The following is a 70,865-nucleotide window of genomic DNA, read 5'->3' as shown; positions in this document are numbered from 1 at the left end:
CTTTTATTTTTAACTCGGACTAGTTATAATAAAAGACAGAAAATTCCCCAGATTTTTTGAATAAGTATTTTTAGAATAAAAGAATAGAGCTGACTTAAGTATCGGAATGTTCCCGGTGAAGGGACCGGGAACCCATTGATGTTGCTTCTTTTGTAGGCAAAAGCCTCTCGGATCAGTCCTAACCGAGAGCAAGAAGAAAACTCTCGGATTAGTCCTAGCCGAGAGAAAGAAGAAAACTCTCGGATCAGTCCTAGCCGAGAGAAAGAAGGAAACTCTCGGATCAGTCCTAGCCGAGAGCAAGGCAAAGCCTCTCGGATCAGTCCTAGCCGAGAGCAAGAAGAAAGCCTCTCAGATCAGTCCTAACCGAGAGCGAGGCAAAGCCTCTCGGATCAGTTCTAGCCGAGAGCAAGAAAAAAGGGGGGTCGGATTTAGCCCTCGGATTTTACAGGTTTTTCAGGAGTTAGCCATTCCAAGAGACAAGGAGAAAACCTTAAAGAAAAACAAGAAGGTAATGGGGTGTAAGATTTAACCCTCAGGTTTTGCAGGTTGGCAGGTTTTCAGAATGAGACAAAGCTCGGGTTTTCTTAGACATAGAATTCTCATTATTCAAGCAAGCTTTGGATAAGAGAATTGGGGGGTAATTGTTGGAAATAAATTCCACTCAACCCGATCCAAGGAGGAGATAGACATTTAGCAACTACTTTAGGAAAATCAGGTATCAGTTATTTCAGTAAATTGGGATAGGACTCTAATTAGCCCAAGTATAGTTTGATCAGTAGTCCTATCCCTGGTGGAATTAGGATATAACTTATGGTCCAATCAGATAAGAAGAATGATCAGATCAGAAGTCTAGGAAGATATCATATTAGAAGTCTAATAAATTATCAGAGTCCAATTAGAACTCTGACAGCAGTTTTAGATCGACAAGGAGCAGGAATTCTAATCCAGCTTTGACTCCACCTCTTTGCCTATAAATATGTCAATACCTTAGGTATAAACTAAGACTCAGTTTTTATGCACAGACCATTATTTTCTTATAGAAGCTAATTTAGGCATCGGAGATGACCCCCGAAAGGGTCCATTAGTTTTTGTTGTTTTGCAGAATTATTAAGAAGCGTGAAGAACATCAGAAAAACGTACAGATTCATACCATACCGAAAACTGTACCAACAATATATATTACGCCTATATATAGAAAATAAAATAAAAGAGATCGAAGGAATTAATTTTACCTCAATTCCTACAGATGTTCTTATGTTTATGAGCAAAGTTGATCTGAGACGAATTTTCTTTGGAAGAAAGTTTTTCGTCTCAGTTGCCTCCTCGGCTTTCTTACCCTGACCTGCGGAAGGAGACAGTGAAACATGGTGAGCACGTGTGGTCGATCTATTGTGACACGTACGTACATGATAATTAATTGGAAGCCAACTGATCAAAAAGGATGCATGTCACCATATTTTCTGTTGAGATAACGGGATAGACCAGCCTGAGTGACTCCTAGGGCGACATCATTGATGGTCTGCAAACCCCACAAAGCATGTCAATTTAGTCTAAAATTAAACAGTTTTGTTTCCTTTACGTACAGATGTTTCATGCATATATATATATATGAACTCGAATTCAATTTAATTGGATATTAAAAATAAATAGGAATAATAAGCTACATATTAATTTATTCTCTTATATCTTAGATCCTCTATTTTAGATTGGGTCTGAGACAGATCAATCTTTATTTTAATAATAAATAAATAAAAAAATCAAAATCAAAATCAAAATTAGCCTCTATGTTTTGGCTGGGTTTCAATTCATTTAGATTCCAGTTTTTGTAATTAACTGTATGAGTTTTAACTTGGTTTTAAATCACTCGTTTTGACATTATTAAATCAGAGCTCATTTGAAATTCGACTTATACATAAAGAACTTTTTTTTCTTTTCTTTTCTTTTCTTTTTTTAAAAAAAAAAAAATCCTCAACCAAGTGGTAGAGGGCAGGTTGCACCCTTCCCATTTGTGGATGCCCCGCGCGGCAGAATGAATCCCTCAACAATTCTAGGTTTGTATTTTATTTTATTTTTACCTTTGTTGTTTTACTTTTCTTTAATTTTTTTATAATTTTTTTAAGATATAATTAAATTTTTGCATCTTTTTTAAATTAAAAAAAAAAAAAAAAAAAAAAAAAAAAAAAAAAAAACACTATCTGCATATATAGTACATGAAAGAGCGATTTAAAATTGGACTAAAATTAATGTAGTTTATTTTAAAAATTAAAACAAAAAGAAGAGTGATAGAATCGAGCAAAAGAACATGAATTAATTTTTAGTTTTATGAGGCAGGCATAACTTTAATGTAGTCTCTCTTTCTCTCTCTTTCTCTCTCTTTTCGAGCGAGACATAACTTTTAAGAGAAATGCTACAATTCCCACCACCATCCCACCCCAATCCCACCAACACTAAAGTGATTTTACTTTTTTATTTAATAAGTCAATTTTCAACTTCTTACACTTAGGAGTGGTGGGATTGGGGTGGGATAGTGGTGGGAATTGTAGCATTTCCCTAACTTTTAATGAGGTATTCAATTTGATGTCAGGAAATGTTTACCAAATAAAAGATGGTGGGGACCTTCAGACGAACCCCCTTAATATGGGCATGTTATTAGACTTCCACTTACTATCGGCAGGAAAGAAAATTCCTTCAATTTTTTTTAATTTTTTTTTGCTTAATTTTTTTAAAAAAATATTTGCATAATTAATCAAATCCCAAAAACACAGGAGAGGAAAAAAAACACCAAAGAAAACAGAGCTTTTGAGAGTCGATCGACTTATTACCGTGTTCATGGCATTCTTCACCAACTTAAGGTCGTCCAAACTGACCGTCCGGTGAATAATTCTTCGAGGACTGGACTCAGTGCGATCTGGCCCCTTGAGAGGCGTCTCGGTATCCTTGAGGAAGGAAGCCGTTAACATAAACATGAAAACATCAACGACAGTGTGCCAAAGGAGCTGCCAAACCCACCAGAACCCAACGAAGCACCGCCACAGCCACCAAGAGCTACTCTTTTCTTGCTTCTTCTTCTTCTTCACCGGAACCGTTGGCAAAGCCTCCGGATCAGATATTTTTCGCGTACACGCCAGTAAAAGAGAAATCAAAGAAGTTCCATCGCCTAGAGAGTGGTGGATCCTGAACACACCAACGGCCTCTGAATCTGAAGTTTTCGCGTTGAGGAGGTGGAGATCCCAGAGAGGCTGGGACTTGTCTATGGTGGTTTTGCTGAGGTTAAAGACGTAATCTTCAACAAATTGATCGCCTGACTCCATGTCAGGATTCAGTTCAGGAACTATTATGTGTTTCTCTAAATCCACCTTCGTTCGAACCCATTTCATATCCCCTGTATCATCCACAACCTGCGCTTTTTTCGGTAAGTAATAATATAATTATTTTGGTCATATTATTCCTAATCAAATTAATGATTAGTTAATTACGTCGGTGACAGACATGCTCTACATATTAATGGCAAAATAATTCATGTTAAAATGAGATTATTTTTCATAATTACCTGCAAACTAGAGAAGCGAGGGTGCTTAAGCAAAGTGTGCTCCAAGTTGGCTTTGACGATATCCACCTGAATTTTGGTCTTGCTCCCCATGATGGCTATGATGTAGACATTAAAATTTGGTTCATGGAACAGCCGAGCTGATGGACTCAACGGCTCTTCTTCGAACACCTCATCATCATGTTTTTTAAGATGGTGGTGATCTTCACCGTCTTCTTCGTTTGCTGTCTTGGTTCTGATAGGCTTCATAGCTTGCTTTCTCGACCTGCACAGACCCTCTTCAGACTCCATTAAGCCGATTAAGCTCTATCTACGTACGTACAATAAATATTTATGACAGTATAAATATATGTATATCTTCAATTTTTCTTGTTTAGTTGGACGTCCTATATATATAGGAAGAAATTAATGCGAGGCTTCTGTGTCTGAATATATAGGAAGGACTAGCTTCAAAATTGGCACCTAGAATTTCCAAATAATGAATACCAGAGACATTTAATAAGGAAGCAAGTTGTCGATCTTTTTGCTTACACTTTTGAAATCAGGTATCTTTAAGAGCACCATAAGCATCCTGTACCAGCATATATATCACTTCCATATTTGATTAGAAAAAGCTCGATCGAGAGATTTGGAGATCGAGGACCATGCATCGTCGATCTTTGGTTGCATTAATGCATGTCGATCATGATCAATTGTTAAAAATTAAAGCCTAGAATGAGCAAATCATGATCAGACCTCAAAATGTGATTAAAAGCAATTAATAAAGCGAGAGAGTTGGGAGAGAGTTGGTCGTCACGTCACAGACTCACAGTCGTTCCTGCTAACCATTTGTTTTGTCTGTTTGAAAGGAAGAGAACAATTTAGCAATAATTGTCCACTACACAACAATATTTTCATGTGTGAGAAGCCAATTTCCATCTGAGCTGCCACTACTACTAAGTCATAATTACCCTGGTTTTCTATGCATCATATTCGATCGGTTCCACATGCTAGCTGCATGACTGCATCTACACTTTTTGGCAGTGGAACGACCCAGATGGTTCCATCGATCTTACTCATTTCTAGCTACTTCCAACTTCCAACGTCAAAAATTTACAACATTTCTTCCAACTTTCCCCCGTTTAATTTCCTCCCTTCCCCTCATTATAATCATTAATTGTTTCTGTCAGTTCATAGCCCAGAAGAGGAAAATTAATAATAATAAAAAAAAAATATGCAAGTGGAGGCAAGGTTATTCATGTCGTGCATGTACATATATCTATATAATGACTTTAATTATTCAATAAAAATTGAATGTATGCCGTAAGTTAAATGTAATTCATTTTGATATATATATATATGATGATCAGCTTAATGCTGCATGTGTACTGGTTTGGCGAGTCTCTACTAATGGCGAAGTTTATTTTGGTAGGCTTGGGGGTTTAGAGACCCTTATTTTGAGGATCATATCCTCTCCATTTCAACTTTCAACCAAGATATTTAATAATGGCACGTACATATTTTGCACCGCTAAAAATAACAAAATAAAATTTGAACCAATAAATTTTTATGGAGATGTCGTAACTCAAGAGCTAGGAGCCATGGCTTCTCTTACTTTTCAAATTTTCTTTTAAATTTTTTTATTCAATTATATATATATATATAGACTCAAAAAATTAAGTTGGACTTTTATTAAATTATTTTTGACCTCGATCTCTTAATAAAAATCCTGGTCCATCCCTTGAGTAATATGTTTTTTTATTAATGAAATTTGCTGACATACCAAAAAAAATTTAAAAATAAATAATTAATGTTTTGTATTATAAAACTTGGTTTAATGATGTGAAATAAACAAGAGGCGGTGGAAAATTTAAAGGGCGTAGGGAATATGAAAGCGACACCGCTGGTTGGGACCGAAAATGTGGTCGCTTGAGTTGAATGCACAAAATTAAAGGAGCCCAACCGCAACGACCATGGGTAGTTCTTAAGAGACCGGAGGCCGGTTTGAGCATTTAAAGTCCCACTTTCCTCACCTGTCAAACTAAATGCCCTCACGTCCTTTTGCCCTTTTCAACACTCTGCCTTTACGAAAGACAGTAACCACTAACAACCTCCACTTTCTTTCTTTCTTTTTTCTTTTCTTTTCTTTTATATATATATATATATATATAAAAAAAAAATGCTAAACTGGATATGCATTTAATGATGTTATATTATTTAATTTTTTGAATAACGTGCCACGTTATTTGTGTGGTTAAATATTCAACATTAATTCGTAAGGTTTTTTTTCTTTACCATTGAAAATGTACTTTTTTTTTTTTTTTTTTTAGAAAACTAAAACATTAAGAGCAAGAACTTAATAAAAATATATTTAATTTTAATTAATACTATACCACATTTTTAATAAATAGCCTGTTTCAAACTACTCTTTGAATAAGAAAAACAACATGAATTCATACAATTTATAATCTCTTAAAAATGGTAGAAAATCGTTATCACGAATGAATGACCTTCACACAATAGGACCAAAACGCTAAATACAGTCAATGTGTCTTTTTTGGGTTGACGGAAGAGTAGGCACACCTAATTACAAGATCACATTGTACTTATAATTGATACATTTCAAATATTCGAGGTGTCGAATAAGGATTCTCTCAAACTATCTATTCGAATTCATCCTTATCAGTTAGTGTCCTGCATTAAAGGCACCAAGTCAATCAACAAATTTGAAGATCAATTAACTACTTGTTGAGATGACAGACAGATAAATGAACAATCAATATCATTATAATGAGGAGAAATGATCCTTACATTCATTTCTTACAACAACCCCACAACAAGCTGACGTGGCTGGTAATATTTTAGGGATTTGATTCATACACAACACTATCACAACAATCACACAACAACCCCTCACATGAGGGTGGACCCCACATGAGGGTGGACCCCAGTGTGTGGGGTCCACCCTCATGTGAGGGGTTGTTGTGTTGGTGTTGTAAATTTAACATTTTCCAATATTTTATTATTTTTTTGTTTTGTTTTCATTTTTTTTTGTAAAAAAATAATAAAATATTACCAGCCACGTCAACTTGTTGTGGGGTTGTTGTGAGAAATGAGTGTAGGGATCATTTCTCTATAATGAATTCCAACCAACTGCATGGAACAATTAATAAAGAAAATGATGAAGGCACCTTTTATGGTTTAAATTAATATTCTCTCCGTTTTATTTAGACTTCCTAATCTATTTTATGTCTTAAATTAAATTTAAGAGCATTTAACGAGATATATACTAGCCTAGTTGTATTGTCATATCAGCCTAGTTAGATGGAGTGAGATGTTAGTGTAATATATAGCATTACTCTTTATTTCACTATAAATAATATTATATATATGGATAATTACACCGTTGGTCCCTGTGGTATGTCATAATTATTTTTCACTCCCTATGGTGTGAAAAGTGCATGGGATGTCCCTGTAATATGTAATAATTACAAATCGATCCTTACAGTCAAATTTCATTAAAAAATTTAACAGATTCCGTCAAATGTCACGTCAACGCCACGTGTTGCCATCTGATCGGCAACACGTGGCGCTGACATGTCCATCTTAATAAAATAACATAAATTTATTAATAAATAAATAAAAATACTTATTTTTTGAAAAAAATAAAATTAAAATTCAAAAAATAAAAACAAAAAAAAGGAAAAAGGTGGCAATGGGGTGGCCAGCCAATGGGGGTGGCGCGGGGCCACCCCTAGTAGATATAGGGGTGGCCATCGGGCCACCCCTAGTAGATCTAGGGGTGGCCGCGCGCCACCCCAGGCGGCCTCTGGGGGTGGCGCGCAGCCACCCCTTGCCTGCCAGTTTTCTTTTTTTCTTTTTTCTTTTTTAAAAGAATAATAAATTTATTAATAAATTTATATTTTTTATGAAGATGGACACGTGTCGCTATCTTATTGGCGACACGTGGCGCTGACGTGTATGGCTAACAGATTCAGTCAAAAAGGTGGACGGAAAATCGACCTAAGGAGTAAAACGTAATGACCTCCCATGCGCTTTTTAAACCATAGGCAATGAAAAATAATTATGGCATACCACAGGGACCAACGGTACAATTATCTCTTATATATATACTACACTAATATCCCACCATGCTGACGTACCCTTTTTTTTTTTTTTTTTTTTTTTTTTTTCTTTCTTTCTTTCTTTTAACAAGGAATGATATCTCTAAGAGTGGATTAACAATATCACGATAACATAGTGAGAACTGTGAAATAATGATGTGATATATAGTATTAATTAATACTCTTCCACACGTATCTTACTTTGCTGACGTGACAATAAAGTGGGATACTTATAGGATAAAATTAAAGTGTGGTTTCTATAGCATTTCTCATTTCGTTAATATTAATGTTAGAAACCACACTTGTATCATGTTAATATTCTGCTTTGTTGACGTAGCAATACCAATTAGTCTTTAGATTATGTTCTTTTTCTTTTTCTTTTGAGTAATGATTCACTACCACCTAAATATACAACTTTTCACCACCTTGCCTATGTGGCAAGGAAGTCCCCCACCTTAATTTATTTTTAAAAAATAATAAAAAAAAACTCAAAAAATAGTGAGGAACCACCTTGCCACATAGGCAAGATGGTGAAAAGTTGTATCTTTGGGTGGCATTGAATCATTACTCTTTTCTTTTTTGGGTTGACGGAAGAGTAGGCACACCTAATTACAAGATCACATTATACTTATAATTGATACATTTCAAATATTCGAGGTGTCGGATAAGGATTCTCTCAAGCTATTTATTCAAATTCATCCTTATCAGTTAGTGTCCTGCATTAAAGGCACCGAGTCAATCAACAAATTTGAAGATCAATTAACTACTTGTTGAGATGACAGACAGATAAATGAACAATCAATATCATTATAATGAATTCCAACCAACTGCATGGAACAATTAATAAAGAAAATGATGAAGGCACCTTTTATGGTTTAAATTAATGTTCTCTCCGTTTTATTTAGACTTCCTGATCTATTTTATGTCTTAAATTAAATTTAAGAGCATTTAACGAGATATATACTAGCCTAGTTGTATTGTCATATCAGCCTAGTTAGATGGGGTAAGATGTTAGTGTAATATATAGCATTTCTCTTTATTTCACTGTAAGTAATATTACATATATACTAAACTAATATCCTACCATGCTGACGTAGCCTTTTTCTTTTCTTTTTTCTTTTAACAAGGAATGATATCTCTAAGAGTGGATTAACAATATCACGATAGCATAGTGAGAACTGTGAGATAATGATGTGATATATAGCATTAATTAATACTCTTCCACACGTATCTTACTTTGCTGACGTGACAATAAAGTGGGATACTTATAGGATAAAATTAAAGTGTGGTTTCTATATATAGCATTTCTCATTTCGTTAATATTAATGTTAGAAACCACACTTGTATCATGTTAATATTCTGCTTTGTTGACGTAGCAATACCAATTAGTCTTTAGATTATGTTCTTTTTCTTTTTTAACAATAATTAATTCAAGGGTTGATTGACAGTAACGTCAACAAAGTGAAATACTAATGGAATAAAAATCAACAAAGTGAGATACTAATAGGATAAAAATGTGGTGGTTTTTTTTTTTTTTTTACTTTACATCTATAGCCTATAGATCATGCCATTTCATTGTTGCCCCATGAGCTACAAAATGAGATTTTTAAAAAATAAATGGAAAAAATTGTTACAAAGGAGGGTCCTTACCATTCTGAACCGTATTGAAGAAAAAATAGTGGAGCCCTTGGAAATGCTACCAAAAACATAATTGGTTGCGGCCCATTTTTCTAAAGTTGGTACTACGAGACACTTTCAAATTATTCCAATTTTAAAAGGAGGATAAAAGAACACTAATATATGAGATAATATTATAAAAACACCAAGAAAAAAACATAGGACTATTTATAGTTAAAGTATATCATAAGTTTATTATATGTACGTACTACAGATAATCTCAAAACCAAAGAAAAAGGAAAAGCCATTGTACAGTATCCTTCAAGAACGTCCAACGACGTCATTGATTAATTCATCAAAAGCCAGCTGGCGAATTCAAGAAGGCTGCAATACTTATCAGATATGCCTTTACAATGAGGCTGGTAACACTGGAAAATTTTGATCTGATGAAGAAAAAAAAGAAAAAGGAGCAATGAGCTATTTCACGAAATTTGCTAGGAATAATTCTGATGATCAGCTTTTGAGAGCTTACATTAAATTCAAATAGAAGCTGACAGAAGAGCAAGCCTTTTGCAGTAGCGGTTGCCAGAATGAAAAAGCTGTGATGCATGCGTGCAGCAACTTGTGACAGCTGAAGAAACTAATCCAACGTAGCTGTTGCCACTGCCAGAATAAAAAAGCTGTGATCGATGCAGCATCTTGTGACAGCCAAAGAAATTAATTCACTGAGTAATGAAGAGCTCATGATCGATTTTATGGCGTAGTACGTACTGTTACTGCAAGAAGACTTGGGGTAAAACAGGAAAGAAATTTATCGAAGTTGTCCAACAGCAATTAAGATGACAAGATGTTGATGATCGAGTGAAATCAATGACACCAAAATCAATCCATCTTGTGTCGAAGGTTAAAAATCTTACTAAAATGGCAGACTGCAAGGCATTTTCATAATCTTGTTGTAAATTTTAGTGTCAACATGTTGGGTGATTAATTTGGGTTGTAATTGATATAGTTGAGTTTGAGTTGAGTATAGTTCGAAATTTGGTTCAAGAATTGCATTTTATAAAGAAAGCCATGCATCAATTGGAAAATGGGCACCTAAAGGTATACACTATTATCAAATCACTCCCTCGGTTCCATTTTTTAATGATGAGCAATGACACGTAGGTTAATGGCCGCACCATTGCTAATAACATTTTGACACGTTTACATGTAATTGAGTTGGCACCAATTGTTTTTTTTCACATCATTTTGGAAATACCATATAAGGGAACAAAAAAAAAAAAAAAAAGACTAACAAATTAAAACAAAATAAAAAGGAAAAGGAGAGGGAAAACAAAATAAAAAGTGTGGTTTGGGGTGGCCAAAACACTCCCAATGACTGAAAAGGGGTGGCCAAACCACCCCCAATGTACTAACAATGCATATTCAAGTGATTTGATAAAGAATTGCATTTTATAAAGAAAGCCATGCATCAATTGGAAAATGGGCACCTAAAGGTATACACTATTATCAAATCACTCCCTCGGTTCCATTTTTTAATGATGAGCAATGACACGTAGGTTAATGGCCGCACCATTGCTAATAACATTTTGACACGTTTACATGTAATTGAGTTGGCACCAATTGTTTTTTTTCACATCATTTTGGAAATACCATATAAGGGAACAAAAAAAAAAAAAAAAGATAATAACAAATTAAAACAAAATAAAAAGTGTGGTTTGGGGTGGCCGAAACACTCCCCATGACTAAAAAGGGGTGGCCAAACCACCCCCAATGTACTAACAATGCATATTCAAGTGATTTGATGAATTTTAAAGTAGGAAGTGATAAAAGGTTAGACTACAAGGACCGCTACAGAAATTTTTCAAAAAAAAAAATGGATAGATTTCAGTGATCAAACTAAAGCTGGATGGCCTTCATTGCTTAAGAATTTGGTCAACCCTTTACAACGATAAAAAATTTACCCTGATAACAATTTATTACTACTAGACAGTGGATACAACTAACTAAAGCTCGTAATAACAACGTAGAAATTTACCAGCCAAGGAGGCTGTAGAAAACATGCTTATTTGCTCCTTTCTCACGCTAAGGTATAAACAATTAGGCTGGAATAATTACTCTGAAAAATTTACAAGTACTGATTCATTGAATAATTTTAACTGTCACATTATTCCGTTATATTTGGGGTGGATGTTAGTTGACTTGATGTGATGGTGAAATTGAGCCCTACCTACAATAGGAAGAAGGGCTAACCACTCGTAGTTAGGTTCATGGGCCCAGCAGACCTCCACTGGACCAAAAAAACTGTACTCATAAATGAAAGAATCACCACCAACTGGAAAGGCATAAATCTGCTCCCCTCTACTTGGACCAAGCAACTGCATCAATCTCTTGTTGGGCACTTCTGTATAATTCTAGCCTTTTCCCAAGGTTGCTCCGGCGCTGCATGATTGCTGGATCCTCATCCAACAATTTAGACAACTGTTTTGACTGCAAAAAGAAGAGAAAAAAAAAAAAAAAAAATGTTGTAGATAGGAAATTAGGACAATTTTTTTTTCTGAAGAGGGGTAAACTCACCTCTTTTTTACCCAAATCTGTGAAGAAATGATCAAGCAAGCCACGTTTGGCCTCACGCACTTGACAATAGACAACAGACTTCGGAATAGAGTTCCTCAAACTTGCACAAACCATATTGACATAGGACAGGACGTTGACTCCTGTATGTGTTTCCAAAAAAAATAAAAATAAAAAGAGAAAGGGTATGAATAAGAAGAGCACATTCAACCTATCAATCTCTAAAGATGTCATATGATCCATGTGAATTACAAAATGAACTTTCTGTAAGACCCTCAAGAAAAGATTGAAATGCAAATGCCACTCAAACCAGCTAAAACAGAGCTTTTTGTTTGGAATTGAACTAGTTTAAGTCAGTCCTTTAACTTGGGGAAATCTCCCACAGTAGCTACTTACCAATTCGCCGGAGATATGAATCGTTATATCTATCGAAAATTGAGTGCGTTGGATTTCCACCCTTCTCAATATCTTGGGGAAGCTTGCGAAAATATTCAACAGTTAGATAACCACATTCCATGTCAACTAACTGCAAGGCTGCTTTCTTGCTTTCATCCCTCATCCTGTCCAATGACTCAGTAGCTGCATTTCCGACTTCCACTCTCAAAGTGGGATACTGCTTTAGCTCCTACATGCAACAGAAAATTAACATATACTTAGATGTCCCAGAAAAAAGAATCAATGAATTTGCATTTTCCCTCTAGGATTTCTGGTTATTTTCCAATGCCACTGTTTATGAAGTACTTACATAGCTGATCAGGTGAAGCTCATTCTGATCATGTTACATTTTAAGAAACAGCTAACTCCCGAATTCCTAAGCTTTTCTTTTGGGGGAAATTAGCATATGAATATGTATTACCAGGAAAAAGGAATTACAAAAATACAACATAATGGAAAAGGTAGCAATGGTGAAGGACTTGCCATAGTTTCACCAATAGCCTTGTGAACCAGATCCTTCAGTAGAGAATGAACCTGAAATCATGAGATTAATATAGAGGATTAATTAGCAATACTAATATGTAATAATTCCAGCATAGAACAATCTAGTAGTATCTTCAACCAACATAAAAAAAGTAATATTAATTGCAACAAATTTGATAAGCTCTTTTCAATTTGCCTCTGGTGGCTTCCTCCCTAATGTACCAAGGCACCAATACAAAGGGGTTGAAACTCAAAACTTTGCATATGTTTCAAAGTATGACCAGAAAATCTTGAACTTTAGCAATAGAAAGGATAGGAAGTTTAAATGAAAAAAGAAAGTAAAATCCCTAGATTAAAGCAGAAATAATCCATTTGAAAAGTTGACAGATCTGCTTAATAACATATTATCAAAATGAAAATAAAAAAGGGTAGAAATGCCTTTAGTAGGAATCTTATAACCTCGGTGACTAAACACAACTGCTGACTGCAAGTACACACAAGCAGACAGCATCACTTTCCCAAGGTAAGAAATTCATGCACTCTCATTTATTTAGGAAGGTCATAGATTGCTTTGAAAAGGTTCGAAATGGAAGAGATTGTTTTGCTCATGGTGCAATTACCACAAGAAATAAAATATTGAACCAAAAAATTGTAGTAAATCTGAATGCATACCGCATCTACAGCTGCCTCAGCAGGACCTTTAATAGTTAACAAGGAAGACTCAATAAGACGGCGATATCCTTGTTCAGGAGCAATTAGATGAGGTTGATATCCATCCGCTTCAGTGATTAGCTTTCGCACGTTGTCCATCGAAAGATGTTTGTCAAATTGTAACCTCTTCAAAGCAGCTGGAAGTTGATTATCAAACACACTATAGATTTTATCACCACCAGAGCGCCTGCATATATTGGTCATTGTTTGGAAACCGATAGGAAATGAACAAACCACATTCCAATTAACAGGAAAAAGAAAAAATAAATTAATATTAAAAGACATACACGCCATCAAGATGTTCTCTAAATATTTGATCAAAAGTACGACAAATTTCCATTATCATGTACAACTTTCCCTGCACTTGGAAAAGCAAAAGAATTACCAATGCTTCATGTTACAAGTAAAATCTTAGAGCAAGCATCGTGCATGTATAAACGTGGGCACATGATACAAGATGGAGGGGGGATATACCAAAGCCCAAAAACTGGTAACCTAACTTCCCTCAAAAAAAATTGTTGTTGTATACATTAAAGACAGAAAAAATAAATGCTTACTCCAGCATCAGAAGCAATAGGCTTCCCAAGACGGCTCAATTCCGCTTCTAGTTCAGCAATAGTTTTGTTGATAAGAGACTGAAGGCCTGGGATTCGAGACTTGATAACAGTTTCCAAGTGCTGTGAAATTAATCATATTTAGTGCCAACTCAAACATTGTCACCATACCAAGAAAATTAAGTGAAATGTTGCCAACAGGGTATTTATAAAGACAAAAAAAAAATGTTCGGCATTTCTATAAAAACATTACACCCTCAAAGAATAAAGTACATCAAGGAAATCATTTAGACATACCTTAGAAAGCATCTTTCCTAAATGTTCAGAACCCATCCTGGTAGAGAGATGCTTATAGTTTGGGCTATTAGCAAAGTATTCACGCTCTCTACGCCGAGCCGCAATCATATCAACACTTTTATTGATATCAGCTTGAGAGCGATTAACAACACCGATCCAAGGGAATCGTAACTTATATGATCTTCCTTCTAGGATCTAAATTAAAAAACTTATTATCAAGAATTTGAATACTTCTATGTCAATGAAGAAATCCAAAAAAAAAAAAGCATTAAGAATAAGATCCAAGACATGAAAATCAACATTTTTTGAAACCACAAAGCTGTCAAGTTCACTAGTACACATTTCTACCATGTTCCATTAAGCCTGCTTCTCATAACTCCCTTTGAATTGGAAAGTACCACTCCTAATTCTTAAAAAAAGATTTACCCTCCAAAATTTTCAAAAGTAATAGAACTTTATCATTAGCATATAACAAATGCCATAAGACATGATCTCAACTAATCCTGAAAAAGAATTAAGAAAAAATGTATTACTCATTGGCCTCACAATGACAAAACAAGAATAACGGGCTTTGAATGTCTCTGACAAGTTATATACATTAAACCAACAATATTAAACTTCACAAAAACAACACATTCATTAGTCTTTTGGATATCAATGCATATATTCAGAGAAAAACCTGACAGTACTATATACAAGAGCATTCTTGAATCCAAATCTGAAAAGCTTCTTGGTGGGATAATAGAACTTACATCAACTGCATCAGTACCCTTGTCCATAAGATCAATCTTCGTCAAAACTCCAAATGTCCTCTCCCCTGAAAATTTATTAACCAAATAACTAGGATTGAATATGTCATATGTCTAAAAGGAAAAACTACTTCAACTACAGCAATCCATCATTATGTCTAGTTAATCAATCCATCAAGTTCTTTTAGAATGTGCAGATGAGATATGAAAGAAGGTCCTCGAGAAAGTTTATCAATATCTTACCTTTAGGGTCTACTTCACGAGATATCTTAATTGCATCAGATGTAGCAAGATCTTGATTGGCTGGAGAAATTGCAAGAATAATACAGTTGGGCTGCAAAAAGATACAGTTATTAGTCACTAACAGTCTCACTAGGAAACTTTTATTCCATCAAAGAAACCAAAAAAAAAAAGTGACAAGTAAAAGCATACACAGCCACAGGCATGTAATAGAACCTGAAAATCAATTGCATGATGCCATAAGCATCTAGCAAGTGCTAGTTGCCTGAAGTCACTAAAACTACTAGCATTCATATTTTTATAAAATTCCAGTGGTGCAGTCCTGAGAAAGCTCGGCCAACATCTTTCTTCATTAAACTAGATCAAAGTTCCCAACTCAGAAGATCTTGAAAGCTTGGGTAACAATTACCTTCTCAATGAAGGACCGAACCATGTTCTCAATGTCTTGCACAATGCTTTCTTGTTGACCCTCTACAACACCCCAATTAACATAATATTGATGGATTATTCCTGCATTATTTTTATGGAGTGGGAACCAACAAGCAAAATATAAGAGAGGCATAACTTACCAACAGCTACCTTTGTAAGTCCAGGAAGATCAATCAGCGTCAAGTTCACAACTGCCAAAATCAAAACAGCGAATAAAACACATTAAAATAGCTTTTACAAAAAGATTATGCCCAATGAACAGAGCCGAGTAACTCCTTGCTAATGATAAGAAGCAATTCCTTATTTGGCTATTGATAAGAAGCAATGCCTAACAGAGCATAATTAAGTACTATGAGCTGTGGACATCCCCCCCCCCCCCCCCCCCCCAAAAAAAAAAAAAAAAAAAAAAAAACTGTAAAACTTAATTTGACTTGAAAACCAATAATAGTGGCAAAGACCTAAAACAATGAAAAACTATGTCAATGATCTTCAATTTCAACTCAATTTGAAATGTAAATCACAGAAATCTATGGCTAAATTAATGGCAAAAGCACATTACTCAGCACCTTACTTTAATTCAAGTGTGAAATATAACATGCCATATGTAAAAAATAATGTATAATATAGCTTAACCACTGCTAAACCTACCAAACGTAAAAATCAAGAAAGGATTTGAACCTACTCTACTAAAAAGCTCCCATTAAGAAAATATTATTAGATTTCTTGCACTGACATCAAATCGACTGACAAACTATTCAGTTTAAAATCATTCAATAACATTGAATCTTAGCTTACACAACATTTTTTACAATGAACAAAATAATATGACCAACATTTTTGTCTCACCATTGGGGGAATAGATACTAAGATGGATTGGAACACTAGAAATTTGCTTGGTCCGGCCTGTCTCTCGATCAGTCTCATCAGAAATCTCTTTCCTCACGGTAGCTACAAAGAATACCCTTAAGATTAGCATATAAGATGGACTAAGAAATAGGGTTAAATGCATAATTGGTACATGTGGTTTACCTTTTTAACAAAAAAGGTACCTGAGTTTTAAAAAATGACAAAATTTATACTTGTTCTTTACAAATTTATCAATTTGATACTTCCGTCCATCTACTCTCTAAAAACCTTATAGAACTTTTGCCACATTCATAAAAAGTCATATAACACCAATAAAATGTTGTCACATGTACAAAATGCCACCTCAGCTTGACACCTAACAAAACAATTTAAATGATAATAATAAAATACATTCAAAAAAATAAAAACAAAGGTGGCTGAGGGGGTGGATGTCCCCTCCCCACCACCTGGGGGGGGTTCTAGCCTCAGCGGGGATTTCGGGGTGGTTCAGCCACCCTCAAAACCTCCTTCAGAGGTGGCCAGACCCCCATCCTCAGGTAAAGGGCCCGTCCAGCCACCTCCTTCACCACCTTTTTTTTTCAATCTTTTTTTGAGCTTTCTTTTTTCTTTTTGTTTCACTGATTTTTTTTTTTTAAAAAAAAAAATTGTGTTAAAAGTCAAATTGAGGTGTCATTTTGTACGCATAACAACATTTTATTTGTCTTATATGAATTTTTACACGTGGCAAAAATTCGTTAGGTTTTTAGACGGTAGATGAACAGAAGTAACAAATTGATAAAGTTGTAAAGTATTAAGTATCAATTTTGTCATTTTTTAAAACCCATGTAGCTTTCTGAATTCTGATAAAAGAAGTAAACAACAGATATCAATTATGCATTTAATGCTAAGAAGTATTAGCTTTGTCACCAGACTAATAGTGGAGAGAGCTTACAAAATGCAATAACTTGTCCACGAAAATAAGTGCCAAAAAAAATTTTCCAAGAAAAAAAAAATACCAAAATCAGTGAATCTCTTTCTAGGGAGGTGCATAAACTCTGCATATTCTCTGCCTTTATCAATTCTATGAAGTTGCAACACAAGAGGACGCCTAGTAACAATTCCTGCATTCAATGTATTCCTATCATTTTCAGGTAGTTGGGAGATAAATATTCAGGAATTTTGTGTATGTGTGAATAGAATTGACAACATAAATTACCAGCTCCACGAGGTAAGAAGTCTTTCCCAACAATACTCTCCAACACAGAAGACTTCCCCGAGCTCTACGAACAATTAAATTATCAAGATGATTAATTAAAATAAAGTTTCGTTTCAAAATTATTGTTTTTAAAAAATAAAATACAAGAAAGAATGATTGACGAAAATCATTCCCTGATAGACCATCACACATATTCATTAGTTTGACTTCCAAGCACTATTATATATATATAAAAAGTTTTGGCATGAAACTATACTAAAATATGGATTTGGCTTAAGTGTTGTAAAAAAAACACAATATATATGCTATAGTTTTTTCAACCGTTCTTTAATTTCTTCCTTTCTCATAAAACATACATATAAACTCGATATTGAATTATTTAATATTTAAGTTAATTTATTTAATTAACTCAAATAATAAAATTTTAACAATAATAATTAACTAATAATTAGTACTGATTTACGAAAAAAATAAATAAACAATCATTATATTTGCTTTAAAAAAAATATTGAATAAATTAACCAAACAGCTCATAAACAAGCTCAACTTCGTATGAAAAATAAATGTGTCAAGCTTGAACAAATTATCTAGCGATAATAAACTCGAGCTTCACTTGTGTTCGAAATTAAATTAAATGAAGCTTAAACATTTAATACTCGGATCGATTAGAGCCCAGATAAGTGCAATGACCAAAAAGTATATTTTTCAAAACCAAAAAAAAAATGCTAAATTCGTATAACAAACGCGTAATTTGAAAATTTAAAAAGAAAAAAAGCGACGGAGATTGGACCTGGCCTCCAACGACGGCGATGGCAGGCAATGCGTCCCAAAGAGTGGGCAAGGCGCTCTCTTCGCCGTGATCGCCAAGGGCAGTACAGGCCCTCTGTAGCTTGTTGACCAATGAGATCAGGTTCTCCATGGGCAGCGAGAAACGAGTCGGGCAGGTGAGTTAGCTCGGCGAGTCGGTTTGGTGAGAGAGAGTGTGTGGGTGCAGAGACGTTTGAATGTGTAAAAGAGAAGGGGATTAGCGATAGAGCCGGGAAGCGGAATGGGGCGGTTAGAATCTTTCGAAATGTTAGTTTGAACTTTGAACAGAAAACTACCAAAAAAGCCTCGCAAATTACGATATGTTTTTAAAATAACTCTTTGAACTACCAAGAATAGCAATATGATCCTAAACTATCAAAGAGTTCCAAAAATACAATTTTTGTCAAAATATTCGTATAATACCATCTACACGTATCATAAATTTAATTAAAAATTAATAAATATTCAAAAAAAAAAAAAAACATATATATATATATATATATATATATATATGAAGAGGTGGCTCGAGCCACCTCTTTAGGCCAAATTTTGACCAATAAGAGTGGCCGACTATTTTCATTTTGGTTAAGAGAGTGGTTGAGCCACTTTCATGGCAGGTTTGGGGTGGCTCGGCCACCCCTATTTGGTCTAGGGGTGGTTTGGCCAAAATTTTGCCCAAAGCAACCCTTTTATTTTTTATTTTAGTTTTTAGTTTTTTGTATATTTTTTAATTTTTCTTTGATTTTTAAATTATTTTAATTTTGATAATTTTTTAATTGAATATATGACACGTATTATAAATATATTTCGATAAAATATGTCTTTCGACTCTATTTGGCACTCTTTAGTAGTTTAGAGGATGGTATTGCTACGTTTGATAAGGCTACTTTAAAAATGACACGTAATTTAAAAGGCTTTTCGTAGTTTTTCCTTGAATTTTCGTTTTCTAGTTCGTTTGGTACTTATCCACGTCACCCTTTCAGAAAATCTATAAAAAGGAAAATAAAAACAAGTATATAATAATTTTCTGATTTTGAATATTTGTTGTTCTCAATTAATTCAGGCTTTTGCTATGTAATCAATTACTTGTTAAGATTATCTTCTCTTAATCACATGATTAAATTCACACGTGTGTGTTCCTTCCGATGATACGGCACATGGATTTAGTTTTTTCGACGCTTTCAAATTTAATTATAAGTTTTAAACCAAAAAAAAAAAAAAAGAAAAAAAAAAAGATAAGATTAAATTTTGATCGTTGAAAAAAATACAACACATTCATATGTTCTAATATCGCTTTTATGTTATAGACAAAAATCCCAACCTACTTTAGCTGTTTAAAAAATTTTGTTTTTGGTTTGGTTTAGCTGGAGAAACTTTTAATGATCCTTTCTGCTAATGCTAGGACTTCAAAATTTGGCATGGTTAAAATTGTTTTGTGGTGATTTTATAAATTGTTAAATAAGCAAAATCTATTAAATTACCATTTGTCCTAAAAGCTTAAGTTAATAAGAAGAGATAAATTTAATCATTTAATCAACACTTTAACACCCCCTCACGTGTGGGTTGAGACTTTCTTTTAATAGGTGATGCTTAATACGTGGAACATTTAATTGAAATTGAAGGTAAATGACAGAATCGAGGTTCGAACTCATGGCTTTTGGCTTTGATACCATGTTAAATCACCAATTGTCCCAAAAGCTTAAGCTAATAGGAAGAAGTTAATTTAATCACTTAGTCAATACTTTAACAAAATCAACTCAATAAGCTGAGTTTCAAGGGGATAGAAAGATATAATTAAATTAGAAAATATCTTTAATGTTGTTTGGAATGAAGTTATAACCCAATATGAAATAGTTTTAAGAGAAATATTACATTCATTTCTACCTTAGTAGTTAGGATAAAATTTTCTTCAACCATACTTTTTTGCTTTTTTATTTAAAACTAAAATTTTGTGAAGCACAATTTTCCCTTATCAAGAATTTTTCATTCTTTACTAATATCACTTTTTGCTATTTTAGATTCGTTGATAGGGGTGAACTTAATTAGGAACTCGAGTTATTATGAATTTTTGCAAAATAAGAAAAATTCATAAGAGTTTTGTATTTTTTTATTTTTTTTTTAAAGGAAGTTTAGTATTTTTTTTTTTAAAGGAAGTTTTGTATCTTCTATGAATTGATAAAGGATCCTTGTTACAAGTTTACATTGCAACACTATTAGAATGATAAAAAAAGAAAATAGAAAAAGTCCACTTACCCTCTCAAATTACAACTTAATTTGACGGAACATTGACAATTTTTAGTAGTTTGGAAATTGATATTGTCCATGTTGAGATTTGTATATAAATCTAAAATATAATAAAAGTGAAATAATAGCGGAAGCAAGAGAGATAAAATAGATAAAGAATTTATATGGTTCGGTCTATGACCTGCGTCTACAGGGTAAAACCTAAATGGCTACATTGTGCACAAATAATTTGATTGTTTACAATACATAAGTCCCTATTTATAGTTGAATAAGTCGACTTATACAAGTAAACACAAATCGACCTAGACTAAAAAATATAAATCAATAATATTATATTCATAATATATTTAGAATATATACTAAATATATTATGGCAACATCCCTCAAACTCAAGGTAGAAAATTCTGGAAGCTTGAGTTTGAAAATAGAAAACGAAGGCCAATGATGAAGACTGACGGATGTTGCCGAAGGAGACAAGAGGCTAACAAGCGGCAAGTGATAGCTGGTGGTGTAGATTGGCGAACGCTGACTTGAGCCTGAAACTGAAAAAAGGAATGATCCACTTCTCCTTCTTTTCTTTTATTTTGTTTTTTTTTTTTTTTTTTTGAAAATGGGCTGACAATGGGCCAACAAATGAAAAATAGGCTGACAGTGGGCCATGAACAAACAAACAAAAACAATATATTGATGAGCTCAATTGAGCAGTTATCGGTAGGCATTGTGGGCCAAGAGCTGACTAGAGGTCGATTCCGGGCCAAGAAGGAAAAAAATAATAATAATATATATTTTTTTTAAAAAGAAAAAAGAAAAATAGATGAGCCCAATTGGACGGTTATCGGTAGGTGTTGTGGGTTAATAACCGACTAGGGGCCGACTGTAGGCCAAGAAGAAAAGAAAAAAAAAATGATAAGCCCAATTGGACAGTTATCGGTATGCGTTGTGAGCCAATAACCAACTAGGGTCCGACTACGGGCCAAGAAGAAAAAAAAATGATGAGCCCAATTGGATGGTTATCGGTAGACGTTGTGGGCCAATAACCGACTAAGGGCCGACTGCGGACCAAGAAAAAGAAGACAAAAATGAGCCTAATTGTGTAGTTATCGGGTTGGCACACTAATCCTGACATTGCTCGCGTGAAGTGATCCATTTGGATTGCTCTTTTTTCTTTTCTTTTTTCTTCGGAACCCACTAGATGGGTTCGGATCTGGTGCATGCAGGAGCACTCTAAGTATGTATGCTTAGCTGAAGGTTATGATCTGGCGTGGGTGAGTGCATCAAAAGGAGAGAGTAGGACCTTAGGCTACCATCCGGTGTAGCGCAATTACAGGTGGAACCGTGGGTTGGAATCCGGTGTGGTGCGCAAAAGCTGGACTGGTGACCCTAGCACATGGAGGACATGCACAGTCAGTAGGGATGGCACGTGGCCACTCCACAGGGAGCGTTGTTGTAGCGGTCTGGTAGATCGGCAGTTTCCGATCCTGGATCCAGGATTTCCTTCCTCATATGGCTGGTGGAGGCGGTGCATGGTAGCAGGCGAGGCACGTGGAGCGTGTGGACGGGAGATTCAGGTAGCGCATGACAGCGAATGGAGGATCTGATGGCTGTGAACTTGGTGGATCTGGAATTTTCGGCAACTGATTTGTCCAATGGAGTAACTAGCGATGTGCTTGGAGGATTGTGGTGGCTCGTGGCTGAACATGCAGAATCTTTGGGCGGCACGTGACATGGACTATTTCTGTGGTTTTAGCGGCGATGGACATGTCTGCTTCAGATCAATTGATTGGCGTTGGTAGTAAGGTGATTGGACAACTTTGGAGGGGCAGAGTTTCAAAGGCATAAACTCTTGATGACGCATGGAGGCGTATTGGACTATTTGGGCCAAGAAAAGATAGCTTTGATATCATGTTAAGATTTGTGTATAAATCTAAAATATAATAAAAGCGGAATAATAGCGAAAGTCAGAGATAGCAAAGATATAGAGAATTTACGTGGTTTGGTTTATGACCTATGTCTACAGAGTAAAGCTCAAATGGTTACACTGTGTTCAACTTGATTGTTTACAATACATAGGTCCCTATTTATAATTGAATAAGTCGACTTATACAAGTAAACCTAAATCGACTTATACTAAAAAACATAAATCGACCTAAACTATGAAAATATAAATCAATAATATTATATTCATAATATATCTAAATCTATTTTGAATATATTCTAACAATCCAAATTTAAAGTTTGGGGAAATATTGTGAATTGGGTGGTAATTTGAGGGGTATGTAGGCTTTACCCAAAAAAAAATATATATATTATCTAGATGTATATATGCTATTTAAGAAGGAGATCCGCTTACTAATTGGTATCATATTTTTAAATGCCTAAAATACCTTTATTAAAAATTTAAAATTAACACCATGAATAATAATAATAGCAGATAAGGTCAAATTACCACATAACATATTTTTGATACCCCAAGTTTAATTGAAATTTCATGTAACTGCTTATAAATTTCTTTTAGACTGTCATGTTTTAAAATAATAATATTTTTTTTTAATAATAATAAAAAAAACCATTTAACAACTCGGAACATCAAAATTCATAAATTTGGTTTAGTACAGTTCTTAATTTTGAGAATCTATTAAATCAGATAAAACCAAAACATATTGAGTGAAGATTAAATTATGAAAGTGTATGTCCATAATTAAGCATGTAAAGACAGGTTCGAATAGAAGAAAATAGCTCAAAAATTAGGGTTAGGGACAACATAGTCAAGGTCATCTAGCACACTACCAGGTCCATTGATGCTCAAATGGCATAAATCCAAGAGTGAGAAAGCATAGGCAAATTTATGGGAGATTGTGAGAGACCACTTATAAGACACACCTGACCAGATAAATGGTTGGACAACCTAATTTTTATTTGATTAAGTGAGTCTCATAAGTGGTCTCTCCCAATTATCTGTCTGAATTATCTCAAATTCGGACAAATAATTGAAGAGAATCATAATCCATAAAATAGACATGCTTATTTGATTTGAAGTGGACAGCATCTAGAGCTGTAAATAAAGCAGTCCCTTCGACAACCCGCACGATACCCGCTCAATTTAGTCTGATCCGAACTCAAGCTTAATATTATATAAACCCGTTCGATTAGTAAGTGATATATACTAGATTCGCTTGACAAAGCTCGATATCGGCTCGTGACCTCAGTTCGTTTAAAGCTCGACTGAATTGTTCGCCCGGTTTGTTAGTCCAATTTGTTAGCTCATTCATATCTCTTATATATATATTACTAAAAATGAGTTATATAAATTTAAGCATATATATTAGTAATTAAGTAATATATGTTACTTAATATTTATATGTGTGGGTATTAGTTAACATGCTAACTAGTTCATAAACTAACATATTATCTAGTTAATTAACATAAACTAAGTAAATATAATTAACTATATATTACTCGATATATATATAGTAGTTAACTATAGTCTATAGGTATTTTTTGATAAAAAATAATTATATATATACTAAATAAGCATATAGTATACTAGCTAAATAAATCTAGTATTACATATTAATTATAATACTTTGATAATAGTATTTATCATGTTAAACTAACATATTAAGTTACTAATAGTTAGTATATAATAATATAACTATATTGAATAGTTAATATATAAGTATATAACTAAATATATATACATATAAACACACATATATCACATCACACATGGTTAATAATAGTTATATATTATACTTATATTATAGTTACTTAATTATATATAATATATTAGACTTACTACTTGTTCACATTATACATATATCACGGTTTATGCTCTCTAAGAGCACTCACAGTGGGTTATGTAAAACCCACTGTAAATCTATAATACATAAGCAAACCACAAAAGCACCCCTCCATCGGCTTCTCCATCCTATCGCCAAGTTAGATTTCTTAAACATTTGTGAACAGTGCAACGTCACATGTAGCGTTGCATTGTTCACAGATCTATCAATTTTTTATGATTGTTTCTCTCACTTTCTTTCACTTTCTTCCGCTTGCCGGCAGTCTCTCCAGGAAGTACAGGTGAGCTCGCTGTCGCTGGCTCGGGAGTTGGAGATCTCGACAGTGACGACTGCCTGATCGCCAAGCTGGTACACGTCCTTGTCCGTCTGGAGCTTTAGAGTCGGTCGGAGCTGGAGCGATCTTGCGAGCTCGTCGTTGCTGGCTCGGGGGTTGGAGATCTCGACGGTGACGACAACCGAATCGTCGGGCTGGTCTTCAAAGTCGGTCGGAGCTGGAGCGATCTAGCGAGCTCATCGTCGCTGGCTTGGAGATCTCAACGGTGACCGAAGCTCAGCCCTCCATTTTTGATTTTCTTTGTACTGATCACGATTTTAACAAAAAGAATTAAAAAAATATATTAAAAATGATTATTTTAATAAAATAAATAAAAATTTAGATAATCGGATGGATGATAGTTTTGAAAGTGGTTAGCTAAACTAGCAAAAAAATGGATTTTGATAATGTAGAATAGCTAAAAATTTGCATCATCCGATGGGAATGCTCTAAGCCTCTAAGTATATATGATAACGTATTGTTAATTTGTTATTTATAGACTGAGTTATGTACTATATTTTATAATATGCCTTTATATATATGTATGTATGTTATTAATAAATGTATAAAGGTTCACAAACTTAGGTTTAAATTTTGCTCTGATCACAAATTGAAAAATTTAATAACCGAGCTTATCGAGTAACTCAGTTCGACTCGAACAACATTATCAACTAGCTCGTACTTGAGTTTAAGCTCGTCTAAATTTTAAATAAGTCGAACTTGAACACATATTTTGTAATTCAACATGAGTTTAACTATTTAAATTCGACTCTAAGGTTCCGTTTGAAATCTCCTTTTCTCTTTCTTTCCCTTTGAAATTTTTTGTTAATGATTGGAAAATAAGATTGATGTGATATAAAGTTGAAATAATTTATATGAAGAAGTGAAAAAAAATTTATATTGTAGTGAGTTTTTTATTTAAAAAGTAATAAAAAAATATTGATGTAATATAAAAAGTGAAAAAAAATTAAGAATGTTTTGAAATTAATAACTTTTTTTTTTAAAGAAGTGAGGCCATCTCCAGCAGTTATGGTTAAAATAGCTATTCAAAAAGTCTCAATCTCTACTTTAACCACTGGTTTTCTTAAAATCACTCCAACAATAATCTCTATTCCACACTTCATTTTCTTTAAATAATATTTTTTAATATTTTTTTTATTGTTTTATTTTCTTTCTTTCTCCCCCTCCTCCCTCTCTCTCTCTCTCGGATCACTCCTCCTCAGTCCTCACCGGTGGGTTCACCAGAAATAATTTCACACCCAATCAACTTCCGGCCAAAACACTCTCCGGTCACTCCTCCTCGCCGGTGGGTTCACTAGAATTCCACACCCAATTAACTTCCGACCAAAACAACAACAAACACAACCGAAATTCCACACCCACTACAAAGAACACACCAAATCGGCCAACTAAGGAAGAATCCACAGAAAATCTCCTTTCGCCAGAAATCACCCTTCAACCGTTGGACGATGACCCGCGACCCGCAATCGGCGCCTCTGCTCGACGGAAATCGGTGCCTCTGCTCGACGGAAATCGGTGCCTCTGCTCGTCGAAAATCGGCTCCTTTGCTCGACGGAAATCGGCACCTCTGCTCGACGGAAATCAGCGCCTTTGCTCGCCGACAATCGGCCCCTTTGCTTGCCAGAAAAAATCGGCGCCTCTCCTCGGTCGACCCACCTTTCTCAGATCTCCTTCTCTCCGATTCTTCTCCTTCCTTCTTCGTCGAACCCTAATAAGCCGGGAAGTGGGGGGACATGCGGGATTGCAGAGGAGAAGTGAGCGAGAGAGAGAGAGAGGCTGAAGTGAGGAGACGGTGAGAGAAAGAAAAAAATATAATATAAAATATAATAACTGATGAACAGCACTGTTGATGAAGTTAAGGAAAAAATTATAATGGTCATTCTGTTGGAAGAAGAAAAACTGGTAAAAATAGTCAAATTTGACTTTTTGGTTAAAATGAAACTTCTGCTGGAGATGGCCTGAAAAGAAGGGGACGGGTGGGGGGAAAGGAAAGGAAATGAAATTTCAAACTGGTATAAATAAGTCAAAATCTTAAAGTTCGAGTCGACTCGATTTGATAAGGGTCATGTCAGCATCCTTTTCCTTGGACTTGGAGCAAGGTGCCGCCCTTGATAAGCTACGAAGGCATATATCCCTAATCCCTGAGACCGTGCCACCAAACGATTCATAGTAACGTGATGCATGAAAATACTAAAAAGGAGCGGCATGGCATATTCCCTGCCGAAATGGTGCTGAAACGGCACCGCGGTTGAAAACTTGAAACGAAATAAAGCAAGGGCTATTCTCCACCGCATTCTTATCCCATATAAAAGGTGGTAACTGGTCGGTCTCCGACTCAAGAAAGTGTTTCTGAACATTTTCTCTGGCTCTAAAGCCGCACGCAGCATCTAATGCTTTCTCTCTCAAATGCAGCAGATTGAATTCAAGCACGGAACCCCTTGTCATGGACTCCGTGACAATAAAACCCATGCTCTGTTCTTTCAACTTCAACTTCTCAAACCCCCAAATCAAGCCTCTCTACTCCACAAACTTCTCGTTCTTTAGGTTCAACCACTTCAGAAAATTGAAGACCTCTTCGATCACTTTCTGTCATAGAGGTGCTTCAAATCCCAAAAAACAGAATTCCAAGTTCAGTAATCGAACCTTTCCCCCGTACCCTATCTGGGCTTTGGTCCCAATCTTGCAAAGCATCAAAAGCTTAGCCGCTTCACAAACCCAGAAATGGGTTTCATGCGTACAAGCTTATAATGATTCAGAGAAGATTCTGGATGAACTTAATGGTGGATATTTGCAAAATGGAGGGATTGGAGTAGCTTTATTGAGTATAACTTCGAATGCGAAGGTTCGGATTAGTCCTTTCGTAGCGACATTAGCCGCCAACCCGACGTTTGTCTCAGGTTTCTTCGCGTGGATGATAGCGCAGTCAATAAAGATGGTCTTGAATTTCTTTGTAGAGAGGAAATGGGATTTGAGAATACTGTTTGCTTCTGGAGGAATGCCCTCTTCGCACTCAGCTTTGTGCACGGCTTTGACGACGTCGGTGGCGCTTTGTCACGGCGTGGCGGATTCGCTGTTTCCGGTTTGTTTGGGGTTCAGTCTGATTGTTATGTATGACGCAATCGGTGTGAGGCGGCATGCTGGGATGCAAGCTCAGGTAAGACGTGAGTTTTTGTCTGTTTTGCTGAGAAATTTGATTTTTTTTTTTTTAAAAAAAAAAATTGAATTTTTGGATGGACGTTTTTAATTTATTCTCAGTACCTCTGAAAAGAATTATAGATACAAGTGTGGAGTAGGGCTGTATGAAATGTTGTACAAGTTCTTGTGATCTTGCATTATTTGAATAATATTGTATTGATGTTTATAGACTGATTGGAGCTTCTTTAGAGAACTATTTTGGCCAACTTTAGCAAAATTGCGTTTTTATGTATTGGTTATTGGTTAAACCTGCGGTTGCTTCCACTATTGAATTAACTTTTGTTGTGGATTTGTGTTAGATGGCTTTCATTTCCTGAGCAATCAGTTGCTAGTCTCCGGCATAACACTTTCTGGGCATTGATGGTTCTTTATTTGTAGGTTAGTTTAAATATCAAAACATTCTGTGTTTGTTCTGTAAAGAAGGGTTGGTAGTAGGTGTTTAGAAAATGTTGATGTTGCCTACACTTTTAGACAATACTATTATAAGAAGAAAGGCCACATGCTTTCGTGGAAGTCGTATCTAGAATTTGGTTGTGCTTTTCATTAGGAAGGGGGGTAAGTGGGGGAGGGGAATTGTTGTTCTTTATCAAAATGTTACAATAATCTTGTAACTTTGGCAACTAAGAGCATTCACATCTGGCTCAACAAATGTTTAGCTAAAATTTAGCTAAAGGATCACATTTTTCTACTATAGCTACTAACTTTTCCAAAGCATCTACATCCGGCTCAGTATTTTAGCTATCTATTTTTACTATTCCATTTAAATATTCTTTCTTTATTCTTCCTGTGAGCTCAAATTGCTGAGGACTTCCCAAGCTGTGATGAAGAATATAGTTGTAGTGAAATGCATTTGGACTATGTATTCATGTGACAGGCATTCTTGTAGAATAGATTGAAGAGATGAATTTGAGTATTATGTAGCTTGAGAGCTCACTGATGCATTTTACAGGCCTTCTATTCATAACAGCAGCACAGTATATGATAACGTTGCTATTCTGAATATAGGTGGAGAGCTCAAAGATGCGAAAATTTGTATGATTGATGTTTACCAAGTGATGTTTTACTTTGGACCTCATTTTCTGTTTTATACATGCATGCATGCACATGCTACATATATTATCAGTAGCCCTTAATGTGCCCCTTAATGCAAGTTATTTTGTGACGGACTTTATTGAATGTAGTGTCAGTGATGAGAAGTTTTTAAATGGAAAATTAGTGGAGTTTAGGGTGCTCTCTCCTAGCTGCAAAGGCTAGAAACTTTTGAGCTAGCCCAGCAAAAATGGATGTAAGTTTTGTAGACCGCTTTCCTTTAGACTTTCCTTTGAGTTATGAAATCCCTCTTCCCTTAGTTAACTATAATGTGATTTGGTTGATGTGTGTACTAACGTTTCATTGATTTTGTGGATCTTTCTACTTTTGTTCTACTATGGAAAATTGGGATCTTTGGGCTAAGCCTAAGCCTTTTGTCTTGAGGCTTAGTGTCACAGCCGTGACATGGCTGCACTGGTGGCAGCAAGGGGTTGCCTTGCACCCTTGCTGACCACCAAGCCCAAGCATGAGGGAGGCATGCTAGGGGCTGAAACTGGAAGCTTGGCTAAACTGGTTGGTGTGGCCCAAGCACTGTCGAGGTGCTTGGCCCAGCAGGCTTGATGCTGTGTGGGCTGTGGTGCCAGCCCAGACCCTGGTGCCTTTGATGATGGATGTCTCTGCTAGTTGCTGCAGGTAGTGGCCACGTGGTGGCACTGCCCTGCCCTTGCCTGGGCACAAATGATGAGCTACAGTGGGCGAGTTTAAGCTGGATGTTGCCCCTGACAGTGGCCTTGACACTGGTTGGGCGAATTCAAATTGAAGGTGGCCCCTGACAGTGGCCTTGATGCTGGTTGGGCGAAGCTGAACAGGCTGTGGCTCCTGACAGTAGCCCAGCAGCTGGTTGGCTGAATTCAAATGTGCCTAGGGGCTTGGCTCTAATGATGGGCGCTGGGAATGCATGGCAGAAGGCTGGGAGCAAGGCAGAGGGAGCTGTTGGTGCAGTGATCTGCTGCAAACACGTGGCATGGCATGCTGGGGCTGATTACTTGTGGGCAATGTAATGCTGCAGGTGGTTGGATGCTGCAACAAGGTGTGGGCGCAGGCCAGGTGGCTGCCCCACACTGCCAAGGCTAAAGACAAGTTGCTGGGCTATTTAAGGAGTGCTGGGAGCTCCTGAATAGCCAGAGAAGAGGGAGCCAACTTAGTCTTGTGTGAGCTACTGCTGAGAGGAAACACTGAGTGCTGTGTGAGTATTCTGTGAGTTTCTGTTGTAAGCCTTAGTGGCTGTGTGAGACTTGGGTGCCATTGTGTTGTAAGGGCCCTCGTCGTTCCTTGTATATTCGTTGAGTTGAATTATAAAGGTTGGGAGGTGTTGCTCCCGTAAAAGGTTGTGTGCTGTGCTGTGATTGTTGCTGACTAACCTCTGTAAGGTGTTGCTGGGCTGCTTAGACACTGCTGTGTGCTTTGTCTAAGGCCATCACGGGGCTGAAGCTAGGCTTGCTGTCGAGCGAAAAATTCAGCCTGTGACACTTAGGCTAATGGATTTTCTTTTGTTACTGTGACTTATAGTGACATACCTGTATAATGATAATTTCCTTTGTTACCATGAACGGTGGTAACTTTCCTGGATAATGATCTCTCTCTATTTTGTGACTGGTGCAATGCAGGTTCTCAATATGATTGTTGCGGACTTGTTTCAAGGGCATCCTATCAGCCAAAGAAAGCTCAAGGAACTTCTTGGCCACACTCCATCACAGGTCCTTGCTGGAGCTGTGCTTGGCATTGTGGTAGGTTGTATCTGTTGTCAAGCTTCCTTGGTTCCAACCTAACCTGCTCTTGCACTCTGCAACCATTTTTTGTCAGATTGTGGTGTTGCCATTTGTCAATTATTTGTGGCCTGCTGAGTTACTTGTGTTTAATTATATCCTGTAGTAACTGATGGATATTGGAATTCCAAAACTCAAATGTGAATAAAGATTTTTTTTTTTTTTTTTAAAAATAATTTCCTAAGATTTCCTGGTTCTTGACCCAAATTTCTGACTCTTGCTAAGTCCGGGTACTATTCTAACTCTTAACACAAAACATGATTTCCTGCATAGTATTACCATGTTTTTGTGAATAATAATATTATAAATGTGTTTAGTTCTGTTGTAGTAAGTTCTTGTGTTTCCTTCATGACCATCCAAAATTCGTAGATCATATTTATTGCCTAAAATAATTGTTTTGTGCTCTAATCTATCTAATATAATGGTTTGGTGCTCTGATCTATCAAACTCCTTTTCTGTAGAATATATGTTCTTACATACAGTTTGCCATGTGAAGTAAGGAAATTTGTCTAATTGCCTGACTTTCTGAATCAATTAATCCTAAAAGTGATTCGTTTGTTCCTCTTTGGTCGGCTACAAAAGTTGAACCCAGACCTGTATTCCCCTCCAGCACAGAACTTGACTCTAAAAGGATTAAAAAAAAAAATGTTATTATTATTTTTAATTTTTCCATCAGTTTGATGTGGTCAAGGTGGCTCAATTGTACTTTCGAGAAGTCTGTCGTCTTCATGGATTGCCATTGTTCATTGTTTCTGATCGGGACACTTGATTTCTTAGCCACTTTTGAAGGTGTTTGTGGAGGTTGTTCAATACCAAGCTTGACTTCGACTTTAGCACGCAGTGCTTATCATCCTCAAATTAACGGGAAAATGGAGGTGGTCAATGATTCATTGGGAGATTTGCTTCAGAGCTTGTTGGTGATCATCTCAAGTCTTGAAATCATAAACTATTTCAAGCGGAATTCGCATACAATTGGTCTTTGAATCAAAGATTTGGCTCTTTTTTCTAATTTGAAGAGGGTGAATACTAAGGCAGAATATCTTATTGCTCAAACTCAGCAGGTTCACAAAGCTATTGTTCATCATTTTCAATGAGAATTCGTGGGCAAATTCTCTCCAACCCGAAGATGATGATGCAGACCAACAACTTCCAAATTCTTGAAGAAAATTGGGTAGGAGATTCAATCGACCGAGAATGAAGGGTGACTTTTAGTAGTGATTCTTTGATAACCTTGGTTGATCTCTCAGCCTTACCTCGATTGACTAAGATGATGCATCAGGTTCCGATAGTAAAACCTGAGGCACTCGGTTGATGCTCGATTGACTAAGCATGGTTTATTAATTAGGGTTTTTCGTATTAAAATTAGGGTTTTTGTCATATTGGCCCGTAGATTGATCAACCCAGTTGTGACAGGTTATTTCAATATTTTGTTTTCACAAGCTACTACCATCTTTTCTATTTGAGCCTAATAAGGATAGTTAAGCGGCCAGTTTATGTTGCTAATTTTAATATTTCAATAAGAAACTCAGTAAGGGTGAATTTTCTTTCATTTTCTCTCAAAACCTTCAATTTTCTTGGTCTTGTGGAAAAGTTGTGACTTGCGTGTTTGATTAATCTACAAACCACTACTACAGCATTCTGCATCACAAAATAAGAACACGACGTACAAGGTAGAACCGAATAAGAAAAACATATAGCCAAGAAATGAACATAATGAACCTTTATAAGGAAAGGGAAAAAAAAAATAGACAAGATAGAAGAAACATATATAAAGAGACGAATTACAGACAACTATGGAGTCAAGAAAAGAATGCAAGGAGAGAAACAACGACAACAAACAAGAATCGAATTAATAACCCAAAAGGCCAAAAGCCCCCACCCCCCCCCCCCCCCACCCACCCCCCCCAAAAAAAAAAAAAAAACCCATTGTAAATACAACATCAAATCCAATATAGTCGATCCACTCCATTTTCAAACCTAGATACGTACCAAACAGGTCCTGGACTATTTACACTGAAACAACGTTGACATGCATTGAGTTTTTCGTATTAATTCCTTGAAATAATTAATTATTATTATTATTATTAGTATTATTACTTCAATAAAAATTACAACAAATAAAAACGTAGGGCTGGGCAACCCAACAAAGAGTTTCGAATTAACCTCATCAGTGGTGGTAATTAAACAGAAATTGAAAGGGAATGCATCAAATAAATAATGCGGTCTTACATATTCTTGGTTCAAGACCCAAGAAAGTGGTCGCCAGTTAAGGTGGTTTGATAAGAGAGGCGCTACAATTGGTGCAATCTAGAGGCAGACCACTGCAACAAATAAAACACTGATGATGGTCAAAACTAGGCTCGGTAATTTTGACAGGACCCACGAATCCGACACGAACACAACACGAATATATAGGGTTTGGGTTTAGGCTATAACCTGTTTATGACCCACTAACCTGTTTATGACACGTTTATGACATATTTATGACGCGTTAATGATACGTTTTTTACCAAATTAGCTAAACGGGTTGACACGTCAACCCAAATTGCCAAGCCTAGTTAAAACGAAACCTATGATGAAGATAGCTTTAACAGTCCGAAGAAAACTAGGAAAAACAAAAAAATTTAAAGAACAACACACTGGTTGCGATGTGGCGGACACTCACATATGCGTGGTCTTCACATGCCGGCGATGTTTGCCGGAAGGATGCAAATCACCACGGGTGACCGGCGGCAGCTGTGGAAGGCAAAGGAAGCTCTATGAGCGGTGTTGCGTTGTCCACGCGTTGGCATGTGTGGGACACGCACCCGCGAATAAGATCTACCCACAAGCCCGTGGTGGCCGGACGGGGAAGAGGCTGAAATAATTAATGTTAACTTGCCGGATTTTTTATCCTCTTCATTTAGACGTGGTCTTCACGGTGGCCTCGATCAATATAATTTATACGAAAAATGCGGTTATACAAGCCGGCAAACTATAACATAAACTTTGACTTTAGAAATAATTAGTGAGATTATTATATATAATATCTTAACGAAAACTACGGCCATTAATGATATGCCAACCCCTGGCCGGGCTCTGTCCTTCCAAAATCATGAGCATCTTCAAAGCTCTGTTTCTTCTCCTCTTCCTTCCATCCACCATACGAGTTACAGTTACAGAGCCTTGCCCAATCTCCATGTGCGGCAGCAAAGGCATCCCTATTCGGTTTCCCTTCCAACGGCAAGACCAAAACTGCGGCTATCCTGGCTTCAACCTGAGCTGCAGCGGTGATCAGATAACGGTTCTTAAACTTCCTTACGCCGGAGAATTCTTTGTCCGCGGCATCGATTATATAATGCAACAGATACAACTCTACGACCCCGATAACTGCCTTCCACAACGCCTTCTCCGCTTCAACCTTTCAGGGTCTCCGTTTGCTGCTGCGTATTCTCAGATGTACACATTTCTCAGCTGCCCATCTCAGCTCGCAAAGCCTAGCGGGTTCACAACCGTCGATTGCCTCGGCAGCTCCACCAACTCTGTTATAGCTACTTCGTCGACGAGTCTTGCGAATTCGATGCCTCCGTCATGCAAGATCATTGCCACGCTGGCAGTTCCGGTGACATGGCCAGATCGTTATTACGAAGGATTCTCGACTAGCCTTAATGGAGATCTTCGCTTAAGATGGGACGTACCTGATTGTGGAGCTTGCGAAGCACAAGGCAGTTTGTGTGGGTTCAAGAGCAATGCTAGTCAAGAAATTGGTTGTTTCGATTTTCCAAAAGCCCCAGGTAAATTTAATTTCTTTTACTTATTTCTCTTAATTTTTTTTTTTTAATTTTTTTTTGTTCATCTTATTTGGTTAAACACAAACATAACCATTAAACGGTGGATGTCGAGAATCAAAGGACTGGGTCAATATAATTCCTGATAGGGACCAAAGTAGAGTCAAAAGAACTAGAAAAATAACAAATATTGGGTGGTTTTGCGTAGGCCGCGCGTGCATGACATGTATACCAATCTATCTAGCTAGCTTGTATATGCTTAATGTGATTGACTTGGAAAAAGATAATGCTTTATATATATATATACACACACACACGCTATTGCCTTATTGGTATTATACTAATTCTAGTGATAAATTAAACAAATTAAAGAATGTCAACTGATTGGGATACAGAAATTTTTTATAAAAGGGACACGTGTCCTCTAAATTTGTGAGAAGCACATGCTATTTAAATAAAATGTGATTCTCACATGCTAAGGAACACATGTCAATCTTATATGTGAGTTGTAGAAAATTTCTTACAAATCGATTTGTAGAAAATTTATGTTCCTGATCGGGAGCCATAGGAAAAACGTCATTTTATCCACTACAGTCTAGGTACAAAATTGAGAAAGAACGAATACAAAAAGAGATGGAAGGATTTTTCCAAGTGAAAATTCAAGAGGATAAAGAGAAACGAGAATTACATAAAATTGTATGGAAACATTCTAACCCCATTTTCTATTTATAGAATGCGGTGCATCGTTTCATTATCATGTTTCATATAGATGATTTAGTGTGGGAATTAATGAACACACTTTGATATAAACTTTGGGGAGGCATAATTAAGATTAGACTTAATTAATCCATGTGAGACATTAGGATCGTAGTATAAATTGTATCTATTTTTTTTTTTGGCGGCTCCACTTATTGATCTATCAATATTCATCTCATATATAGTATCAATATATTTATTTTAATCCGACTTATAAATCGCCCTCTCCGTAACTCAACCACAAAGTCACAATCCAATCAATTTCATACTCGATATTGTGGTTGCAAGCTCTGATACCAAATAATACAAACTTTAGATAGAACTTACCCTTAAAAAATGATTTTCAAGACAAAACAAAAAAAGAAAAAGACCGAAGTCAAAGTCGGAAATCTACTTCAGTCGTTGTTTCCCAACAACCTCAATTGCCAAGCCAACCCTATTTCAACTCTACCAAGCTACAATGACGTCTCATTTAGACACCCCTAGGGCCTATCTAGGCACTTATTTTCCGATGTGGTTAATTTTAAGGTATATATTGTTAGTGTTAGGTTTCTAACAGCACATTGATGGTTACCACATTGTTTCCACTGATGGAAGATGCAGCAACTGATTACCTGCCACTGGCCCAACAACCATGCTCCTTAGTAATTCAGTGATTTTTAAGCAAGCAATTGGGAGATATACATTCTTTTTTCTTCTTCTTCTTCTTCTTCTTCTTCTTCTTTTTTTTACCTAGCGTGCAATACGATATGTATATTTGAATTAATTTGTGTATATATATATATACCCTATTTTTAAAATCATATCATATTAATTTTTAGTTAAATGATAAATTAATAAACAATAAAGAGAAAAGAGAGTGGGAGTGAAATGATTAGGAAAAAAATGCAAGATCAGTCATTGTACCGATTTATAATAAGTTTTTTAGGGTTTAAAACGTGATTTAAAACTCTATGTGATAAGTATAAATGACAAATAACTCCCCACTCTAAACTTCTGTTTAAAATTTTGACTGAAAACCATCAAAATGTCACATAAGCAAAGAATATAATGAAAAATATAAAAGAATATAAAAAGAAAAGTTAAAATTAAAATTAAATTTTTTTAAAAAAAATTGTAACCTAAATTGGCTAGAAGGAGTAGCCGAACCATCCTCAAAGATTTGGGAGTGGTTCGACAACGTATAGTTTCCATCAAAATTTCAAATGGAAATTCTTGATGAAAAATTATTTGTCATTTATATGCTTATCACAAAGACTTGACACAAATAATTTTAAGTCATTTATTAAACTCTAAAAAGCCTATTGCAAATTGGTGCAATCACGTAAACTAATTTTGTACTTTTTCCAACTAATAATAATAATAATGCAATAGTACTAAGAATAATAATAAGAAGTAACAATAATATAAAGAAACAAATATGGGTGTTACTAGATTACTTTAATAAACAAACCGAACTCAAGTCGAGTTTATACAATCGAGCGAAGCTCGAGCTTATCCTATTTAAAATGCATATATGATCCCTTTCATCGTTGGTTCACTGTAGAGACACCCCCTAATGTGTGTGTAATGTGTATTATACATGGAGATCTGAACTCACTAAATTCTAAAAGTAAAAGTTCCTACTAAAATTACATGGTTACATAAAGACCGACCCAAGGAAAGTACTGGTGGTTAATTACTAGATTACCCGAATATAATTTGTAACGATTCAAAGAAAGTACTTATAACTACTTCTATACTATCACTAAAAAAGAATTAAAAGCTTAATCTCGTCTAGTAAGAAACTAATATAAGACTTAACACTATCGGGCATCCGACAACATTTCTTATTTAATAGTAAGCAAGTCCCATATTAGTTAGTATAGGCAAGAACTTTGATGGATGGTTTCAAATTTCAGGCGAAAACAGTCTCCGAATTTTCAGGATCATGTGCTTCTCCATTGCCTTACCGGCTATCACATTTATCATTGGGTTTGCATGTTTCGCATGTTTCATGGACGCTGGCAGAAGAAGTAGGGCCAACATTACTGCAGCTATAGTGTCACCACAACCAACCATCGTCATGACGGGTCTGGATGAGTCCACCATTCAATCCTATGAAAAGCTAGTCCTTGGGGAGAGCCGGCGGCTACCGGGACCCAATGACAGCACTTGCCCGATATGCTTGACGGAGTACTGCACCGAAGAGACGCTTAGATGTATACCGGAATGCCAACACTGCTTCCATGCCGATTGCATTGATGAGTGGCTCCGACGGAATAATAGCTGCCCAGTCTGCCGAAACTCTCCATCCCCTGCTCAGAATGTTATCTCAAATAATGATTGATAAATTGTAATTACCATTCTTCAGTGTACGTAGTCTTCTTCCATTTTGTTGTACATGGAGTCGATCTGTAACTTCTTGTGTATTTTAACATGTCTTTACTCTTAATATCCTTAGTTGCAACACCTGTCATGCTTAGAGAAAAAGCAATTTCATGGATTTTGTTCATTTACATTAGATTTTTTGCCGGAAGCTGTAAGCATTCAATTCATGCCAAGAAAATTGTAAGCATTCAAAAGGGACATTTGAATTTGTATATTCGTCCATTGAAAATCTCGTTGCAATTTGGTAGCATTTTGACATCGACCAGATAAATTAGTCAATTAAGAACCAAGAACTAAATTGACATTATTACCACTCTCTTTAATATGATCATGCATTCGGTTGTCAAACCCTGTGTAACACCCTTAGTCTTAGCATCATTTGTTCTTTTAAGCATTTTGTCAAGCATGTTCTGCGGTAGAGAAAGGAAAAAGAAGATGTAAAAAGCATTTTTCTGTCCTAGAGTGATAAAAATCGAAAAGGGTAAAGTGTGGAGATGCGGGGTATCGATCCCCGTACCTCTCGCATGCTAAGCGAGCGCTCTACCATCTGAGCTACATCCCCTTTGTGACCTAAAATGTTACTATAAAATAATAATTGTGATATTTAATAATTGGCAAGACTGGTGAAATTGAGGCGACAGTTGCAGTTGTTGAGCCAACGGCCAACCTGTGTCGTCTAGTCATATTGTTTTGGTTTGTTGAGCTAAAAAGGAATAGTCGTCGCTTATTAATTATTATAATAAGCTTCGTGGGTCGTGGAATACACATGGTCGAGTTGTTGAGTCCGTAACTTGTCGCCATAATAAATCTCAAAGGCCTTAAATTTTGAACGATCCTGGATTCTTTTATTTATTTGGAATGATTTTTTTTTTTTTTTTTTTTCATGTTAATTTTAAAGATATACGTAATGGAAAGGTATTGAAAGTGGTTTATTTATTCTGTTTTTTTTTTTCTTTCAGCGATTTATTCTGTTGATAATATAGTAGATAGCACATGATTAATATAATATATATATATATATATATATATATATAGTAAATGGTAATTATAACATGTTGAATAAGATGTAAGATCTCAGGATCAATACCAATCAAACAATTTAGAGCAATTCTAGTTACTTTCGAAAAATCTTCACCGGTTAGAGATTCATGAATGCAAAACCTATATACCACTTTTTTTCTTTTAATAAATAAACCTATATACCACTTATTATGTATGTGTTTGGAATAATTGACTTTAAATGCGTAACTGTTTCTTCTCGGTAAGACTCAAGCTGAGCTGAAACAAGGCCAATTTGAATTGAGATGAACTCAAAACACTTTATTGGAGCTTTGACTCGAGCTCAAACCAAAATATATTTTTGTAGAGCTCAATTTGAAAAGCCGCTATACGGCGGGCTCAATATCTCTTCCTTCAAATTTTCAAGGAACAAAAGGGGTGTGGTTCTACTGGCTATTGGGTTAGAACGCCAAAAACTGACGTTTGTTCGATCCTTAGCAAAACAATCAGTTAGGTAGGATCTTTTCTTTTTGCCTTTTTAATAAAAAAAAAAAGAAGAGGAAGCGACCAAAGTGATTACTTTGCCTGGGTGAGACCATAGTAACAACCATCCACCGAGAACTAATGGCAGGAAAGGTTTAAACGGTGAGAAATCGCATGCTCTCGCTCAAACTAGTTGAGCCATAGCTTGACTCAGCCCCACCGAAGAAATTAGCAAGTAGCAACACCCAAGTCGGTAGTATGGAAATAATTTCAAATGCTTTCTATTTTGGGATTCGATCCTGAGACCTTCCACCCACCAAACCATTAAGAATTAGCTCGAATGCCACTAAACTAACCCTTAGTGGTTGGTTAGGTAGGTTATACAACAAATAAGAATTACAACCAATAACAACAAAGAAGGGCGGGGCAACCCAACAATAAGTCCCAAAACAACCAGAATAAACAAAAATTAAAAGGGAATGTATCAAATGAATGACGTGGCCCTATGGATTATTGGCACGAATACCAAGAAAAGCGGCCGCTAGTTAAGGCGGTTAGACAACCCACGGGTAGATGTATGACCATCACGAGACTTTTCAACTCTATCCAAATTTCTAAAGTAAGGGACACAGATAGGGGCATGACATTGAAAATACCCTTCAACCTTAGACACTTGTAAGTTGTAAGGAAACAACATAAACCGAAAATTAAAAGAAAAAGCAAAAATAAAACACCAAACCCAAAAAACAGAGCATGGATTCCACATGCAAGCGCGTGAGATCAACTCACTCACGCATGATGGCCAGGTGGAGGCGACAGGTAGTGGAGAGGCCATTGATGACAGTGGTAAAGCGCTTTGGAGGGAGGTGCTGATTGAGGATGACAAATCTAACTCAGAAAGAGCCAGATTTGAAATCAAATCCAAGGTATATCCAACAGGAAGAAGCGTCGCGGCGGAGGTGGCAAGGCAGAGAAAGAGAGACTGAGGTTGAGATTTTGGGAAGATCAAGGATAAACCGCCAAAAATGATAGATAGGGCCTCATGAGAGATGTAATGATCTATAAGACAATTCTAGGCAGTTAGAAATAGAAAGAGACAGTTTCGTAAGGAATGACAAGAGGAGGGAAGAAATGGGGCTTCTTCACCCCTCCCAAACAGAGCTGACGTAGCAGTTAACTTTGAAAAGAAGTTTTCACCAGAGATAAAACTTCTTAGAGATTGCAAAGCGACAAGGTACTGAGAGGCCAAACAAGTGTAACCTTAACCTTTGAAAAGCAAATTTTTTGGAAGGGTGCCTTATGAGCACACAAATCGCTTATTGGCTGAGAATACAAACCACAACTTACAAGGGCCATGGTTGTGCAGATTCTATTCTCTTTACGCAGAAAACTTGACTGACTTAATGAACTAACGAGGATTAGCATCGTCTACAACAATTTGTCCAAAAGTGAAGACAATTCAGGCATGTGATTGTAACATACCACTTATAAAACTTGTCTAACCGAATTAGTGGTTGAGCAACCGAAAGAAGGATAGAATCATGTTGAACCAAGGATAATAGAATACTATAAGATATTCTATATGGCATTCTGAACGATCTCTTGATTACCATGGTTAATGAAAAGGTCCAATGAGGTCATACATATTCTTATCACATTAGCATATATTTTACATTTCCAAATACAACTATTGCTGAACAGGGTTCAAAAAATTTACACGATTCATCTTAGTTCTTATTCCTCCACAACAATTCCTAGTAAGCTGAACACATTACATACTCATTTTTTTGCCAGCAACTTCTTAGGAAGCTTCTCCAAAGGCGTAGTTTTAAGCAGGAAAAGCCTGGCAGCGCGCTCTTGCAAAGTGCCCCCACATTTTAACCCGCGTGCTTGCAATTCAGACTTTAACCTTTCCATCCCAAGAACCTATCAGAATAGCAGTGGAGACAGAAAAGATTAGCACGGAAAAAATAACATTTAAAAAAAAAAAAACAGAAGAAGAAGAAAATAGAGAGGGAGAGATTAGATTGATGCCGGACAATCAGAACCTCATTAACTCAAAACTGGGATTTGGGATAAGAAATGATAAAGACAAGGTTACTTAAAAAATTAATCCATTACATGAGAAATATTGCTTGCACATAATAGCCTCCAACATTCATATTCATAAGGTGTGGTACAAAAATTATATATTCAACAAAGACAACAATGCATAAATGTCAGCTTCAAGATCTGTAAAACAGCCGATAAGGAAAGAACCTTTCTTTTGATGTGTGAAATTTTATTTACTTGACAGTTGACGAGTAAGCTTATGCTTACTTTACTAATCAACAAGAGAGACTACAAAATGCAAGTCCCATGAGAACCTCTCCAATAAGATAAACAAATGCAATGGGAGTATGTAAACAGGCTGAATCACCTAAACAACGATTGCATTTGAGTTTAATGAAAAATGAAGACAGTCTGGCCATGATTCTACTCCTTCAACCTCTAAAACCTACTCGATCTAAGTTTTCACCACATTATCATTCCCAACAGGTGCAAAAAGCCTTTACCCCTCTTGTAAGGCGAAGGTAGGGCAGAATCAAAAACAGATTTAGCAGCCAACTAAATGCCAGCTCCAGCATATGAACATTTGATTAATTCTTCAGCTTGCCAAGAAGACAGATATTGTCTTCCCCCCTCCCCAAAAATATATATATATATAAACGAAAAAGAAGAAGAAGGTAATTGATAACTATCCAAATTTCTATGGATCTACTCGGGATGGTTGGTGTTCTTTAGATCCCCCTGGGTCTCACGGAGTGGGGCTTTGGAAGAATATTAGGAAGGAATGGAGTTCGTTTTGCAACCATACCAGACTCATGTTGGGAAATGGATCTAGGATCCGTTTTTGGGATAATGTGTGGTGTGGTGAGGTGCCTCTTAAGGAAGCTTTCCCAGTTTTGTATGACATTGTGCGTGACAAGGATGCTCTTGTAACAGACCATTTGGTTGTGGTGAGTGGGTCTTATCAGTGGGATGTTAGCTTTTTCCGAGCGGCCCAAAACTGGGAGGTGGATGTTTTGGCCTCATTTTTCTCTTTGTTGTACTCATCCAGAATGAATTATGATGGGGAGGATAAGCTATGGTGGTCTCCTTCTCACAAAGGGAAATTTGATGTTAGATCTTTCTATAAGGCTCTTGCTTGCAAAGAGGCTATTCATTTTCCTTGGAAAAGTATCTGACGGACCAAGGTTCCTTTGAAAGTGGCTTTCTTTGCTTGGACGGCAGCGCATGGGAAGATCCTTACTTTGGACAATCTCAGGAAGAAGCGGGTCATAGTGATTGATAGATGTTACATGTGCAAAATGAATGGGGAGTCAGTGGATCACCTTCTTCTCCATTGTGAGGTAGCACACGCTCTGTGGAACGCCATCTTTAGTCACTTCAGTCTGTCTTGGGTTATGCCTCTTCGGGTGATAGATTTATTCGCTTGCTGGTGGACGGGTGGTCGCTCCCGGAGTGCTGTCGTGTGGAAGATGGTCCCTTGTTGCCTTATATGATGCTTATGGAGGGAACGCAATGATAGGCAGTTTGAGGACAAAGAAAGAACCATTGAGGATCTCATTTCTTTTTTCTTTCATTCTTTGTACTCTTGGTCGGCTGCGTTCCTCGCACCTTTAACGTTTAGTTTTAATGATTTCCTTGTATTGTTTTCTACTTCCTCTTAGATGTCTTTCTTGTATACTTCCTGTGTACTTGATTGCGCTTTGCGTTTTTTAATGATATTTCTCTTACTTATCAAAAAAAAAAAAAAAAAAAAAAACTATCCAAATTTCTTCAAGGATACAATGCATATAGTTAGGACTACAGTTTCTTTCAAACCCATCCCATCACATTTATGAAATCATGCTCCCATAATTGTAAGCTCTGAAATGGATACAAAAATCTCCAAATGTAGCATTGCTTTCACTTGAGTCTTCTTTTAAAAACCTCTAATGTGAAATGGAACAAATTTCACGAATTAGTAAATCCCAAATTGAGCATAGTGCATGCCTTAAAGCCCAAAGTACAAACTCGATCTATCATTCAAATGGTTTCAACGTACTCATCTTTTTTTCACTCAATAAATAGTGCAGATTGAGGGTGGTCCTAACTATAATAGATAACCTGAAATCAGCTTTCTGATTCTGGACTCAAAAGTTTAAAGCCTGATTTCAGACAGAGCTAAATTCTAATTATGTTTATTTTACTGCTAGTTGATCATGTAAAGATCATATGTGACAGATGATAAATAAATCAAACTTATATTATCATTAAAATAAAATAAAATTCACATCTTGGAGACAATACAAACAAGAATCAGAAGTAAAGCAACAGCAAATGCATATAGAAAAGAAAAATGATACAAGTGATAGATTGGTTTTAATAGCATACCTCCATTTCTGCCACTGAATTGAATCCATCAAAATTAAGGGGTGTTTCCATTTCTGCAGTGTTTGTACTGGGAGGTGTTTCCTCGCATACTCTTGACTTATAATCTAAAGTATTGAGTTCACAATCAACTGGTGCGCTTTCAAGACCTTCCCCATTTCCTGCAATCAAGACATTTTGGGGTTGACCAGTTGCTTCTTCCAGATTTGCAATTTCCAATCCATTACAACCCTGCTTTTCAGCTAGCAATGCTTCAGTTTCAGACACCAGTGGTACAGATGTACTCTGAGCCATTTTTTCATCAATTACTGGTTCAACCACGTCAGCATGAAGAGATTCTCTCCGTTCACATCCACCAGATTCCACTATTCCCTGCAAAACAATTTCTTTCTCTTCCTCAGAGCCACTCTCAGAGGATGCTCCACCAGAAAATTCATCTTGTTTCCCACCAGTGACTGAACCAGAACTCCCATCAGCTTCCTTACTCGAATCAGAATGATTCCCATTATTCAATACAACGGATTTCTCTCTTTCCTCTGTATCATCACTGCCCTCTTCATCTGTATCATCACTATCACTTCCACCAAATTTTCTCTTCCCCATCCTGACAAATTCAACCATAGAAAACATCAAAACCCACAATAAAATTTAACTGAAACCCCAGCAGTTAAGAGAGAGTAAGGAAAGAGAAAAGAAAGAAATTAAAATGCTTAAACCTGCATTTTTCACTGTTCACAACTTTGCAAAGCAAAGAGCTGCACTCATCTAAATCAATTACAAGTATCTAGCTTAGTCAAGCTGAATTTGAATATAATGCTCAATACTCATAAATCTTTATATCCTATTATTTTCTTTGAGTCTCTTATCAACTAAAATGAACCATAAGTAAATTAAAATTAAACAGTGAAAACAAAGAACTCAACTTTATTCAGCCACATAATTTTACAAGCCACAATCAAGCAAACCGATGACATTCTACAACCATACACACATAATGGAAATAGAGGCTTGCTCGTTCTGATCAGATTGTAAATATTCAGAGTAAGCTGAGTTTGGTTCCTCTTGGCGATAAAGATATTCCGCATTGGTCTGCTTCAAAAATGGTATGTACTCTTGTTCACATACTTGGGATGCTATTCGTGTTAAGAAACAAATTGTTGATTGGTGGTCTTTAAGTATGGTTTCCTTTTTCCATTCCTAAGCAAGTTTTTATCACTTGGTTGGTAATGAGAGATACGTTACCGCCTGGAAGGAAGCTTTTGTGATAGGGTTTTCAAGGGGATGAAATGTATTTTTTGCAGATTTGGGATTGAGGATAGAGATCTGAGATCATTTATTTTTCTCTTGTGGGTTAATGACAGAATTTGGAAAAATGTCATGAAGATATATGTTGTGTTGAATCCACCTACATGTTGGCATGATGTAGTTTCTTTGGGATTGAATGAGTGGAGGGGGGAAAACTATGAAAGCTTATATTGGCAGGTTAGTGTTGGGGTCTTCCATTTACAATATTTGGAGAACTAGAAATGCTTTAAGGCATGGGAATAATCCTTGGACTGAAGAAAAGATTAAGTGGTAAGTGAAAATACGGCTATTAACAAAGGTAAATTTAGGAAGACTCGTAGGAATGTTATTCTTTGTAATGCTTGGGGTATAGATGAGGTTGTATTTTAAATTTGCAGAGGGGTGTTTTGTTTGTATAGGGGTTATTAAGCTTTAGTGTTTTACTATAGCTTTCCTTTGTAAAGTGTTCAGTTGTTTTGTTAATGAAAGTTTCTCATTCATCAAAAAAAAAAAAAAAAAAAACTGCCAAATTTCATTCCCATTTCTTTCTCTATATTTCTAAGTAACTAGACAATGGATAACACAGCTTAATCAATATAAATTGAATACAGCTTAACAACCAACAAGTATATACTAATTCATAAACACACACCAAGAATAAACAAAGTATCAAACATAATACCATCGAACAAAACCAATTAACGCTAATACCAAAAGAAACAAACTCGAAACCCTAACTTACCAAATCTTCAACCGCTTCGCCTCTGTTCCCCCAACCGGAACTCCCTTCCGCTTCACCGCCTCGTTCACCGACTCAAGAACTTCCGCGACGCACCGTTCCGACTCCTCTCGGTACTTGGCCACGTACTTCTCGGCCTCGCCTTCTCCGACCCCCTTCTTCCCCTTCTTAGCCTTCTTCTTGATGAACTCCTCCGCGACCCTCTCTAGCTTCCTCTGCTCCTCCTCGGCCTTCCACTCCTCCAGCTTCTTCTCCGCGTTCACGTGCCGTAGCCTCCGCCCGCTCATGTCGCGGCACGCGTCGAAGTTGTTCGTCTTCTTCTGCCCAGCCTTGGTCGCCGCACCGCGCAAGAGCGATCCGAACCCTCCCTTCCCGCCGACGAGGCGGAGCAGGAGATGGACGGTGGGGAATATCGCCGCACCGTCGTCGGGGCACGAGATCACGGAGTCGTCGGAGATGTGGCGGAGGCCACCAGTGACGAGGCGCTGATGGCGGGAGGGTATTCTGGTTGTTTCATGGAGACGGTGCTTGACGGTAAGGGCGGAGACAGTTGGGGATGTGAATCTTAGAGTTTGGGTTTTGCCGTCCAAGAGCTTCACAAAGAGATGGTAGATCCTGGTGTTGTTGTTGTTGTTCTCCATTGGTGAAAGTTCTCTCGTGAAGGGATCGGATTCTCTGGGAAAGATAGCGATCAAATAGGAAGGAAAAGAAATAGACGATGAAGAATTCAATTTTGGGGCTTATTATTATCATATAAGCGAGCCCTAGCCCATGGATCTATACAGGTGGTAAAGGATTTTGCAGCCCATAATAGTCACTCAGCCTCTTTTCTTTTTCTTTTTTCTTTTTTCTTTTTTCTTTTTTAATTTGCCTCGATTATATTGTTGGGATAAGGAAATTACACTTTCAACAAAATACACTTTTTTTTTTAAATATTGTTTTAGCTACTAGTTTTTCAATACAAATTTTAACAGATTATTTATCTCACTCTCTATTTTCTTTAAATATTATTTTTCAATGTATTTTTTTATTGTAAAAGTTAACTAGTTAAGGGAGAAGGAAAGAGAGGGGGGGAAGAGGAGAGAAAATAATTTTACAAAAATGACTAAAATGTGCTACATATATGAAAGTTTACTATAACAAAATGGATGGAAGTGTTCTATTTTGAAATGTATATCGGATGGATAAAGTGGCTCATAATAGTTATATTTAATTATTATGATCCATATGAAAAATGTATTAGAGATGCTCTGATTGTTCTTTCTCTAACTTCCCAAAGGTTGCCCACACTCCCTCACTCTTTTTTTAAGGCCTTTCTATTCTCTTTCGCTTATATCCCTCATAAGAATAATAAACGCCTAGCTTCCCATAGTAGCTCACCATTAAGAATGTAAAATTTAGCCATTTCACGTTAGTAAGCAGGGTTACTAGAAACATTTACCACGAAAATACGGGTTAATACAATCACTTCACCTCAAGTTTGATGGTTTTTCTGTTATGCCAGTTTGATACTTCAGGGTAATACTATCATTTCATATTTTACTATGGTTAACATGGTAAATTCCTATAGAAATTTCAAGGCAATTAAATCCTTCAGCTCAAAATTGTTGTCTAAATATCACAAATCGAGTAGACAACTCCTTTGGGCACGAGTTTGTTACAGAGGGAGTCAATCCCATAACTCACACTAACTAGAGTAGCTTACGGCTACCATAACACTACAGGCATGCAAAACAACTTTTAAGCCCAAAATCCTGCAAGATAGTAAAGCTCATGTGAATGCAATCAATAATCATTATATTTAGTTGCAGTAATAATGATAATTATAATTTCAAATACAACAATGATTGTGAATCCAATAGTAACGACACACATAAATTCGATGGTAATAATAATTATTATTATTTCAATTGTAACAATAGTTACATGTTCCATAGTAGCAATATTGATGAGTTCGACAGTGATAACAATGTCGCGTTTAGCATTAATAATAATTATGCGTTCAACAGTAATAACAACGACATGTTCAGTAATCGCGCATTCAACAGTAATAATAACGATGGGTTCAACAATGATAGTAATGACAACTTTGTTAGTAACAATAACAACTTTACCAATACCAATGATGAAAGCTTTCCCAATGAGGACAACAATTCTATCAGTAGTGATGACAACTTTATCAAGAGCAATAACAATAAATACAAATAACAGCTGTAGTGTAAACTATAATAGAATAGTTGCAACATTATTCTAAATAATCACATATAATAGAGAGAAGAGAGAGTAATTAAGGGAGAGATGATGTGATTGTATGGTATTGCAATAGTGAGTGACATAACCTCAAATCAACAGTATTTGATTATTTGACAAATGTTAAGGCCATGTATGATGGGAGAAATAAAGTGTTGTTTATGGATGAACGAGCTCTCCGTCAAGATTTGGACAAGGTGTTTGTTTTCTATACCTTTTTCATGGGTTGTAAATCATCTTGGGATGATATAAATGAGATGAAAAACTCAATTTGTCTCCCTTTATGTATGTTAGCTTGGAAGCTTAGACCAATCATCCTTATATGGTTGGAAAAAGTGTCCCTCCAACAACAGAAAGAATACGAGAAGAAAATAAAGTTTTTCATTGATAATATGAAGGAACAAGATGCTATTTGTCTGTAACGATTTTGTATTATGGTGGGTGTGTTACGTTTGGGTTGCATTGTGTTCTCCTATTGTTCCCTGAAAGTTTGGGTTGATTCTTCTTATACAGGCGAGTGAGCCTCTCTTATAGCAATGAAAAAAAAAAAAAAAAAGGACAAATAGTGATGTGACACCATGTTTTTGTCCTAGGTAGTAAAAAATTAGGTGGGCATGTGAAAAACAAGACTTTAGATTAAAAAATGAAAGTTTGTTTATGTTTCTCACTATGGTCATAATGTCCCAAATATGCAAGTTATTGAGAAAATGGTTTTAGACTACCAAGGTGAATTAATGGTTGAAAGGGTGATTAGTTAAGCCTCAATAAACTAAATTGAGGACTAACTGTTCAATTTGCTACATACCACATCCGTGTTAGATTTCTTATGACTCATTCATTGTACCAAACCACACAATGCATGGTCATGGTTTGACGATAAAGATTTTGGACCACATTCATACCTTACAAACCACAACTTCATTTCCTTCCCCTATCAAACAACTCAAGTTGTCATGTTTGTACTTGCACTGGTACAATTTTGACTTCTTAAAAACAAAATGATAACTTTGATGCATGAATGCTCAACATTAATAAAAATGATTCAACCGTAATAAAGAGGCTTCTAGCAGCAATGGAAACTTCAGTTGGGCCCTTTTTTTTTTTAATGGAATAAAGAGTCTTAAAATCGGTTGATTAATAACTCACTGAACGTCCAACTCGTATATGTTGGTCATGTAAGCTTTCTTCTTGCAACTTGACTTTTATGGAACATTTTTTATAAGTGTTGGCCTATTACCGTATGGTCGTTGAACGAAGAATGATTGGGCCTCTTAAGGTCGTTGGACTAGACCGTACAGTGTGGATAAGATGACTCATGGGTTGCAGCTCGACTTTAACTCACACTCAGTTGTGGGCCATGAGTTTAATAAAATATAGTATGGGCAAGAAGCCTTATTGCCCATGAAAGTGTGATGATTGTTTACTGGAAATCCTGCAAGATATTTTTAATGAAACTTCATCTCAAAATCATGATTCAGTCTAACTTGGCCTTTAAGATTGTGCCACGTGGATTAGAGGAAAAAAAGAAGCCATAAACAAATGACAAGCGAATCAACGAGATATGTTGCGTATGACAAACAATTGTTGAATATCACAGACATATAATACGCCCCTACGACTTTTGAGGTAAAGACCGCTAGGATTCGTAAAGGGGACCTAGGCCTTTGAGAAGAATTCCCAACACCCGACTAAACGTGAAAGTCTGGCATGAGAATGGGGGGCAACTGGTATGCTCGGTATTAACATGGCATGGCCTAAACCAATATCAAAGGTTCAGTCCTAAAAGTCAAACTCAGGCAGTTGACCCCAAGGGTTCTAAGTAGGAGTGAGCAAATCCCCGCAAAACCCACCCCGCCCCGCAGAAACCGCCCCAACCCTCCCCGTAGAGCCCAAAACCCGCACCCATGGTGCGGGTTTTGGGGCTGTTTTTGGCCCCCCCGCGCTGTGCGGGGCGGGTTGCGGGGGGGACCCTTGAATTATCTCGGGTCCCCGCCCCGCATATTTTTTTAAAAAAAAAAAAAAAAGAAAGAAAGAAAGAAAGAAGAAAGCGGCACTCGGCAGAAACAAAAACAAACGTTTCTTACTTCTAACCTAACCCTAAGTCCCTAACTTCTAACCTCTCTTCTCTAACTCCCTGACCTTACTTGCGCCGCAGCCCCCCCTTACTGCCCACTGCTTAGTAAGCCGGTAAGCCCACATCACTCCGGTAACCGCCGACAAGAGCGTCTTGAGGACGAGTAATTCTACCTGGTCGTCGCCCAAATCGTGGCATTTGCACACGGACTCGATCAGCTTGGACAAGAGCTTGGCCTCATCGCCGCCGGAGGGGTCGGCCTCGCCGCGGAGGTATCCGTAGGCAATCAGCTTCTGGATGCAATCGACGGCGGGATCGGCGATCTTTAGAACACCGGAGTTGGCGGCGTTGATGAGCGGGCTGATTATGGACTCGGAATCGGCGAGGGAGTACTCGGTGGTGCCGCCGTCGTGGAGTGGGCCTGGGCCTGAGGAATCGGGCTCGGCCTCGGCCTCGACCTCGGGCTTGGAAGGGGAAGAGAGCTTTTCGAGGACGGACTTGCACTCGTGGGCGAGCCTGGAGTGCTTGCGCCAAGAAGCGTTCTTGATGATCTTCTCGAGCGCAGGGGAGACCACCTGGCTTAGCCGGGAATCGGCTTCCGAAGAAGCCATTCCCGTGTTCGGAGATTGGAGGGGCGGCTCAATGAATCAGATCTAATGGGTCAAAACCCGCGGGGATCCCCGCCCCGTAACCCCGCCCCATCTACACCCGCCCTGTGCGGGTGGAGGGGGTTTTCTGCGGGGTGCGGGTTCACTTTGGGGAACCCGCACCTCTGCGGGGCGGGTTCAAAAAATCTCCATCCCCGCCCCCCCCCCCCCCCCCCGCCCCATGCTCAGCCCTAGTTCTAAGATGTCTGGTTAGCCCAAGGCGTAAAAGGCTTGAGGAAAGAGGTTAAAAATGCCTTGTCACATCATCGTAGCCATTTCCTACATTCTTGGCATAACATTAGGCGAAGCCCATGCTGTAGTCAGGATATATATACTACAACCGAACACCCCTCTATCATAGCAGGTGGCATTAAATACGGCACCACTTTTCTATCGAGGCCATACTGCATCAACGATTGACACTTGATAGGAGACATGGCTTGCTAGAGACAATAACTAAATGCCACGTCCAACCAAGGTATTTGTCCTATCGTTGGAGAACACTTGGCCAAAGCCATGCAGAGGAGAGAGAATCCATGTGCACAAGGGAAACCAACAAACACAAGGTACACATATTCTCACTCCACCTTAAAATAGACTGCTCCATTTGTTTCAAGGATCTGTTTTCGGCTGGAGATAATTTGGAAGTGGAAGCTTGTTTAAGTGCTTTAGAAAAGAAGGTTACTCTAGAAATGAATCAAAGACTTATGCTCCCTTTCTCAAAAGAAGAGATCACAACAGCTTTGTTTCAAATGTCTCATCTGAAGGCCCCTAGACCAGATGGTTTCTTTGTGAGCTTCTATCAATCAAACTGGTCTACAATAAATTGAGGTTAATGATGCCATTTTACATTTATTAAATACTGGTGAGTTGGATAATCATATCAACTCAACATTTATAGCTATTATTCATAAGGTGCAAAAGCCTATGAATGTTACTGAATTCAGACCTATCAGTTTATGTAATGTTATTTATAAAATGATTTCAAAGGTCTTAGCTAACCGATTAAAAAAAGTGCTGCCAGACATTATTTCCTGCTACCAGAGTGCCTTTATCCCTAGAAGACTTATCTCGGACAATATACTAGCTGCCTATGAGACTATGCATACTATGCAAAGTCGAATGTGGAGTAAGGAGGGTTATATGGGCATCAAGCTAGATATGAGTAAAGTATATGACCGGGTTGAATGGCCCTTCTTAGAGGCTGTGATGAATAGATTGGATTTTGATAATAGATGGACTAGTTTGATTATGAAATGTGTATCTTCCGTTAACTATTCTATCATCATTAATGGAGACCCGATTGGAATTTTTTTTCCCTCTAAAGGATTAAGGCAAGGGGATCCTATAACCCCCTACTTCTTGTTGTGTGCAGAAAGCTTGTCTTTTCTTATCTTTCAGGTAGAACAAAAAGGCCACATCTCAGGTGTTCCTACTTCCCCAAAAGGACCTAGAATCAGCCATTTGCTTTTTGCAGATGATTGTATTCTCTCTTGCAAAGCTAAACGAGTGGAATTGAGGAGATTGATGAAGATTCTTAGCATCTATGGGGCTGGTTTTGGACAGTAAATTAATTTCCACAAGACTTCTGTCTTTTTCAGCCGAAACACCAATCATAACAGGAGACAAGAAATTTTAAACCTCTCTATGCTGAAAGAAACTCATGGTATTGATTCCTATCTAGGCCTGCCTACTTTTGTTGGAAAGTCTCGTAATAAGACTTTTCAATTCATTAAAGAGAAAGTCTGAAATAAACTTAATAATTGGAAGGTGAAGTTTTTATCCCATGCAGGTAAATAAATTCTTCTGAAGGCAGTGATCCAGGCAATTCCATCTTACTACATGTCTATTTTTCAGCTTCTTATCTCTATGTGCAAGGAGATAAATGGATTGATGCAGGGGTTTTGGTGGAGGCATTTGTCAATAATCTCGAGAATCCATTGGATGAGTTAGGAAAAAATGAGCAGCTCAAAGTCTGTTGGAGGGTTGGGTTTTAGAGATTTTGTTATTTTCAATCAAGCTCTCATTGCTAAATAGGGTTGGAGATTGCTTCAAAATCCTTCCTCTCTCACGGCCAAGATTTTCAAACACAAGTACCATCCTTCTTCCTTTTTCATGGAAGCTTCTTTAGGGTCTAGAGTGTTATTTGCTTGGAGGAGTATTTTTCAAGCAAAAGACCTTCTGTCCCTTGGTTTGGTTTGGAGGGAAAGGAATAGACGTTCTATTAAAACCTGGAAGGATAGATGGCTTCCAACTCCTACCACCCACACTGTCCAATCTTCTATAGGTAGGCTGGGAAAGGATGCTATTGTTTATGAGCTAATAGATGTGGACAGGAGATGTTGGAATACTAATGCTGTTTTTGAAAACTTTGTAGATGAGGTGGCAAAGGTTATTTTGAATATCCCTTTGAGTCCTTTATTTCCTCAGGATCGAGTGATTTGGCTAGGCACTACTTCTGGGATCTTCTCAGTAAAGAGTGCTTACCATATGGGGAAATAATTCAAGGAAAATGCTAGGCGCCAATGTTCAGCTGTTTCTAAGGAGCCAGAAGTGTGGAAGGCTATTTGGGGCTTGAGAATTCCAAATAAGGTGAAACTCTTCACTTGGAGAGCTTGTTATAACTTATTGCCTACAAGAGCAAACTTATTTAAACACAAAGTGGTGCAAGAGCCCTCATGTCCCAGCTGTGGTAGGGAAGAAGAAACACTTTTTCACGCTTTGTGGTCTTGTCCAGCGGCCCAGGATGTTTGGGGTGATAACTTATCATGCTTCCATAAATGTAACTCCAATTTGGCAAGTTTTGTTCAACTTCTGGAATACAGCCTCCAAAGATTTAGCCGTGACAAAGTGGAGCTTCTGACTGTTGCAGCAAGAAAAGTTTGGCTTCGCAGAAACTCTTGGATTTTTGAAGGGATTTTTTAGCCTCCAAAGAAGATATGGGAAGAAGCTTTCTCCTCTTTAGAAGATTTCAGGTCCAACATGCATTCTGATGGAAGCTCTTTCCTTTTTCCATAAGCTAGCTCTCCTACCAGGCTCTCTTCTTGGAAGCCTCCTCCATATGGTAAAATTAAAGTGAACTGGGATGCTTCTCTTAATCCTAAGGAAAAATGTATTGGGGTGGGAATTGTTGCAAGGGATAGTAGAGGGGAGTTTATGGGTACTCAATATTCCTTGCTTCTATTGGATACTGATCCTAGAACTGCAGAATCTTTAGCAACCTTGTATGTAGTCATGTTCAGCAAGAGTTTTGGTATCTTGGAGGTTGTCTTTGAAGGGTTTGCTTCTCAGGTAATCTTTGATATCAACTCCCCTCTTCCTCATTTTTCCAAGGCTGGTCAATTCACAAAAAGTGTGATATCGGAATCAAAAGACTTGCAGTTTGTATCTTTTGTTCATCCTCTGAGAGAGTCAAATGAAGTTGCTCATGTGTTGGCAAAGACCGCAATTGTGTGTAAGTTAAACTTCTGTTGGAAGGAAGAAGTTCCGAATTGCATTTCCAATTTGATTTTTAGGGAGAAAGAGTTTCATCCCCAGATCCCTGTTACTGGGATCATGAGTTGTATTTCTTTGAGCAGTTAGCAATGAAGAAGTGTTATTTTTTGTTTCAAAAAAAAAAAAAAAGAGTATAGAAGACATCTCCCACCAGCACACCCTGACAAAGCTATAGGCTTACCCAATCACTTTCTTTGCAAGCATTCGTGATTTAGAGCTTGGATGCAATCAACTGCATAAACATAGGACATGGTAGGGCATGTCACTTCTCTAAGGGCATGAACATACCATGTCTAAAGAATAATTAAAAATGGGCATGTGTTCTCTTGCTAGTACTTGAAATCTAAAAATCAATATGATTCATACCTTTCACCCAGTGAGAAAATGGACTACATTATGCGGGATCAAACATTTGACAAATAATTTATGCACATTCATTCAAACAAGTCAATATCTTGCTACTTGTTACTATCAAGATGATGGGATCCAAATAGGTGTCGTGTAATTCTTTTAATAGTATAGATTTAATTTTAAATTTTTCATAAAATTGGAGATTTAAATTAAATTTAAACTATTGAAAAGACTATTCATTTTGTTTTTTAGAAAGCCTCTAAATTCAATCCCAAACGGTCATCATGTCCGATAGCTCTACTTTTTTAATTTTAAAATGGAAAAATTTTATTTAACCCCATTTAACTTTCTTCACTTTTACAATTACTTATAAAAGTTTAAAAACTAGTAATTTAGTGTATCAACTTTTTAAAAAAATTCAATTGCACCAATCCGTTAGGATTTTATGTTAAATCACTAAAATACCCTTATTTAAAAAAATTAATTGTAATTTAAAGTTAATTTTGTAATTTTACAAAGCTTATAGAGGTATAATGATTATTTTATTCTTTGACCACTTGATTTAAGCTCAAACTCTAATGCAAGGGATGAGATTATTAAAAATTAAAAGTTCGATATGTTACATTGAGAGTTTTTAAATATTGGGAAGGTGATTATAAATGTGATGAAAGTTTTTTTTTTTTTTTTTGAAGGGAAATGCGATGGAAGTTGAGAGAGGTTAAGTAAAATTTTATCTTTTTATTTTTTATTTTATAAAAAAAAAAAAGAGAAAAAGAAAGAAAGAAAAAAAGAAAACCTCTAATTTCGGAAACAAACAAATTCCAAGCCCCAAACTGTTTTGATTGATTGGGTAGCTGAGCAGAATAATAGGAGAAAACGAAGAAGGAAAGCATGGGGGATAAGAGTCGGACCCTCCCGGTGGATCCAAATTTACCCCGATGGGTCTGCCAGAACTGCCGCCAATCCCTCTGCGTCGTCGGCGTCGATTCTTACGCTGACAAGTTCTTGAATGAGTTCTCGTCTCGCTCCGGTTAGGCTCTTTGAATTCATTTAGCTATTGCGAGCTCGTCTTTTAATCTTGTTGGTCATCTATTTAGTTAATTGGATTTTTTTTTTTTTTTTTTTTTCTTAACGTGTGTGTGCAATTGTTAAAGTTTATGCATACATTTAATTATTTGGGCGAATTGCTTTGATGGCTTGAATTTATTTTAATACCATATGCCTTTGTTGTAGTTGCTTTACTTGTCGTCTTGAGTAGTTGTAGTTTTAGGGTTTGGAATATAATCATTAACAATGTAACCTTTTATGTGTCGTTTGTATTTGTATAACCAGTTCTCATGAGATATCGAATTTCACTGCAAGGTTTGAGCCTGCATTGATTCTTATTTCTGAACTTATTTTAGAATGTAGACTCTGGTTGTGGAGTTTATTTTTTTTATTTTCCTATTTTTTAAGTTGATTGATTATACGATAAATTTAACCTTAATTGTGTGAGCAGCATTTTTGTGCAATCACATTAGGAGTTTACGATAAAGGAGACGAGCCCAAGTTAGCAATACTATGGTGGATAAGTGAAATTAGTGACTTCTTAGTATTTGCCTATTAAGGGAATGGTATCATTGTTCTTGATCAGTATGCTTTGGCAATGAGCATGTGCAGGAATGCAGGGGTCTTCAATTAACGGGGCCAGCAGTGTTTTAGGTTCGACACGTATGGACAACTCTTTTGTTTTGCTACCAAAACAAAAACCCCAGCCACAAGGGATGCCTCCTCGTCCTCGTGGTGGAGCTGGACACCTGGATATTAGCCAGCCTGGGAAGACAATGGAAGAGTCCTTTGTGGTTGTGTATAAGTCTGAGTCTACATCTGATGGAGGTGGGACTCATTTACCATCTGCTGAAGGAGGATCCAATGGTCATTTACAGCCTCACAACTCTGGGTTCCACTCAACTATAACTGTGCTGAAACGTGCATTTGAGATTGCCACAACCCAGACTCAGGTATACTTAATGCAGAGGAACTCGGATAAATCAACAATTTGTTTGAAAATCTGACTATAGTTTTATGTTTGATGCTGCTTTGTGCTTGCTGCTCTGTACTATTGTGTCTGATGCTGCTTTCTGGTTGCTGTTAACATTCACAGGTTGAGCAACCTTTATGCCTTGAATGCATGAGAGTGTTGTCTGATAAACTTGATAAGGAGGTTGAAGATGTGAACAGGGACATTGAAGCATATGAAGCCTGTCTTAAGCGCTTGGAGGGAGAGTCACGTGATGTTCTTAGTGAAGCTGATTTTCTTAAGGAGAAATTGAAGGTGCTTAACTGGCTTTAATCCACTAATCACTTTGTGGTCCTGCTTTTATTTTTGATTAGAGGAAGGTTGTGAGCATCTATTTTAAAAAATTTACCCATCATTGGGTGGTATTGGTTAGCCAATTTGCTTTGAATTTAGTGATGCAATTTATTGATCCTCACATGTATCTATGACATTTGAGCGCATATTCTATTATAAGGCCCTAGAAGAATGCTTATTCCTTTAGGTGGGTGGGGGAAGGGTTTTATAACTTGCGTATGGGAAAGCTAGTTTAATTTTAAAAGCAATAATATGGAGATGATGCAGAGGCAGGAAGCATTTACCACCAAATAATAAAACCGGTGGTTGGTAAGTTATTAGTGCTTAAAAACTTTCCATATTTATTATTTTTATGCCTGCTTCATACTATGGAAGATATTTTACATTAACAAGGCCTGGATACCAGTATGTCTGCAATTTAACTGGATAAAATGATAACAAAGTGGATGTTTTAAAAGGGGTGTAACACCATACATCTTTTATATAAATGTGCTTAAATCGTTGACAATTTTGATAGAATATTGCAAATTTGCAATCTAAGCTAAAAAGGGTCATTCAGTAATTTTTGTTTGGTGTTTAAGATTGAGGAAGAAGAGAGAAAACTTGAAGCAGCAATTGAAGAAACAGAGAAACAGAAGGCTGAAGTAAATGCTGAACTGAAGGAGCTAGATTTAAAATCGAGCCGCTTTAAGGAATTGGAAGAGCGGTATCTTTTCTCCTCATACTGTCTCGTGAAATCTTTTTTTTTTCTTTTCATTTTCCTTGATAAAATAAAAATGTACATCATATTTCTCTCTCTCTCTCTCTCTCTCTCTCTCTCTCTCATTGCTTTTGCTTATTATAATTGCTGTTATATGTGTTTCTGTGTCTTAGGAGACACTTGAAATCCTAAACTCTTCTTTTTGTTTAACTCAATGTGTATCAGGTATTGGCATGAGTACAATAATTTTCAGTTTCAGTTAATTTCACATCAGGTGTGTTTCTGATCCTATTCTTCTGCTAATTTGTATTCCTCCACCAGATCCTCGCCAGTTGGAATCAATTCTCTTGGAATATGATTGTCCTAAACCTTCCAAATTTTGTCATAGAAATTGTATTATTATGTTTTTGTTCCTAATATGTGTTGTAACTAATCCTGTATTAATTGATTCATTAATAATTAAAATTATTATTGTTGTTTATACTACTGTTGCCACTAGTGCTCTCTTTGGTTGGTGGTATTGATATTGATGTCCCTAGATTCTTTGTATTTAGATGGAGGCATGTTGCCAATGGTCCTTGGATCAAATGACATTTTCTCCTTATAAGTAAAAGGTGGAGGGTGAGGTCATGGATTCAATCTTATAGAGAGTGGATTCGTTCATAGTACTGAATCAAATATTTAATTTGACCTTTTTAAGACCATTGTAGTTTAATGTGATAACTCAACTTGGCCTTTTCTGCTGTAACTCATTTATTGTCCTATTCTCTTTTAAAAGGACGTATCTTTATGCTATCTACTTTCTAACAAAGTCTGCCTATTAATATGCTATGTTCTGTGAATGAAAATGTTTTTGGTTGGCAGGAAGAGAGAGATGCAATTCTGGCAAAAATTGAAGTTTCCCAAGCACATTTGGAGTTGTTGAAGCGAACTAATGTGCTCAATGATGCTTTCCCTATCTGTCAGGAAGGAGAATTTGGTACAATTAACAATTTTCGACTTGGACGACTTCCTAAAGTTCCGGTAAGGAATCTAAGCATGTCCTCTTTTCACCACTTGCCTTTTCCTTTTGAGAACTTTTTTTTTGTTCCTGTTTGAAAGTTTGTCCTTCATCTACCTTCTTTATATGTGTATCATAATTGGAAACCAAATCTTATGTTCCTTTTGTTCCACTTGCTTCCTTTTTTAACTATCCACTCAACAAAATCTTGTTTGATGAGATGAAAATATGGCAAGGCCAAGCAAGTGGCCTGAAGACAAGATTGTACCCGCCTCATATTTGACCCCAAGGAATTTCGCTCGATCAGTCTAGTGGGTGGCATTTACAAAATTATTGCTAAGATTCTAGCAAATAGGCTTAAGATGGTGTTGAAGAAGATTATTTGTAAGTCACAAAATGTGTTCATCCAAATTTGGTAAATCCTAGATCCTGTTCTTACTGCTAATGAATGCCTTGATAGTAGAATAAGATTTGGTGAACCGGGTGTTATCTGCAAAATGGACTTAGAAAAAACTTATGATCATGTTAACTGGAATTTTCTAGTGTACATGTTGAGGAGGTGCGGTTTTGGAGGGGAGATAGTGTCCTTGGATAACTCATTGTATTTCCTCGGTGCGTTTCTTGGTTTTGGTGAACAACACTCCCATAGTTTTTTTTAGTAGCTCTCGTTGCCCGAGTCAAGGGGACCTTCTATCTTCTTTGCTGTTTGTCATTGTGATGGAGACGTTGGGTAGGATGATTTTTGCTTCAGTGAGTGAGGGTTTGTTGGCTGGCTTCTCTATGGGGACAAGGAACGTTGGTGGAATTGATATCTTTCTCCTTCTGTTTGTTGATGATACTTTGATTTTCTATAGAGTTGACTTGGATAATCTATGTCATCTACAGTGCTTATTTTTATGTTTTGAAGCTGTTTCAAGCTTGAAGATAAACTTGGCTAAGTCGGAATTGGTTCCCGTGGAAAATATTGATAATGTGGATGGGTTATCTAGTATTTTGGGTTGTGGGGTTTCTTCTTTGCCTTTGAAGTATATTGGTCTCCCGTTGGGGGCCTCCTATAAGTCCAAGCATATTTGGGACGGTGTTATTAAGAAGATAGAGCGTCATTTGGCTAGTTGAAAAATGATATAATTGTGTAAGGGTGGTAGGGTTACTCATCAAGAGCACACTTTTAAATTTACCTATGTACTTCATGTCTCTCTTTCCTCGCCTTGTAGGTGTTGCAAACTGTATTGAGAAGCTTCAATGTGATTTCTTATGGGGTGGGTTAGGTGAAGAGTTCAAATATCGCATGGTTAGCGGTCTAAGGGTTGTTCGCCAATCTATGAGGGAGGGTTAGGGGTTCGAAACTTGTTGATGTTTAGTCATGTTCTCTTAGGAAAATGGCTTTGGCGCTATAGGCTTGAGAGAAAGGCTTGGTGGAGAGTGGTGGTTGACTATAAATTTGGAAGTTCATGAGGTGGGTGGCGTTCGAATGAGCCTTATGGGGTGGATGGGGTAGGGTTATGGAAGAATATTAGGAGGGGTTGGGGGAAGTTTTCAAGTCATACCATATTTGAAGTGGGAGATGGCTCTAAGGTTAGATTCTGACATGATCTATGGTGTGGGGATGTGGCATATAAGAAAGCCTTTCCAGATTTATATGGTATTGCTTGCGCAAAGGATGCTTCTGTTGCGGCTCTCTTGAAGCATTCCGGTGGTTCCATTCAGTAGAACGTGAGCTTTGCTAGAGCAACATTATTGGGAGGTAGATGTCTTTGCCTCGTTCTTCAGAGTGTTGTATATAGTTAGAGCGAGATGGGAAGGTAAAGACAAGTTGTGGTGGGTCCCCTCCAAAAGAGAGTTGTTTGCTGTTAAATCCTTCTACAGTGTCATGGGTTGTAATGATGGTTTTCGTTTCCCATGGCAGAGTGTTTGACGGACCAAGGATCCTTTGAAGGTGACCTTTTTTGCTTGGTCGGCAGCCCTAGGAAAGATACTTACCATGAATAATCTTAGGAAATGGCACGTCATTGTGAATGACATTGATTGGTGCTGCATGTGTAAAAGGAATGAGGAGTTTGTGGTTCATCTTGTTCTTCATTGTGAGGGTGCTTCTTCCATTTGAAATGTTTTCTTCAGTCGATTTGAGTTGTCTTGAGTTATGCCTAGACGAGTAGTCGACTTGTATGCTTGTTGGTGGATTGCCGACAACACTTAGGGTGTTGCTGTGTGGAAGATGGTGTTTTTGTGCCTTTTGTAGTGTTTATAGAGGGAAATGAATGATAGAAGTTATGAAGACATTGGAGGAGGTTAAGTCTTTATTATTCAATACTCTGTATCTTTGGACAATTGCTTTTGTTTTTCCTTTGGTGATTAATTACAATAATTATCTTGTTCTTTTTTCTCCTAACTATGTGTTTTCTCTTGTATACTTCTTATGTACCTTGGAGCGCCTTACACTTTTATTGATATTTCGATTACTTAACAAAAAAAAATTTAGGAAACCTGATGTGGTCGTAATTTATGAAGGCATAATGGATAACATCTGATTTGTTTATGTATCATTGCTTGCCTATAAGTTTGTACTACACTTTTTCCTTTGTCATTATTGGTACATGCCTCAATTGAAATTCTCTTTTCGCACTTATTTCCTATAAATTGATAATTAGGTTTTGGTTATGATTTTTTCCATGTGCTGGAATCATATAGGTTGAGTGGGATGAGATAAATGCTGCTTGGGGCCAAGCCTGCCTTCTCCTTCATACAATGTGTCAATATTTCCGGCCAAAGTTTCAGTATCCTTTATCAAAGGCATCTATGAATTTATGTATTTATTAAGTTGTTAGAAAATAATGTTTTCAGTTCGTAATTGTATATTTTCTTCATTGATGATATTGTTCAAAAGAAAAAAAAGGTTCTTAATTTTTAATTTCTTTTAGTAAGCTCTCATTTAAGTAGGTGATTGCACCTTCCAAAAGTTGAGTCAAAAGGTTAACTGCACTCTTTTGACTTTGTTGGGTGTTTTCTCTTGCATACTTCCCCTTGCGCTCTTTTAGTGAACTGCTTTACTTATAAAAAACAAAACAAAACAAAACATAAAGTTGAGTCAAAATCTATTTCTTTGCCATGCTGGATGCTTGAAATATCTGAGGTATGGTGGAATATTTGTCACCTTTTCTCAATGGGCTATATATATATATATTTTTTTTTTCCAGATTAGTGCACAGGAAAAGAGTGACTAATTTAGTGGATTTAAGGGGTAGTTATGTCACCAACTGCATCTACTTCTAATGACACAGCTTTATCCTATAGTTTTGTAAATTTTATATTCGAATTAGGATAATCTTATTCAAAATCAAAGCAAGTGTTAAAAGGCCTAATCAACTAGCTTAGAACTTTTACAACTGGAATTTTCCTGTTCATATGTATAAATGTTTTCATATATCAAGTTCACAGTTGTGATAATGAAAACTGACGTGCGTGACTTACAAAGGACGCTCTATGTTAGCCCTCAACCAAAGTAGCTTAATGGGGCTGATTTCTGCAAGATATTGTGTACAGTTTGACATGCTAGATATGAAGTCATGGGATGGAAATTTCAATTAACCTGCTTCTGATGTTGAAAAAGCATGGACTTTACAACTTTGTCGTTTAGAAGGTTAAAGTCCCCGCATACTGGGTATTAATGCTTCAGTGCTAGAGTGTGCCTTGTCCAGGAGAACCTATCCTTGAATTGGATTCAATGTAGGACATGGTCATTAATAATCAAATTAGGAAATGCCTTGTTCCTACCAATGGAAATCATTTCAATTTTGAAGCTCTTGTTCATGCTTCCAAAAGAGGATTCTGCAAGCCCTAATAAATTCATACATTCTACATGGCCATATATTTCCAGTAGTATTGTCTCTGAAATGACTAAGTGACGTATCCTTAATTCATCTATTTTTAGATATCGAATTAAAATTATTCCTATGGGGAGCTATCCTCGAATTATGGACAGCAGCAACACTACTTATGAGCTGTAAGTGTATACTACTCCCTTGATATTGATTGGAGTTTACTGGTCTCTTTAACATGTTGCAATAAGTGCAATTCAATATTAAAAGAGCACCAGCATCACTAACCTGCAGTACATTGTCCAGAAAGTGGGGATTTGATCTACCATTTTGTCTGTTCCTACAAATTTTGACTGGCCTGGTTATTTCTATTCCTTTGTTTGTTCCTGTTCGATACAACCTATTCTTACTTGTAAAAAGGACTCGTGGACCTGTGGCTCGTGACTTTCCCTTTGAGTGAAGGCAGCATTGATTCTCAAGTCGAGGGCGCTTCTTTGAAGCGCCTGTGAAATGATTATAACCAATGTTTCCATTTGATTCTTTTTTACAAAAAGCTGAGATATGGGAGAAATCCTGTGTAGCTGTAAGAAAATATATTTGATACTTAGAGCATATATGTGGTTCACGTTTCAGTTTCACATGGTGTCTCCTCTTATCTATTCATGGTCTTAACTGATGTGGGTATCTCTTAGGTTTGGTCCTGTGAACTTGTTTTGGAGCACTCGCTATGACAAAGCAATGACACTGTTTGCGACATGTCTCAAGGACTTTGCCGAGTTTGCACATTCTAAGGATGGGGAAAACAATATACCTCCTGACAAACAATTCAAGTTGCCCTATAAGTAAGTCTTCTTGTCTTAATCTATGTTATTCCATTTGTTCATTAACTTCATTGGACTATATATAATTGTGAATATATCTTCATAAATGCACCTGAAAGAGGAGTGGCATTCATATTTAATTTTCTTATTTGCTGTGTTACTTGCTTTTATATCATCAAGTCTTAAGCTTTCTGGAGGTTAGCAGTTGGGAGAGATTATGATTGTGTATGAAACTTGGGATCCAGGGAGGGGGAGGGGATGGAAGCTGAAATTCTGGCTTTTGAAGGGAGGATGTTCCAAGAAATTTTCCATAGAAGTTGTTTAAGCCTCTCATTTAGGTTCAACTTCCATAGGGCCTTCCAATCTTTTTTTGACAACTAAAGTATATTTCAAAAAAAAAAAAAGGGCAGAGGGGCGCAGCCCACAGTACACAGGATGTATACATGATACCCCTAATTCAAAGAGAAAGAAGAGCACATATCTAAAAAATCAGAATAAGAACACTCAGACATATACTGTATCGTCACTCTCTACATAAACAAGGTTTGTATCACCAACTTCTTCTAGTTAATCAAACCAGTCTCACAATCTTCAAAACTACATGCATTTTGTTCCTTCCATAGACACCACATCAAACACAACAGAGCCATTCTCCAAATTGGCATCAACAACCGGTTGCCCCTTTGCTCCCTCCAACTCCTCAACATCTCTTTTACTGATCGCTGCATTACCCACACAACACCAAATAGTTGCAAGATCGTGCTCCACAATTATGTAGCAACCATACAATACAGAAACAAATGATCAATGGACTCTCCACCAGTCTTAATACATATAGCACCACTCCATCACAATAATATTCATCTTGCGTAAATTATCTAAAGTTAGAATTTTTCCTAAAGTTGCCGTCCTCACAAAGAAAGCTACTTTTGAAGGAACTTTAACTTTCCAAAGACTCTTCCACGGAAAAGAAGACTGTATAGGACTAGATAATACCTTATAGTAAGACTTCAATTCAAATGATTTCCTTCCCCGTTGGAATCCAACAAATTTTATCCTCTCCTTCACACCTTACTTTAAGAGAATACAACATCTCAACAAATCTGGAAACCACTTCCACCTCCCAATCATGTACAAGTCGAGTAAACAAAATATTCCACAAAATATTACCATTTTGTCTCTCCATATTCTCCTCCACCGATGTATCCTTACTACACGCAATAGTATACAATTCTGGAAAAATAAGCTTTAAAGGTAGATCCCCACACCACACATCATGCCAAAACAAGATTAAAGAACCATCTCCGACCTCATATATCACATGAGCTGCAAAAGCATCCCAACTTCTCCTAATACATTTCCAAACTCCCACTTCAAAAGAACCCCCAACCTCCTTTGAACACCAACCACTCCTCACACTCCCATATTTAATATCCACCACCTTTCTCTAAAGAACATCCATTTCCACAGCAAACCACCATAGCCACTTACCCAGCAAAACTCTATTAAACTAAATCATATTTCTTACTCCTAACCCCCTCGAAACCTTTGATGAACAAATCGTAGACCAAACCAAGTGGAATTTAAACTCATCTCCAATACCTCCCCAAAGGAAATCCCTCTGAAGTTTTTCCAAACGACTAGCCACTCCCATTGGAATAGGGAAGAGATACAAAATATGCTGGTAAATTTGAAAGAGTACTATTAATCAATGTTAACCTCACACCCTTTGATAAATACAATCTCTTCCGCCCCGCTAATATATTTTCCATCTTCTCAATAATGCTATTCCAAATATTAGAATCTTTATACTTAGGACCTAAGGGAAGACCCAAATACCATGTAGGAAGCGAAGCCACACCGCACCCAAGAATGTTAGCCAACTCCTCCACATCCCCTACGTCACCTACAGGAACAGTCTCGGATTTAGACATTGATTTTCAGCCTCGAAACCGCTTCAAAACATAGCAGCAAACAAGATCTCGAAATTGTTCGATTTGGAGTTACATTCTTACTTTATTTGGGGTAGTGTGGGTTATGCCACAATCGGTGCTGGAGTTGTTGACTAGTTGAGGAGCGTCGTTTGGGTATGGTCCCGCTAAAGAAGTTTGGCGGTTAATTCTATTGTGTTTAATGTGGTGTATTTGGCGGGAGCAGAATGCGCGGCTATTTGAAGATGTAGAAACATCAATGGTGGAGTTACGGAAGCGTTTGCTCAATATGTTATATATTTGGATAATGTCCCATCATTCCTTGAATGTCCTTACTTTTTGGAGACTTTTTAAATTTATTCTCTGTTTGTTCTTTTTAGGGGCACTCTTGTATACTCCTTGTGTATTAGGGTTGCGCCCCTCTGCGCTTTTTGATAAAATGAAATTACTTATCAAAAAAAGAGAATGAGAAACAATCTTCCCCAACACTGACTTCAATTTGTTTGCTAGAACCTTTGAAATTATTTTGTACATTCCACCTATTAAACTTATAGGTCGAAAATCCTTGATTTCCAATGCTCCGACTTTCTTTGGAATCAGCAAAACAAAAGTAGCATGTAGACTCTTCTCGAATTTTCCACTGTTATGAAATTCCTTTAGCACCTCAATAATATCAACCTTTAAAACCTCCCAACACTTTTGAAAAAATGTCATGGTAAATTCATCAGGACCTAGGGCCTTATTGCCTTTGAAATTTCGTACTACCTCCAAAATTTCATCTTCCTCGAACTCTCGTTCAATCCATATTCTTTCCCCATCATCAATGGAAAGAAAAGATAAATCATCTGCCTTTAGTATCCATTGATATCGCTCACAGTACAGCTTTTTATAGAAATCCACAATGTGATCCTGAATAACTGTTGTCTCATCAGTCAGATGTCCATCCACCACTAGTATCTCAATCAAATTATGTCTTCTGTGTGAATTTGCCAACCGATAGAAGAACTTCGTATTATTGTCACCCTCTTTTAACCACAATACCATTGATTTTTGTCTCAAACTAACTTTTTCCAAGATAAATACTCCGCTATAAACTTCTAGAATAGTCTTATCTTTTGATATTTTCTTCTTCAGATAACGGTCTTTCCTCAGCAATCATATCCAGCTCACTCAGACCTTTCTCCATTTCCTTTTTTTGCACCCCTACATTCCCAAACCCCACCTCATTCCATTTTTTCAGGTCAACTTTCAATGCTTTTAACTTTCGGGCGAATACATAACTTGGCTTACCTTGATAAATGTAGGATCCCCATCACCTCTTCACTTGTTTCTCAAAACCTTCCCCTTGCAACCACATATTTTCAAATTTAAACGACCCCCTACTCTGTCTTCCCACTCCACAATCCAATAACAATGGATAATGATCCGAAAGTGGTCGAGAGAGGTGTCTTTGAGAGGCCTTTGGAAACTTTTCCTCCCATTCTGTAGAGGGCAAGAACCGATCAATTTTGGACCAAGCACGAAAATTAGACCACGTGGATCTCCCCCCGACCATTGGAATATCAATGAGACCCTGTTCAAAAATAAAATCAAAGAAATCCACCATTGCTTGTGATGACCTTGCTTCCCCTCCTTTTTCGCACGGAGACCGAACTATGTTAAAATTCTCCCCCATACACCAAGGCAACTCCCATATATTCATCGAACCAGCCAGCTCATCCCAAAGCCCTCTTCTTTTCCCATCGTCATTAGGCCCATAAACACCTGCAAACGCCCAATCAAAATTCTCCATCACACTTCGGAACACATGCTACCACTTAGCTCCCCACACACTCCTCAACCTTCTCTATCACTCTCTTGTCCCACATTAACAAGACACCTCTTGATGCCCCTCTCGAACCCAAATACACCCAATCCACATGAATACACCTCCAAACATTACGAACCACCTCCCTACTACTAACCTCCATTTTAGTCCCTTGCACACACACAATATCAGCCTTCCATTCCCTCAACAACCTTCTCATCTTCATTCTTTTCTCGAGCTCATTCATGATGGGAAAGGAGGTTGGTCGTCTAGGCTGGCTAGAAAGGGGAGGGTTGATAATTGTTAATTATGAAGCCCAAGATAATCTCTTGGAATGTGCGAGGCATGAACGAGAAAAAAACGAAGTTTAGGAGGTTGTTGAGGGAATGGAAGGCAGATATTGTGCGCTTGCAAGAGACTAAAATGGAGGTAATTAGTGTGGAGGTGGTTCATAGTGTTTCGGGTTGTATTCATGTAGATTGGGTATATTTGAGTTCAAGAGGGGCATCGAGAGGTATCTTGTTAATGTGGATAGGAGAGTGGTCAAGAAGATTGAGTGTGTGGGGAGATATGTGGTAGCATGTGCGCTCCGTAGTGTGACTGCGAATTTTGATTGGGCATTTGCAGGTGTTTATGGGCCCAATAATGATCGTGAAAGAAGAGGGCTTTGGGATGAGCTGGCTGGTTTGATGAATATATGGGAGATGCCTTGGTGTATTTTTTTTGGGGGGGATGTTGGGGGGGGGGGGGGGGGGTGAGCGAGATCATCACAGGCAATGGTGGAGTTTTCTGATTTTATTTTTGAACAGGGTCTCATGGATATTCCAATGGTCGGGTGGAGATCCATGTGGTCCAATTGTTGTGCTTGGCCCAGAATTGATCGGTTCTTGCTCTCTACAGAATGGGAGGAATATTTTCCAGAGGTTTTTCAAAAATGTCTTCCTCGTCTACTTTCGGATCATTATCCATTGTTATTGGATTGCGGAGTAGGGAGATGGAATAGGGGGTCATTTAAATTTGAAAATATGTGGTTGCAAGTGGAAGGTTTTGAGAAGCAGGTTAAGAGGTGGTGGGGATCCTACATTTATGAAGGTACGTTAAGTTATGTGTTCGCCCGAAAGTTGAAAGCATTGAAAGTTGACCTGAAAAAAATGGAATGAGGAGGTGTTGGGAATGTTGAGGTGCTAAAAAAGGAAATGGAGAAGGGTTTGAGTGAGCGGATATGATTTTAGAGGAGAGACCGTTATCAGTTGATGAAAATATCAAGAGAGAAGAATACTCTAGAAGTTTAGAGCAAAGTATTTATCTTGAAAAAGTTAGTTAGAGACAAAAATCAAAGGCATTGTGGTTAAAAGATGGTGATAATAATGCGAAATTCTTCCATCGGTTGGCAAATTCGCACAAGAGACATAATTCGATTGAGTCACTAATGGTGGATGGACATTTGACTGACGAGTCAACAGTTATTCAGGATCACATTGTGGATTTCTATAAAAAATTGTACTGTGAGCTATATCAATAGAGACCAAGGGCAGATGATTTATTTTTTCTTTCTATTGATAATGGGGAAAGAATATGGATGGAACGAGAGTTTGAGGAAGGTGAGGTTTAGGAGGTAGTACAAAATTTCAAAGGCGATAAGGTCCTAGGCCCTGATGGCTTTACTATGACATTTTTCCAAAAATGTTGGGAGCTTTTAAAAGTTGATATTATTGCGATTCTGAAGGAATTTCATAACAATGGAAAAATCGAGAAGAGTTTAAATGCTACTTTTGTTTTGCTTATTCCGAAGAAAGCCGGAGCAGTGGAACTCAATGATTTTCGACCTATAAGTTTGATAGGTGGAATGTACAAAATCATTTCGAATGTTTTGGCGAACAGGTTGAGTCAGTGTTGGGGAAGATTGTTTCTCACTCACAGACTACCTTCATCAAGGGGGGACAAATCTTGGACTCTGTATTGGTGGCTAATGAATGCTTGGATAGCCAGCTTCACTTTGGAATACCAAGTATTATTTGCAAATTTGATTTGGAGAAGGCCTATGAACATGTAAATTGAGAGTCTTTGCTTTATTTGTTGGAGAGATGTGGTTTTGGGGAGAGATGGCGAGGTTGGATTGCTTATATCTCAATTGTCTATTTCTCTATCATCGTTAAGGGGTTGCCATTGAGGTTTTTTAGTAGTTCACGAGGTCTACGACAAGGGGATCCTTTGTCTCCTTTATTGTTTGTGTTGGTGATGGAGGTTTTAAGTCGGTCGGATGTTGTCTACAACAGAGGAAAGCGGCCAACTCTCTAGATTCTTTGTGGGATCGAGATATCAAGAGGCTATGATTGTGTCTCATTTATTATTTGTAGATGATACCTTGATCTTTTGTGAGCCTAATGCCGAACAATTCCGTAATTTGAGATGCTTGTTGCTATGTTTTGAAGCAGTTTCGGGGCTGAAAATCAACTTGTCGAAATTCGAGATTGTTCCTATAGGTGATGTAGGGGATGTGGAGGAGTTGACGAGCATTCTTGGTTGTGGTGTGGCTTCGCTTCCTATTAAGTATTTGGGTCTTCCTTTGGGTACTAAGTATAAGGATTCTAATATTTGGATGAGCATTATTGAGAAGATGGAAAATCGATTGGCGGGTTGGAAGAGATTGTATTTATCAAAGGGTGGGAGGCTAACATTGATCAATAGTACTTTTTCGAATTTACCAACATATATTTTGTCCCTCTTCCCTATTCCTGTGGGAGTGGCTAATCGCTAGGAAAAACTTCAGAGAGATTTCCTTTGGGAAGGTATAGAGATGAGTTTAAATTCCATTTGGTTAAGTGGTCTACGATTTGTTCATTGAAGGTTTCGGGGTGGTTAGGAGTAAGAAATATGATTCTGTGTAATAAAGCCTTGCTAGGTAAGTGGCTATGACGGTTTGCTATGGAAATAGATGCTCTTTCGAAAAAGGTGGTGGATATTAAATATGCTAACATGAGGAGTGGTTGGTGTTCTAAGTAGGTTGGGGGTCCTTTTCGAGTAGGAGTGTGGAAATGTATTAGGAGGGGTTGGGTTGCTTTTGCAGCTCATGTGAGACATGAGGTCAGAGATGGATCTAGATTCTTGTTGTGTGGAGATTTACCTTTAAAGCTTCTTTTTCCAGAATTGTTTACTATTGCATGTGGTAAAGATACATGGGTGGTGGAGAATATGCAATAACAAAATGGTAACATTCTGCGGAATATTTTGTTTACTTGACCTGTATATGATTGGGAGGTGGAAGTGGTCTCTAGATTTTTTGAGATGTATTCTTTTAAAGTAAGGTATGAAGGAGAGTATAAAATTTGTTGGATTCATTTGAGAAGGAAATGATTTGAAGTGAAGTCTTACTATAAAGTATCATCTATTCCTATTCATTCTTCTTTTCCTTGGAAGAGTAATTGGAAAGTCAAGGTTCCTCCAAGAGTGGCTTTCTTTATGTGGATGACGACTTTAGGAAAAATTCTAACTTTGGATAATTTACGCAAAAGGAATATTATTGTGATGGAGTGGTGCTATATGTATTAAGACTGGTGGAGAGTCCATTGATCATTTGTTTCTGCATTATATGATTGCTACATAATTGTGGAGCACGATCTTGCAACTATTTGGTGTTGTGTGGGTAATGCCGCGATCAGTAAAAGAGATGTTGAGGAGTTGGAGGAGACAAAAGGGCAACCGTTTGTTGGTGCCGATTTGGAGAATGGCTAGTTGTGTTTGATGTGGTGTCTATGGAAGGAACGGAATGCA

At 37.1% G+C, this 70,865-nt stretch overlaps 6 protein-coding genes and 1 non-coding gene across 8 annotated transcripts in view; 3 read left to right on the top strand and 4 right to left on the bottom strand.

Moving 5' to 3' along the window:
* LOC133862583 (wax ester synthase/diacylglycerol acyltransferase 11-like) overlaps positions 1–4,361 on the bottom strand; it is an 8,629-nt gene extending 4,268 nt beyond the window's left edge. Inside the window, exons 1-5 of one of the 2 annotated variants that reach the window (XM_062298425.1) lie at positions 4,079–4,361; positions 3,551–3,812; positions 2,823–3,398; positions 1,453–1,519; positions 1,233–1,342 (exon numbers count right to left, since the gene is read on the bottom strand). In XM_062298425.1, the coding sequence (XP_062154409.1) occupies positions 1,233–1,342; positions 1,453–1,519; positions 2,823–3,398; positions 3,551–3,796 (999 nt within the window). In that variant the 5' untranslated portion in view covers positions 3,797–3,812; positions 4,079–4,361. Of the gene's footprint in view, positions 1–1,232; positions 1,343–1,452; positions 1,520–2,822; positions 3,399–3,550; positions 3,960–4,078 lie in introns of those variants that run through there. The other variant, XM_062298424.1, reaches the window with a different exon arrangement.
* A 7,033-nt stretch (positions 4,362–11,394) lies between these two features.
* On the bottom strand, positions 11,395–18,843 carry LOC133863710 (dynamin-related protein 5A). Its single transcript, XM_062299764.1, has 16 exons — positions 18,592–18,843; positions 17,802–17,865; positions 17,602–17,706; positions 16,586–16,687; positions 15,880–15,930; positions 15,720–15,781; positions 15,314–15,404; positions 15,074–15,138; positions 14,322–14,516; positions 14,028–14,147; positions 13,758–13,828; positions 13,432–13,657; positions 12,760–12,810; positions 12,238–12,466; positions 11,845–11,984; positions 11,395–11,757 (listed from the first exon to the last, which is right to left on the bottom strand). Exons 1-16 carry the CDS (start codon positions 18,718–18,720, stop codon positions 11,629–11,631), a joined length of 1,830 nt encoding a protein of 609 aa, XP_062155748.1. The 5' UTR covers positions 18,721–18,843; the 3' UTR covers positions 11,395–11,628.
* Positions 18,844–27,140: 8,297 nt separating this feature from the next.
* LOC133862478 (uncharacterized) lies at positions 27,141–31,198 on the top strand. The gene is made up of 2 exons (XM_062298312.1): positions 27,141–28,140; positions 30,878–31,198. Exons 1-2 carry the CDS (start codon positions 27,430–27,432, stop codon positions 31,037–31,039), a joined length of 873 nt encoding a protein of 290 aa, XP_062154296.1. The 5' UTR covers positions 27,141–27,429; the 3' UTR covers positions 31,040–31,198.
* Positions 31,199–34,078: 2,880 nt separating this feature from the next.
* On the top strand, positions 34,079–38,158 carry LOC133862448 (putative RING-H2 finger protein ATL21A). Its single transcript, XM_062298266.1, has 2 exons — positions 34,079–34,809; positions 37,461–38,158. Exons 1-2 carry the CDS (start codon positions 34,089–34,091, stop codon positions 37,886–37,888), a joined length of 1,149 nt encoding a protein of 382 aa, XP_062154250.1. The 5' UTR covers positions 34,079–34,088; the 3' UTR covers positions 37,889–38,158.
* A 260-nt stretch (positions 38,159–38,418) lies between these two features.
* On the bottom strand, positions 38,419–38,491 carry TRNAA-AGC (transfer RNA alanine (anticodon AGC)). The gene has a single exon. It is a non-coding gene; the product is annotated as a tRNA-Ala (tRNA).
* Positions 38,492–41,043: 2,552 nt separating this feature from the next.
* Positions 41,044–46,581, bottom strand: LOC133863943 (uncharacterized). The gene is made up of 3 exons (XM_062300108.1): positions 45,854–46,581; positions 43,831–44,431; positions 41,044–41,337 (listed from the first exon to the last, which is right to left on the bottom strand). Exons 1-3 carry the CDS (start codon positions 46,489–46,491, stop codon positions 41,191–41,193), a joined length of 1,386 nt encoding a protein of 461 aa, XP_062156092.1. The 5' UTR covers positions 46,492–46,581; the 3' UTR covers positions 41,044–41,190.
* Positions 46,582–55,489: 8,908 nt separating this feature from the next.
* LOC133864220 (beclin-1-like protein) overlaps positions 55,490–70,865 on the top strand; it is a 16,340-nt gene continuing 964 nt past the window's right edge. The window contains exons 1-9 of the mRNA XM_062300497.1: positions 55,490–55,697; positions 56,327–56,667; positions 56,811–56,981; positions 57,602–57,726; positions 57,946–57,994; positions 58,585–58,743; positions 61,409–61,494; positions 62,649–62,720; positions 63,228–63,377. Coding sequence (XP_062156481.1) covers positions 55,559–55,697; positions 56,327–56,667; positions 56,811–56,981; positions 57,602–57,726; positions 57,946–57,994; positions 58,585–58,743; positions 61,409–61,494; positions 62,649–62,720; positions 63,228–63,377 — 1,292 coding nt within the window. The 5' untranslated portion in view covers positions 55,490–55,558. The remainder of the gene's footprint in view (positions 55,698–56,326; positions 56,668–56,810; positions 56,982–57,601; positions 57,727–57,945; positions 57,995–58,584; positions 58,744–61,408; positions 61,495–62,648; positions 62,721–63,227; positions 63,378–70,865) is intronic.

This window comes from Alnus glutinosa, chromosome 3 (assembly GCF_958979055.1).
Source record: "Alnus glutinosa chromosome 3, dhAlnGlut1.1, whole genome shotgun sequence".
Classification (NCBI taxonomy): domain Eukaryota; kingdom Viridiplantae; phylum Streptophyta; class Magnoliopsida; order Fagales; family Betulaceae; genus Alnus; species Alnus glutinosa.
The sequence above is the reverse complement of the archived record's forward strand: the minus strand, read 5'-3'. Positions and strand labels throughout refer to the sequence as shown.

Bases quoted from the DNA above. Each gene is read 5' to 3' on its own strand.
- LOC133863710 (XM_062299764.1), bottom strand. From the start codon at position 18,720: ATGGAGAACCTGATCTCATTGGTCAACAAGCTACAGAGGGCCTGTACT. The intron at 17,707-17,801 runs GTAATTTATGTT...CATTGAATGCAG, and splicing joins CTTCTTACCTCGTGGAGCTG to GAATTGTTACTAGGCGTCCT. The intron at 15,931-16,585 runs GTGAGACAAAAA...TGATTTTGGCAG, and splicing joins TAGTATCTATTCCCCCAATG to TTGTGAACTTGACGCTGATT.
- LOC133862478 (XM_062298312.1), top strand. From the start codon at position 27,430: ATGGACTCCGTGACAATAAAACCCATGCTCTGTTCTTTCAACTTCAAC. The intron at 28,141-30,877 runs GTAAGACGTGAG...GGTGCAATGCAG, and splicing joins ATGCTGGGATGCAAGCTCAG to GTTCTCAATATGATTGTTGC.
- LOC133862448 (XM_062298266.1), top strand. From the start codon at position 34,089: ATGATATGCCAACCCCTGGCCGGGCTCTGTCCTTCCAAAATCATGAGC. The intron at 34,810-37,460 runs GTAAATTTAATT...TTCAAATTTCAG, and splicing joins CGATTTTCCAAAAGCCCCAG to GCGAAAACAGTCTCCGAATT.
- LOC133863943 (XM_062300108.1), bottom strand. From the start codon at position 46,491: ATGGAGAACAACAACAACAACACCAGGATCTACCATCTCTTTGTGAAG. The intron at 44,432-45,853 runs GTAAGTTAGGGT...TGAATTTGTCAG, and splicing joins GCGAAGCGGTTGAAGATTTG to GATGGGGAAGAGAAAATTTG. The intron at 41,338-43,830 runs GTATGCTATTAA...CTATTCTGATAG, and splicing joins ATTCAGTGGCAGAAATGGAG to GTTCTTGGGATGGAAAGGTT.